Source organism: Ailuropoda melanoleuca, chromosome 20 (genome assembly GCF_002007445.2).
Source record: "Ailuropoda melanoleuca isolate Jingjing chromosome 20, ASM200744v2, whole genome shotgun sequence".
Lineage (NCBI taxonomy): Eukaryota > Metazoa > Chordata > Mammalia > Carnivora > Ursidae > Ailuropoda > Ailuropoda melanoleuca.
The window spans coordinates 19,812,126-19,884,214 of NC_048237.1; the positions used below are offsets into that span (position 1 = coordinate 19,812,126).

The 72,089-nt window shown below is 34.3% G+C and overlaps 1 long non-coding RNA gene across 1 annotated transcript; it reads left to right on the forward strand.

Annotated features, from left to right (window-relative positions):
• Window positions 1-780: 780 nt before the first annotated feature.
• LOC117797218 lies at window positions 781-60,246 on the forward strand. The gene is made up of 4 exons (XR_004622133.1): window positions 781-914; window positions 5,131-5,220; window positions 20,889-21,009; window positions 59,584-60,246. It is a non-coding gene; the product is annotated as an uncharacterized LOC117797218 (long non-coding RNA).
• Window positions 60,247-72,089: the final 11,843 nt, after the last annotated feature.

The window sequence follows — 72,089 nt, forward strand, 5'->3', positions numbered from 1 at the left end:
TAAAATTACATTCCAAATCTAAATGTTTTACTCTCTTCAACTTTAATAACTCTTACTTTGCTCAGTACTATTTTTTGACATTGAGAGATTTTTCCATTTCTTTTCTTTTTTTAACTTTTAATAATACATATCCACTTGGTTTGGAAAAGATGTTTATAAACATGGACAAATACATCCTGCATGGAATCCAAGATAAAATCACCTGAGTTTTTTTTTTTTCTTTCTTTCATTAACCAGTTTGAAAATAATGCCAAATTAAAAAAAAAAATAGTACAAGGTAAGGAAAAAGGAAGGACATGCAAGATAAAAAGGTTGTTCTCCTTAAGTTATGAAATTATAATTACATGAAACTTACTTGACTAATAACATTTACCAAATATATTAAGTCGGCAAATTCAAAACAAAGGCTATTTATAGGAAGGAATATATATATACCTGAACAATAGGCCCAAAACAATTGCATCTTTATTATCTTTATCTAAAATAAATCATTTTTGCTCAAGTGAGTAGTTGTAACTCCAAATATACTTTCCACATGTGAGCCATCTCTGAGACTGTTATGCCTGATATAAATTCTACTTTCAAAAATCAGGAAAGTGATGACATAATTGTACTATTGAGACCATAATATGGATGCTGTACTGTACACATTTTAATATTGAAAGACATATTTACCTGCCATTTGTTGCCATGCTAACTTTCCATCCTTCTGTCTCTTTAATACTAGTCTTGGCAGATACTAGAAGGCTCATTGAGATTTCCTGTTGTTTATGACCCAAGCTGACAACTGTGACTTCTTCTTTGTGGCGTTCTGATGGTTATGTCATATAAGAATCACCTTATATCATTTGAGGAGCTGCTGACACAGAGCACCGGTTTGATGGATGACCTGAGCTGCCGCTATTCCCTCAGAGGTAGGCAGCAAGTTTTACAGGAAATTATTGGCGGAAGATAGAGTGAGGGAGAGAAAGAGAAAGTAATGTGCATTACATGAGACTGACAAAATGATTTGCTTACAGTTCCAAGCTGGCATAGTTGAAAACAGCAGTGAGGAAAAAATGTCTCATCAATATTTAAATAGCTGATCATATAACCAGCCTGACAGTCCATTTGTAAGTGCAAATTATAAAGCAGAACTGTAAGCTATGGGGGCCATTATGACCTAACTTACACTACTCATATTTTAGGTTCACCTAAACACAATATAAGAAAAATCATACAACTCCTTCTTTACACCAGTGTTCTCCAAATGTGATCCCTAGAAGTAGCATTAGAGGTGAGAACTTGCTAGAAGGGCAGATTTTCAGGTCCCACTCCAGACCCGCTGAATCAAAAACTCTAGGGTGGGCCTAACAATCTGTGTTTTAGATTAAAACCCCTTAGACTGGTTTTCATTCTTGTCCATCCTCCTAAACCACAGTTATATGGCATCATACTTCTGCCTTATAAGAGGTAATTATCGCTTTTACAAGTGAAGACACCTTTTCCCCAGAAAGAAAGGCACATAGTTACATTTATTAATCCCCCTTGGTGATTCTGATGCAAGTTTGCTATCCTGAAATTCCCAAACATGTAGTAGCTATGTGTACACAGCTTTAATTTCCTTTAAAGGATTTGTATAACATAATTAATTTATAAGGAGAAAAAATAACACTGGCAAGATTAAATTAATCCAACTCTACTGTATTTCTGCATACACATGATATGCAATGCTGCTAGTAATTGTTTTAGCAATATAGTTATCACATTGGAACGATGATCATAGAGCCACAGATTGGAAAATTACTTAGAAAACACATACTGTGTTTAGAGTAGATTAACTTCTCCATAATCAAGATGATAATCCATTCAATAAAATGCCTTGCATGTGTTTATCCAATTTGCAATTTAGCATTCCTGGTAATAGAAAGTTCACTACTTCCTAAGGCAGCTCAGTTGGTTGTTAGCCAAGGCTCCAGTGGCGGGGAAAACGAAAGTAAGCTACATTACAAAACACAGGCGGAGCTTTAAAGGCATCTGGGAACTATGGAAGGAATGGGAACCAGAAAAATAAAAATTCCATTAGCAGAACCATTCTTAGGTGAGCAAAGAATTACCAGCAAAAACTTTCCTTTACGGCATCTGCTGATTCAGGTGGAGAATTCTGGGCCTCGGGTAGAGAAAAGAAAGACCAGTAGAGTTTTGAGTAGTTCTTCTAGGTTGAGAAACTGGAAAGTGCCTGAATTGTATGGCCAATTTTCTCACAGAATAACGCTGTATTCTGAGCAATGTAGAGATTGGGTAACGAGGCCAGAAGCTACTACAGGGCCACATAAAGTTTTTTGCTGTATTTCAGTGTCCAGTAAACAAAGTTTAATGGAGGTGGGAGAAAGTGGAGGGGAGCAGAACAGGCAGGAAGTTTTCTTCAAGCATTATACTAGCTTTCTAGTATTACTAAGTTTTCTTTAGGAAAACAGAAAACAATTCAGGAACATTGAGGAGAAAGAGATTTCATATGTTGAATTAGAGGCTTATAAAATTGTTAAAAGAGCTGGAGGAATAAAGGTTAGAGACATTCTCGTTAGTGTTAAGGAAATCAAAAAGTATGGAATTGCTGGTAGCTGCCTCCAGAGATCCCAGCTGCCTATAGCACAAAAATGTGTAATTCAAGGCAAGATGATGCAGCGGCTGCTGACAAAACCTTACTTCTGCCATGTGACAAAACCCATTCACCAGGGTACCACTGCTAGAGCTATACTGGCTTCTCTTTATCCAGTACATTCCACATATGCTTCTTGTTGGTAAGTCCTTGTAAATATACTGACAAAAGGGGCTTGAAAATTAGTTTCTAGTCTTCCAGCCACTATGATACTGGGGAGGGCCTAGAAAGGAACAAGAATGGTGTTGAAATGTAAACAGACTTTCTGGTACTATCCGCCTCTTAGTCTGGTTTTCATTCTTATCCATCCTCCTAAATCACAATTAGATAGCATCATACTTCTGCCTTAAAAGATGTAATTATCCCTTTTGCAAATGAAGACACACTCACCTTTTCCCCAAAGAGGAAAGGCTCATCATTCCACTCATTAGTATTTTGCCTAGCTATCTCTGTAATTTGTATCCACTTTGGGAGGGTGTAATTTTTCTTCTAGTGCAGCCATAATCTCACTGGCATATTATGTAATCTGATGACTAAATAAATACACGGAAACGAATTATGTATAAAAAGTATTATTTTTCTATAGCTGTAATATATAGTAAGATATACAATGCAAACATAACTAAAAACCTTTATATAAAATAGCAGAGTTAGAAGATAGAGGAAAAGGATTAAAGAACATAAATATGTCCATAACCAAACAAGGAAAATGATGTGTATTTGCTCTTGTCCTCATTTCTATTGTTCATAAGGTATTTATATCTCCTACTATTTTTACTACCCATTCCATATTCTCTTTCTCCTCAACCAGAAATGCCTGGGTGTGTTTTTAACTTAGCAGGACATTCCAAGTTCATCTTTGAATACTATGAATGAGCCCTTAGTGTTCCTGCTTATGTTTGTTTTGGTTTGCCAGTATTTTTTCTTTTACCATTTGACGGAGCTATAGCTCCTGAGAATGGATGCACAGCCAGTGAATTTTTGGAATTTCTCCATCATCCTAGTCATTGGTATCACCTGCCCTCCAGGCAGCCGAGAGGCTTGTGAAGTATCAAGAGGCCAATGATCTCCCAATTGCAGCATCCAGCTGCTTCAACTCTAGCAAGATCTAGCTGCTGTTGGTTAAGGACTGACCAGTTGTATGGTGGGGCTCAGGGAGCTGCCCCCATTCACCCTTGTACCTTCTTGTTAGAGCATCTAACGAAAGGTACTGAAAGTCTTAAAAAATCCAATATCTGAATCTTGCATGTCTGCAAATGTTGTTCATATGCAATTGTTGGAGAACCTGTAAAAATCATAACTGTTCCACATTCAGTCTCTTTTTGAAACATCTAAAAAGTTACCTCCCTGATTCTTAGTGACTTAGTGACTTTGCAGCCTCACCAACATTGAAAACTCAGTTCACCTATCCATTTACTTCTTAACTTTGGTGACCTGGAATTATAGACACAGTCAAACAAGAACAATGTGGGCTTTCACAATAGTTATTGCTTACATATTTTGAGTTCAGATTCTCTAAAACTGGTTTCCAGATTCACCCTAACCCTTAGGAGAACTATCCATATACTCCTACTTTCCACCTGGATTTCATCAGGTGTTGGGGCTTTGCTTGGACCCTATCCTATGTGCCCAGCTGCTGATTGGATCAGTAGTGGGTGATTAACTCCAGGCAGTAGTGGATGGAAAGGAGATCACATTGACATTGTCCTAAAATTGCTCTTAATTGAAATTGAGTCATTCAAATTTCTATATGTTTTGAATATTCACTAAAAATAAAATAAAATTATATCCAAGTAATTGACTACCTAGAAAGTGTTTCAAATAATTCAGTGAGAAAACAAGCCATAAGTGTTTTTTTTAAATAGCCTAAATAATTATTTTAATTAATTCAAAATATCATTTAGCTGACATATACTGGGATTTTAAAAACTACATAAATTCTTTTAGTAATGACTAAATTTAACTTTCTTTACTCAGGACAGTTATGCTCTATGATTTTTTGTCTATGGTAGATTCAAAATAAGCTATTATAAAATATATTGATAGATATACACCTGAATGCTGTTTCACCCTATCATAATTCCTTTATCCCACGATAAAGAAGTAGTATCTTAAAAATCAAGACATTTAAATCTTAGCATAAATGAAAACTTCAAAATTAAATATATTGGTCTAGTGAATAAAATAATGGTTGGAAACTAAGAAAAGCTAAACTTCAAGTTAAGTATGATAGTATGATTGCTGTATTTCCATTTAAATGTTAATGCACATTGTTATATTTAAAAGTTTTTAGTATTAAAATGATCTTCACTCTGTTTATGGGACAAATTTTACAATCATATATTTTATTGCTATGGATGCCATGTTATCTTCTTAGTGAATGGAAGAGAATATCTTTGTAAAAAGAGATGAACCTTTACTGAAGCTTGCTTATTTTGTTTCTTTTCTTCCTTTTTTTCCTTCAAAATATTGCTGCCTAATTAAAAAAAAAGTCTTCTCTGTATGGAATGAAGTACTGGTTCTCAGTGGAAATAGCATCAATTCTGCTTGCTAAAGAAGTCATAAGAAGCCAAAGGTGGAAGGTAGGTAGAAATAAAAAGGAAGAAAAAAAAAAGAAAAAAATAGTGCCTAGTGCTTTGGAAGGAGACTTTGGACCTGCAATTACCACTTTCTACTGAAAAGTTTGTTGCATGTAGTAAGACCTCTCCTGTGAATTGTCATCCCTAATCTAAATTCTTCCTAAGCAAAGAATGCCTTTCAATTTGTATTTCTTTTGGAAAATGGTGTTGAGGCTAAGTTTTCTGTCAAGTTTGCATTAGATTTTTACACACTGTATATCTGAGTCACAAATTCTTTTTTTAGGAAAGTGGAAAATTACATTTCAAAATAAAGAATAAACAAATAAGCAAACAAATATAAAGAGACTTTTGATATCTAAGAAGCACAGAGAGAAGATAGAGCATTAACACAGATATATGATGATCAATGTAATAATGAGATATCAATACATTTGTCAAATTTCCAGCACATACTACACTTCTTTGATGTTAGAAAATAACTGACCGTTGTGAAAATTTAATTTCTCTGGAAATCAAAAGTTCTGGGTTCAAATTTTGAACACATACTAGCTCTATGACTGTGGGCAAACAGAATGTTTTGTGCTTCTTCACAAAATTGCAATAATTATACAAGCTATGTATTCCTCTCAGGGTTTTTTTGAGAAATAAATGATATCTGAAATTATTTGGCAAAACTAAAAAACACCTTTTGGTATGGAATTCTTAGAGAAAATGATATTGTACAGCATAAGTGAGATGTAACATTTAGGAAAAATTACACAAACACTATGCCTTAGAATCAAATGTTATGTATTTTAGCTTCGTTAAGTTGTGCTTTTCTATAAGGTAAAAGTGTCTGCCAACAAAAAATAGTGAAAAAAAACACCATGGAATTTGAAATAGAAAGTTCTAGAATTCACATATTTTTTTCTTTAACAATACTTTGATAGCTAAGCCTGGATTTTCTTATATGTGAAATATGGGGAGGGGGCACATGAAACTTGTGATGAATGATGTTAAAGTGCATAAAGTACTAGTAGAACTTCTAGTCCATTGGATGGATTCAACAGATTTCAGTTATTATTATTTGCCTAGTGAATAAAATTTGTAAAGGTCATCCTAAGAAAGTTAGTAATCAAAATAAGATTGTGAAAAATAATACATAGCATTAAAATTATTATTAAATGCATCATAAATTAAAATTTATGTAACAAAAATCTGTGCCAACCATATATTTTGATCTAATTCTAAAAGAAATGTTAATAGAAACTTTATGTGGGACACCTGGGTGGCTCATTCGGTTAAGCGTCTGCCTTCAGGGTACTGGGATCCAGTCCCACATCAGGCTCCCTGCTCAGCAAGGAGCCACCTTCTCCCTCTGCCTGTCCCTACCCCCTGCTTGTGCTCTCTCTGGCTTTCTTTCTCATAAATAAATAAATAATTAAAAAAAAAAAAAAAAACTGTGGACATAACAGTTGCAAGTTGCATCAGTACTAGTAGTAATAAAGTTATTTTTCATTCAATAAAATTTATTATAATTGTTGTCAAAAAAATATTTTTGTTCCTAATTCAGATTGGTCTTTCTCTAAGGTAGTCTGATTTGGAGAACTGTACTTTCTAAGGGATCAATCAGCATCTTCATTGTGCAATTGTAAAACAAATCCTCTTCAATAGCCTAGGTTTATCAAACCTTAACTAGTTCTCAGTTCCATTTCTTGGCTATGATTACAACCTCAGAATCAAACAACAGGCCCCACCCTTTGCCACAGTGTGCTTTCATTATCCAAGAAAGTTGCCAAGCAATTTGTTTGAAGTTCAAAGTATCACAAAGTGCAGTGTCTTTCAGGTTTTACTCAAAAAACATTCCTGAAAAAAATATTATAACTTTCTTATTTTCTTTCATCACTTGCTTTTTAAAAAATGTGTTCCTATTAAATACTGAGTAAAAAGAGAAGAATTTGTATAGAATGTAGAGAACAATGAGTGGATGCATGCAAAGGGCTTAGCACAGTGCTTGCCAAATAAATGCTGAAAGTTGACGATTAGCAATTTTTCAGACTTAAAAAATAGGTTATAAATATAAAATGATACAGATATATTTTAACTTCCTCTGTCCTATTCAGTCTTGCCATTCCAAGGAAACTGCTGTTCTGAAGTAATTATGATTTATCCATATGCAGATTTGTATATTGAAATAGTTGATTTTTAAAATCTGTGCATGCTTTATTAAATCTAGAATACAACAAATCTTAGTTCATAAGAAAAGAATCATCTTGAGGCACAGATTCAGGATTTGATCATAGCACTCAGGAATAATAATAATAATAATAGTAGTAGCAGTAGTTCTCATAACATTTGTTAACATTTGTTGTTACTTCTCAGTGCTTTGTCATAACTCTGTGATGTAAGTTCTATTATTGTGCCCATTTTAATGATACTGTAACAGAAATCCAGAGATGTTAAATATCAACCAAGGATAGAGTCTTAACTGGAACCCTGGAGTTCTAATACCAGAGACCCCACTCCAGTCAGTACTCTATACTGTTTCTCAATAAAACAAATATACAGAGATCGTTTTATCAGTTGAGCTTCACTATTTACTCCTCAATCCTTTGTTCCATGATTCTGATGGAAAATTATTATAAAAAGAAGAAAAAATATTATAAAACAGTGATTTTGAGATGCTATCTCTTTGACCATAATTCATTAGTACTACTTCTCCCATCATATTTTAAAAACTGTCTTTAAGGACCTTCTTGTAGTTGTCAGAAGTTAGTTTCACATCCTGCTTCCCAAGAAACAGAGGCTTTCAGTTAGGAATTCTGTCATCTTCTTTTCCAGAATTAATAACATTTTTTATTTTCTAATAACATTTTTTATTTTTCCCTTGGCTCTTACCTATGAAGTGCCCCTAGCCCTCGCCAAAAATAAAATTTTAATTAGGATCAGGATTAAACCACCTTCCACATTTTAATGGATGGCCATAGTCTTCTTCCTTCTTTCATGATTTTCTATCATCTCACCCAGGTCTTTCTGCCTTCATATATAATCTGCAAAAGTATTCCTAGATTGACCACTTTTTTTTTTCATAGCTAAGATTCTTGAACGAAATGGACACTTGTTTTTTCTTTTGTTTATTAAGTTGTTCTTGGCTCTATGACTGCTTTAAAACTGTCACTATGATAATTACCTAAAATATTTTTATAAGAATTATTTAATTGAGAGCCAAATACACACTAACCATATTGTTAATTTTAACCTTACTTCTCAAACACCAATATTGGGTTGTTATGTCCTAAGCACTTTATAATTATCAACTCATGTAATTTTCATAAAACTTTATGAGGTTTACAATACTACCATCCCCCTTTATAAATGAGGAAATAGCCAGAGTATTTAAGTAACTTATCCAAGGTCACATCGCTAACAAGTGGCAGACCTAGGATCTGAACACAATCATCTAATTCCAAAGCATGAACATGTATTTTCAGCTCCTTGTTAAAGCTTAACATTTTATACATGTTTCATATTTTAAATAAATCAATAGAAAATACAGATAAACTTAAATGTCTTCTTTATTCCTCCATCATCTCCCAGATACAAGTAAACACTCCCCTGAATATGGCATCTGCCATTCCTTTCATGGCTTGTATCATTACCAATTACATAAGTATCTATAAAATGCACTTTATATGAATACTATTATATATTTTGTAATTTCTTTTTACTGACCTGTTTTCATGATTTATACATCATGACTCATGTCTATATTCACTTTCACTGCTATATTTTTTCTGTAGTACCATAATTTATTTTTCTATTTTATTGCATAATTTAAGTTGTGCCAGTAGTTTTTATTGTTATCACAAGACAGTGCTAAAATTAATATTTTTCTACATCTCTCCTTACACATATTGAAGGAATNTCATGGCTTGTATCATTACCAATTACATAAGTATCTATAAAATGCACTTTATATGAATACTATTATATATTTTGTAATTTCTTTTTACTGACCTGTTTTCATGATTTATACATCATGACTCATGTCTATATTCACTTTCACTGCTATATTTTTTCTGTAGTACCATAATTTATTTTTCTATTTTATTGCATAATTTAAGTTGTGCCAGTAGTTTTTATTGTTATCACAAGACAGTGCTAAAATTAATATTTTTCTACATCTCTCCTTACACATGTTGAAGGAATTATTTTAGGATGCATAGGGAGAAATGAAATTGCTGGATCAAACAGAATACATCATCTATTTAAAAGGTACTGTTAAATTGATTTACAAATGTTGATGCCAATTTACACTCTCATTAGCAGAGTCTGCATTATTTTTGCCAAGATTTGGCATTGCCAGTCTTTTTACTTTTTATCAGGCTATTGGGTATAAGTGTAGAATTTTAATGTGTTTTCACAATTATTTACAAGGGTGAGCATCTTTTCTATGGGTTTATGGGCCACATGTGATTCCTTTCCTGTAAAATGCTTATTCAGTACTTTTGGCAATTATTCTCTTGGCTTGTTTGTCCTTTTATCAGTTGAAATGGGGGAGATGCTTATATATTTTGCATACAAATACATAGTAATTTATTTGTCTCACAATATCCTCTTGTGCCTTGTCCATTTATTCTCCTTATTATGTTTTTTCTTTGTTAATGNATAGTAATTTATTTGTCTCACAATATCCTCTTGTGCCTTGTCCATTTATTCTCCTTATTATGTTTTTTCTTTTTTAATGTTTTTTATTTTTTAATAATATTTATTTTGTTATATTAGTCACCATACAGTACATCCCCAGTTCTTGATGCAATGTTCCATGATTTCATTACTTGCATATAACACCCAGTGCACCATGCAATATGTACCCTCCTTAATACCCATCACTGGCCTATCCCAATCCCCCTCCCCCTTCCCCTCTGAAGCCCTCAGGAAACAAACTGAGGGCTCCTTATTATGTTTTAAAATTAATATGATACTTTTAATATTAATGGTTTTGAAATCACCATCTTTTTTCTTTCTGATGTGACTTAGTTAAAAATATTTTCCTACCCCAAGGTGGATAAATACAGCTTTCTATAAGTTCTTCTAATGATTGAAATTCGATTTTTCACAGTTTCACCTTTAAAACTCATTAAAAATTTTTGTGAGTAGTAAATTTATTTTCTAAAGATACAATAATTTGCCTCAGCACCATTTACTGAATAGTGTATACTGTTCCCCAATTATCTGAACAGCTTTAAGTAGTTTATAGATTTCAGAAGGATACTATAGACTTAGAAAAAAATTTTTGAAAGTTTATTTATATGTATTTTCTAATTAGCTTTACAAATTTTGAATCAGAATTAAAATGTTTTCTTTGTATTTCAGCCTCTTTGATTTATAATTACTGAATTTAGCATATAGAAATACAAGATGTTCAGATAAATTTAAATTTCAGATAAACAATAAACACATTTCACTATAAACATGTCCCAAATATTGCATGGGACATACTTATACTAAAAATCACCCACTGTTCAACTGAAATTCAAAGTTACCTGACTGTTCTGTATTTTATATAAAAATCCTATCTGTTTAACAATAGTATAACCTAAAAAACAGTGCTTCTAAATGGAAGAAAAATAAAATGAGAAGTTAATTATAGAAAATCTAAATCTTTTTAAAAATAAATTTGATTAGTCAAACTTTCACATTTATTTTATTGTGAGTTTGTAGCATTTACTACTTACTTTTGCTCTGTTCTTTTGAGATCTCCTGTGTAAGTGTAGTTCTCTGAATATATAGTTTATTTCTGTTCTACAAAATCTTAATCTTATATTTTACCTTAATTACATTTTTAAATGATTAGTGTCTTATGTCTATTATTGCTACACATTTGAAGCACAAGGGGTACATTCAATCATGTTTATGCAAATATATTAACCAGAAATTTACTCATGAATTACTAATTGCCAGATCTAGTAACCATTTGATCCCATATTTTTCTGTGTTTTAGGGAAGTATTTGACATTTCTGGACAATCCTATTTTATAAAACACTCTCCTCCTTTTGCTTCCTTCTGTATTCCAGTACCTTCTACCTTCTGTCCCTTTATCTATTTAGTATTTGTATTCTTTCCATTCAGACCTGCCATACTTATGATCTCAAGGATTTTTGTCCCTAGACAATTTTTTTTAAAGTATATATATTCCATCCTCCACAATTGAGTTCATCACAGATTTATAGTATAAACTATACTTACACACTTAGAGCGCTAAATGTTTGGTTCAATTCAGTCCTTCCTCCCAGTTAGTATAATCTTACACGTAGCTCTAACAGCCTTCTGAACATCTTCTATTAGGTTACACCTACTCAGCCTGATATCAGTGGAAGTGCTCACCTCCCCACCTCTTTTTATTTAACTTTTCTCGTTCCTGTATCTTGAGGGAGGATAACCAGTGCTCGTAATTGCCCAAGTCAAACATAAGAATGTTAAGACCTTTGCTCCTTTGTCGTTGCTGTCAAATTGGCCACAATTTCTTATCAATTCAAACTCCTAATTATTTATCAAAATTATCATTTCCTTTCCAATATTTCTTATATGATTTTATTTCAATATTTTTCTTTTTTAAGCTGTATTACTTACTGTGGTGATTCCTAACACACACCCCTGTTCCTAATCCTGCCTTTAGAAACGAGTTCTCTCATTGTCAGACTGAATGTTTTTAATAAAAATTAGATCATACATATAATCCTTCAGTGAAACTCTCTGGTGTGTCACACAAAATCTTTCATAGTTTGACCCATATTAACTTTTCCAAATACATCTACCACTTCCCAAATGTATATTGTGTTCCAAGCCTAACAAATTTTATGTGCAACCATCAAAATACTCTGTGGTGGTATCTGTCATTGTTCAAATTCTTTGCTGTCCCTATCTGCCAAGACTACCTCTGTTACAAAATTATACTCCCTCACCCCAGTGATATCTGACTTGGCCTGTGGTCCCTTCTGAACACTAATAAATATGCAGATATGATATATGTCACTTTTGAGCAAAAGCTATAAAAGAGCTAGATCCTGAGGCTGCCATATGTCTTTTTCTTGTGCCACAAGGTTGTTCCATCCACTGTGAATAAACTTTTGTTGTTATAAATTACTGAGATGGGAGGATCATTATTTAGCATAGCAGCTCAATTTGATAAGTTGTCCATGGTCTCTCATGACTTTGCCTTAGAATGAACTGTCTGCTTTGCTTAGAGGTTATTTTTACGCTTGCTTTCTAACACTACTCATAATTGATATACCAAATAAGGCATTATACCTTACAATCTAGTTTGGTGATTGTTCTTGTCTTCTTAGACTAACCTTCTAATATAATTATTTTAGGATATATTTTAGTAGCTCAAAGATTCTGGATAACTTGTCTCTGTTGTCCTTTTAAGTCCCTTCAGAGCAGAATCTTTCATGTCTGCACATCAGTAATTGTATTTAGCGCAAGGTATATACTCAATATGAATTTGTTGAAATAATAAGGATAAAAACTAGCAAAAGAAAAATAGAATAAGGCTCACATACTTTGATCCCTGTTTAAGTTAAGAGAGATTAACTAGCTTTCCTAAGGTTATAGAGAAGTAAGAGAGAGGCAGAAACTTCAATCTTATTTTTTTAACATTTATTTTATTTTTTTATTTTTTCAATTTTTTCCCTTTTTCTTTTTTTAAGACTTATTTTATTTTACTTATTTTTTTTAATTTATTTTTTTAATGATTTTTTATTACATTATGTTAGTCACCATACAGTATATCCCCGGTTTTCGATGTAAAGTTCGATGATTCATTAGTTGCATATAACACTCAGTGCACCATGCAATACGTGCCCTCCTTACTACCCATCACCAGTCTATCCCATTCCACCACCCCCCTCCCCTCTGAGGCCCTCAGTTTGTTTCTCAGAGTCCATAGTCTCTCATGCTTCATTCCCCCTTCTGATTACCCCCCCTTTCTTTATCTCTTTCTTCCCCTACCGATCATCCTAGTTCTAATGTTCCAGAGATGAGAGAAATCATATGATAATTGTCTTTCTCTGCTTGACTTATTTCACTTAGCATTATCTCCTCCAGTGCCGTCCATGTTGCAGCAAATGTTGAGAATTCGTTCTTTCTGATAGCTGAGTAATATTCCATTGTATATATGGACCACAGCTTCTTAATCCAGTCATCTGTTGAAGGGCATCTCGGCTCCTTCCATGATTTGGCTATTGTGGACAATGCAGCTATGAACATTGGGGTGCATATGGCCCTTCTCTTTACTACGTCTGTATCTTTGGGGTAAACACCCAGTAGTGCAATGGCTGGGTCATAGGGTAGTTCAATTTTTAACTTTTTAAGGGACCTCCACACTGTTTTCCAGAGTGGCTGTACCAACTTGCATTCCCACCAACAATGTAGGAGGGATCCCCTTTCTCCACATCCTCTCCAACAATTGTTGTTTCTTGCCTTGTCTATCTTTGCCATTCTAACTGGCGTAAGGTGGTATCTCAGTGTGGTTTTGATTTGAATTTCCCTGATGGCTAATGATTTTGAACATTTTTTCATGTGTCTGTTAGCCATTTGTATGTCTTCATTGGAAAAGTGTCTGTTCATATCTTCTGCCCATTTTATGATTTGTTTATTTGTTTCTCGTGTATTGAGTTTGAGAAGTTCTTTGTAGATCTTGGATACCAGTCCTTTATCTGTGGTGTCCTTTGCAAATATATTCTCCCATTCCGTGGGCTGTCTCTTAGTTTTTTTGACTGTTTCCTTGGCTGTGCAGAAGCTCTTTATCCTGATAAAGTCCCATAAGTTCATTTTATCTTTTATTTCTCTTGCCTTTGGAGATGTGTCGTGAAAAAGGTTGCTCTGGCCGATGTCATAGAAGTTGTTGCCTATGTTCTCCTCTAGAATTTTGATGGATTCCTGTCTCACATCGAGGTCTTTCATCCATTTGGAGTTTATTTTTGTGTATGGTGTGAGAGACTGGTCAAGTTTCATTCTTTTGCATGANACTTGAATCTTAATCTGTTTTCAAATCTTGTTGAATTTTTCCCCATACTCAAAACTATATTTGGCTCAACACTCAAAGAAATAATCTCTACAATCACCAAACTTCCTTCTTCAATAATGATAGTCACTGAGGAACATGCTAGAAATTGGGGTTGATTTCCTTAATTATTGGAATATACAGATATGGAAAAGCTCATATGGCTATAAGTATATGAAAATAACTCTTAGCAATTAATTCAAACCCAGTACAGAATTATAGGTTTCCCCTGCTATGCAAAAGTAAAGTGTTTTTATGACAACTTTTGTTAGGCCAAAATGGTGTAAAGCAAAGAACCAAGTACTATAAGTTTATACGGAAAAATTTTTAGTTTTGCTGGACCCCCAAAAAAACCTCTCTTAGGCTTTTCTGATACCTTAGAACTCATCTTGCTAATAGATGCACAAAATAAATTTAGATAAAGCACAAATGCTCACAGACACAGTTCAGTGCTATGGTGGCTTGATGTGAAATGCTGGGTGGATTTCCAAGGGACGGGGCTTGGCAGGTCACTATATCTGCTGCTCAGGTGCATGCCTCCTCTCTAAAGCTTTGCTGCAAAACAATGGCTGAGCATTATTTTCATTTCTCACCTTTTATTGTAAAAGTAAAAACCTTCAGATTTCTTTTGGTTGGGGAAAACAGGTACTAATATAGGACTTTTGTGAAAACAAAGTGGTGGAACACAAATTTTTTAAAGGCAGGGGATACCCGCAGTTATCAAAAATGAAATTAAGGAGCAGTTTATATTCATTATTTTGTGAACATCATCTAACCTGAATCTACTGATGGACAACTAATAAAATGTGCTCAATGTGGTCCATAAAGTTTGTTTCCCATCCCCTTTCTTATTCTTTACATATCAATAGCATTCATCCTGCTTAATCTTATTTGAATTTTCTATTGAATATGTTTTATCCCATTTTTAATTTTAAGCAAATGACATAAATTTCCTTACCTTTCTATTCTCACAGGCATCACCTTAAGTCAAGACTTCCACTTTGTTAAGTTTTCTCTCTGCTTCTAAGTTATCCATCTCTTTTCAACAAATCAGTGTTCTGCAAATATTCACTTTCATAGGGTCCCCCAAGCTTTTATCATTTGCTATAACTTACTGAACACAAATTGTTATGCACTATGTATGTATAGATAAGATTTATAATATTTCTAGAGGACAGTCAGTAGAGATTGGATCAATGTGGTATAATTAGTTTATGATTCAGGATTCCATTCCACTCCCAGATTACTAGAAGTTGAAGGAAGAAAAAAGTAATAAAATAGTAAGTCGTTATAATTAAAAACAGTGACAAGTTTGGATGAGACATCATAAGGATTCTCATTCCTTACAGTAAGTTGGACTAGTATAGACTTCATCCTTCCTTCCTCAAAGTAAATAAGTAAATTCAGGATTATCTGCAGAATTGAAAAGAACTGAACTTGTGTTTTTCCAAAAGAGAGAGAGAAACATCATCGTGTACCCCATCATCAAAAACAAGGCAAAACAAAACATGGGCATTATGGGCCCAGGATGTACAGTGTTCTAAGGCTATATAAGTGTGTCCCATCCTTACTCTGTTTTTAATGTTTCTGAGTATAGTTGACACACAATGTTACATTAGTTTCAGGTGTACAACATAGTGATTCAATCATACAAACCCCCAGTCCAGTCAACTGCTGTTTTCATATTTCTATGGATTTGCCTATTATTTCAAATATATGGAAACATAAAATTCATGGCCCTTGATGACTGGTTTCTTTCATACACCGTAATGTCTTTAAGGCTTATTCATATAGTAACATGTATCAGTACTTCAGTCTTGTTATTGACGAATGGCGTTGTATTATATGGGTATATCACATTTGTAATCCATTTATCAGTTGGAGATTTGAGTTGTTTACATTTTTTGTCTATCATGAATTATGTTGCTATATTAACACTCAGGCACAAGTTCTTGGGTGCATGTGTTTTCATTTTTCTTGCATATATACCTAGGAGTGGAATTGCTAGGTTATATGAAAACTGGACATGCTAACTTTTGGATAATTTGCCAGATTTGCTTTTTTTTTTCTTTTTAACAGTTGCTTAACTATTTCACATTCACCAGCAGTGCCTTAGGGTTTCGATTTGTCCACAACTCTGTTAACACTTGTTATCATCTGCTTTTTGATTATAGCCATCCAAGCAGGTGGGAAGTGGTTATCTCACTAAACTTTTATCTGCATTTCCTTGGTGGCTAAGGATTTTGCACATCTTTTCATATGTTTATTTGTTATATTTAATATCTTCTTTAAAGAAATGTCTATTCAGATCCGTTGCACATTTTTTACTTATATTATTTGTCTTTTAATTATAGAATTCTAATAACTATATTTACATATTCTAGGTACAAGTACTTTATCAGATATATTATTTGCAAAAATTTTCTCCCATTCTTTGGGTTGTCAACCTTGAAGTGTGAAAGTTGTTTTTGTTTTTTTTTAATCCTGATGATGTCCAATTTACTTTCTTTTTTTATAATAATATTTTTATTATATTATGTTAGTCACCATACAGTACATCCCTGGTTTCTGATGTAAATAGATGATTCAATAGCTGTGTATAACACCCAGTGCACCATGCAATACGTGCCCCTCCTTACTACCCATCACCAGCCTATCCCATTCCCCCACCCACCTCCCCTCTGAAGCCCTCAGTTTGTTTCTCAGAGCCATAGTCTCTCACGCTTCATTCCCCCTTCTGATTACCCGCCTTTCTTTATCCCTTTCTTCTCCTACCGATCTTTTTTGTTTTTGTAGCTTTCGCTTTGGGTATCACATTTAAGTAATTGTTGCCTAATCAAGGTCAAAAAGAACAGTGCCTGTGTTTTCTTTGAAAGTTTCATAATTTCAGTTCTCATATACAAGGTCTGCTGTCCACTTTTAAATAATATTTGTAGATGATGTGAAGTAGGGGTTAAACTTTATATTTTTATGTGTAGATATTCAATTACCATAGCAGCATTCGTTGAAAAGAATGTTTATTTCCCATGAAATGATTTTGACACCCTTTTTGATAATCTGTTGACATAGACAATTGTTTTATTTCCAGACTCCTAATTCTACTCCATTGATTTGTCTGTTCTTATGCCAGTACTTCATTATGTTAATTACTGTTGTTTTTTTAGTAAGTTTTGAAATAAAAAGTGTGAATTCTGTAACTTTTTTTTTTTTCAAGATTGTTTTGGCTATTCTGGGTCACTTGCTATTCCATATGAATTTTAGAATCAGCTTGTCAATTTCTCCAAGGATATTGGCTGGGATTCTAGTAGAGATTACACTGCATCTGTAGATAAATTGGGGGAGTATTGATACTTTACCGATATGAAGCCTTTTAATCCAAGGCCATGGGATGTCTTTCCATTTATTTAGGTCTTCTTTAATTACTTTCAGCAATGTCTTCCAATTTTCAGAGTATAGGCTTTGCATTTCTTTGTTAAATGTATTCCTCACTAGTTTATTATTTTTGATGCTACTGTAAATGAAGTAGTTTTCTTAAGCTCATTTTCACTTTGTCCATTGAGTGTATCCAGATGTATTTTCGTATTTAATGATCTTGTATCCTGAAACCTTTCTGAACTAATTTATTAGTTCTAAGTGTTTCTTAGTGGATTCCTTAGGATTTTCTATATCTATGAAATCATGCCACCTGTGGATAGAGATAGTTTTCATCCTCCTTTCCAATCTGCATAAATTTTATTTAATTTCATTGCTGAATTTCCCTGGCTAGTATAATCTATAATGTTAAATACAACTTGTGAGAGTGGACTTATGCTCTTTATCTTGGGGGAAAACATTCAGTCTTTCCCCATTAAGCATGATGTTAGCTCAGTGATTTTTATACATCTAGTTTATAAGGTTGAGGAAGTTCCCTTCTATTACTAGTTTTTGAGTGTTTTTACCATGAAACGGTGTTAAAATTTTTTTCAGTTTATTTATTTATTTGTTTTTTTATTATGTTATGTTAGTCACCATGCAGTACATCATTAGTTTTTGATGTAGTGTTCTATGATTCATTGGTTGCATATAACACCCAGTGCTCCATGCAATACGTGCCTTCCTTAATACCCATCACCAGCCTAGCACCATCCCCCACCCCCCTCCCCTCTGAAACCCTCAGTTCATTTCCCAGAGTCCATAGTCTCTCGTGGTTCATTCCCCCTTCTGTTTACCTCCCCCTTCATTCTTCCCTTCCTTCTCCTACTGCTCTCCCTGCTATTCCTTATGTTCCATAAATAAGTGAAACCATATGATAATTGTCTTTCTCTACTTAGCATAATCTCCTCCAGTCCCATCCATGTTGCTGCAAATGTTGGGTAATCGTTCTTTCTGATGGTTGAGTAGTATTCCATTGTATATACGGACCACATCTTTATCCACTCATCTGTTGAAGGGCATCTCGGCTCCTTCCATGATTTAGCTATTGTGGACGATGCTGCTATGAACATTGGGGTGCATACAGCCCTTCTCCTCACTACATGTGTATCTTTGGGGTAAATACCCAGTCGTGCAGTTGCTGGGTAACAGGGTAGTTCTATTTTTAACTTTTTGAGGGACCTCCACACTGTTTTCTGAAGTGGCTGTACCAACTTGCATTCCCACCAACAGTGTAAGAGGGTTCCCCTTTCTCCATATTGGTGTTAAAAATTTTTTAATGAATATTGAGGTGATCATATTTTTTTGTCCTTATTTATGTTAATTGATTTTCACATGTCAAACAAACTTTGCATTCTTGCATAAATCCCACTATGTTGTGTTGTATAATGTATATTGCCAGATTCCATTTCCTAGAACTTTGTCAAGAATTTTTGTGTATACATTTATAAGAGATATTAGTCTATAGTTTACTTTTTTTGTGGTGCCATTCCCTGGTTACCTGGTTAGTAATTGTCTTCTATGATATATTTATGACTTGATCTTGATTAGATAGGTGGATATGAAGATAAAGACATACATACATACACATTGCCTTTAATATGTGCATAAATATAAAATTTTCAAGAAATCAACAAAGGTTACTTAATATAAGTATGGATTTTAAGTAAGGACAATTATGATAAAAATAACAATTGATTTTAGACTTGGACAGAGTAAACTTGCTCTATCCATTGGAAGGTGGAAAAGAGAATTAAAAAAAAAAAAACAAGAGCTTATACTGTAAGTGGTAAATATGAGGTATATCAGAAGTAAATGTGAATTAAACAGTCTGGCATTAGATTAGTTATACTCACCTATGTAAGAACTAACCCTCAGAATGGGTAGAACAACCAAATATCATAATACGGTTTTTACAAGATTCAATCAATACAAAAATACACAGAAATGTTACAAATAAAATAGTAGACAAAGTTATACTAATCAAAGATAAGTCAAAATAAAGTTAGGATAGAAATGTCATATCTGATAAAACTGAATTCAAGACAAAAATAGGGGAATATATATACTGTAGAAAAGTAACAATAGCAAAAAATACAACCATCAAGAAAATATACATAGATAACACTAAAATTTTGCATTATGTTAGCAATAATTGATAAAAGTGAAAAAAGATATTTATTTATTTTTAAAAAGATTTTATTTATTTATTTGAGAGAGAGAGAGAGCACACAAATGGTGGGGAAGGGCAGAGGGAAAGGAAGAAGCAGACTCCCTGCTGAGCAGGGAGCCCAATATGGGGCTTGATCCCCTGGGATCATGACCTGATCTGAAAGCAGATGCTTAACCAACTGAGCCACCAGGTGCCCAAGGTAGATATAATTTAAAAAAAAAATTGTTTTTCTAGAGAGAGAGCAAGCACATGCTTTGGGAGAGGGTCAAGTGGAGAGGGAAAGAGAGAATCTCAGGTAGTCTCCATGCCCAGTGTGGTGGCAGACACTGGGCTTGATCTCATGACCTTGAGATCCTGACCTGAGCCAAAATCAAGAGTCAAACACTTAACCAACTGAGCCACCCAGGCACCACAATAAAAGACAAATAAAAAATTATAGCCTGAGATCTTTAATTCTCACTGAAATCTTTAACCATCTCACTGAAAGCTGAAAGATAGAAAAAGAATTAAGATATGAAGATTTAAATGCTACTACTAATACTAATAAAAATAAAATCTGTATAAGAGGATATAGTCCTCGAAAAGTATAAAATATTGAAATTTACTAAGAAGAAATTAATAAGACTGAATATGGCAATAAATATTTTTAAATATTTTTAATATTTTTAATATTTTAATATTTTAAATATTTTTAAAATACTACAGACTTTTTATCACAGTCTAAATAATTTCACAGTTGATTTCTACCAAATAATGAAATTTCCCTGATCCCCATCAAATATCTAGTCCCCAGCTCAAGATTCTCCAGAACTATGACTTTTTGTTTTTTTCTAAACTCCATCCTTCATCCATGAGAATTAATGTGCCTCTGGGGAAGCTGGCTACTCTCATTGCCTCAGAAAGAGTCTTGATTAATCAGAGTATAATAATCCCTTGCCAGTGACTAGTTTAGAAATGAGTATTAAAGCCTGTATGTAAAAATAAAACATGATGATTTGTTTGCTAGTAACCACTAGGAAATGTTTCCTTTTTCTTAACAGAAAGCTTTATCACAAAACTACATTACTCACTATGAACTACAGGCATGAATCTGGAACTACAGCAACCATTTCAATAAGAGAATGACTTCGAAGCAAACGTACGAAAGAGAACTGAAATGAGGTAATTCCAGAGACCTAATCAGGTCAAAATCCAGGTTTATCCTTTCTCCTGTTTTATACTAATTGGAGACAATGTTTTCATATTATTTAAATAATTTCAGTTAGAAAGTCTTAAGTACCTTCTCTTATTGTTTCTTTCCAAATTCAAAATCAGTTGTTTCATGCTAACTTGACTAAAATGGTTCCTAAACTACATCCATGTGCTCTTCCATACCCTGGAAGTTTAATCGGGTATAGGAACATCACTCAACCACACTAGTGTTTCAAAGTGGCTGTGTTTAGTACATCAAAGTGCTCTCTCCCTTTGTCTCATGGTCCCTTATGAACAGCTCTAATGGAGCTGGGATAAAGCACAAAATGACAATAAGCACTTTCAAAGTCAGACTTAATCCCCTTTCCTTGTTCAACATTTTAATTCAAAGTGACTTCTTTTTCCTCTCAATTACAGCACTTTTCACTAAAAGTATACTGCATTGTTCTATGTCCTTTTCCTTTTCTTCGATGTCTCTTTAACTTCCCAAACACTCATCTGTTATATTGCTTATATCCCCCAAACAGGTAAGGATAATACCTTACTGTATTAATGAATACTATTTTTACTGCTAAAATATTTGAGTTTCTAGGAAATTTGCAGTTCAGGATCATAGAGTTGGTTATGTAAATGAATTGGTGAAACTTGACTGCCAAAGCAATTGTCAAGTGAACACGAAGAGGCCAATTATGCTCTTGGTAGGCAACATAAGTGAAACTCAAGTACTTATTGAAACACTTTTGTAAGCACAAAACCACAATGACATCCATGGGAAGGAGAAGATCAACAGATGTATCAACAGTGTGAATAGCCTGATGTCTTTGAATAACACTGGTGCATGCAGGGAAGTTAAAAGATAGAAATGCTATTAGACTATGTAGGCAGCTGGCAATGAAAGCACTGTGGAAGAAATTACTAGTTAGATATCCATCACTTCACCAACACATGTACACATGTAATTGGTATGCACTAATTCAAAGCAGATTGTACAAAATGTTCAGTAACATTATGGTATCTTAGTGCTAAAAAGATAATATTCTGTTAAATTATAGAGATTTAACACTGAACATCACCTGAATTCTGCCATGTGATTGCTCTGAACACAGAAATTAGAAACTCCCTTTCTTTTCTCTTGTTAAACTTGTATATTTTCCTCTTAAAAAATTTTGAGATGAGCAAAATAATAATGAACTTACTAATGTAGGGATAAGAACTTAGCTCTCAAGAATGGTTAGATAATAGTCTTCACCACAAAGTGTAATTAGAGGAAGCTGAGCAAATTTGTATCTAGATAACTCAGTGACTTGGCAATGGCAGCATTCTCTTAACATTCATTCAGCAATACTCCCAATGAGGCTTACAAATCCTCAGAGACACCACCCTCTCTACTTTGTCCTTTACATGTCTCATATCATTAATGAGAAAAACATGGTTTCATTTCTCTATCAAGAATAATATCTTTAAAAATTGAATAATCCTGGTATTACATTAAACTATGAATAAATATTATAGAATGAATTATTCATAGTACACTGCTGTATGAGAACTTCAATTATTGTTGTTTACTGACTGATTTATAGAACATGTCGATAAGATTATTCTATAATGGAGGACAGAATAACACATAAAAATATAGTATATCCTATTGACATTTAATTGTAACTAGATGATTTAATAGGATGTATAGAGAGCACATCGTAGAAAAGTTTGAAGGATATAAAAACATAAATAATAAACAAAAGATGAAAATTTTCACTTTCTTGGATTAGAATCCTCTATGTTGAAAATTGGTCATTTTTTCAAACTTAAAATATATTGAGGCAATTCAATCAAACTCTTAATTTTGTGAAATATGACAAAATAATCATGAAGTGTCTGGAAAAATCAAAATAGTTTGCAAGGCATACTTACTGAATTAGACATTATAATACATATTAAGTTAATATTAATTAATCTAATGCAGTCAGTGTAATTGATGGGCAGATCAAAGGAATTGAACATAGTCTTAAAATAGATCCAAGTACTTACAAAATTTGTACATGATACATGTGGCATTTCAAATATGTGGACAAAAGTTTGTTTCCACAATAAATCATAGGATAAGAAATCAACAATACAGAAAGGGGGAAGGTTCAGACATTGTCCCCTGTCTGCTTCCTGCTCCTAGTTGTTATAAAACCAAAGTTCTAGGCCCTGAAAGACTGGCACATGATCAGGGCCGACTCTTGCTACAGTACAGGCTCACCTCTCTGGAAAAAAGAAAAAAATTTTCTCCTTTTTTTTGGTATTCTGAGAATTCTCCTTACTTTTTTGTCGGCTAAGCTACATGTTTAAATAATTTTATCTAACATTTTAAAGTGTTTTGTATCAGAAGATGTTTTTCAGGCTATGTAATCCTCTAGATGATAAGAAACAGAAAATGTCACACACATTTTCCTTCCTATCCAAAAGCTCATAAGATAAACAAGATGCCCAGGGAGCTTTTTTTCAACTGCTACCTGTGTCTTTGTTTAAATCAGGGGTGGGGGATGAAAACTAGCCTGAGACTCAGCTCTGATTTTCATCATTTATTGAAAATCCACAAGCTACATCACTGAGGCTGATTTACGGGAATGAAAAAGGAAAAGTAGAGAATATATTTTAGGGCTTCAAGTAATTTACGGTTTACAAATAGTGATGGAACAAACATCTAAATTTAGTTGGTCTTCCCTATTCTGAAGCAGATGTTTTGCGTCACACTTACTGTTTCTTTTAAAGCTAACTTAAAATACAACTAATCTTTTGGCTTTTCTTCAATATCATGTAAATTTTACATTATATTTTGCAACAATAAAGACAAAAAAAATTTAGCTTAAGTTCTTGAAGTTCTTAATGTAGAATTGATTTTCTGCTAATTGTACATAAAGTTAATTATTTTATTTACTTATGTTATTAATAATGTTTAATAATCTAAGACAGTGAATAATAGATATTTGCAAATAATGAGAAAGTATTGAAACAAATTATTTTATCAAGTATTAGAGAATCAGACATTAAAATACCACCATTCTCTATATCCATAACTATATATTTATATTTTTACATGAAAAGAAGACATGTGTTTTTATTTTTAGTTGTCCTGTTGTTACCTAGATAAGGTTCAGAGTGGTTAAATGACTTGTTAAAGATACTCGAGTGAATTTATATTTAAACCTAGACTCTAACTCAGGTGTTCCCAAAAGCTATGCCCTTGCAACTGTATGTGGTGATTAATTCATGCCTCAGAGACATCCAAGAGTAACACTTATATATTAAGGAATATTGTCTAAACACTAAGCAACTTAAGATAAAACTTAAGAATGTTTCTTTTAATGTTTTTGGCGTATTATTATATCTTAAATAAAAAATGCTATTTGAATTATAAACAAAAACCTAAGCCAGTTAAACTCATTATAAGCAAAGCAACTGTTAAAACTTGCTAACTCTTCATCTTGGCAGAAAGATGTATCTACTCACTTGACCATGGAAGTAAGTTTTATAATTTGATAATAAATTAAATTCTAGCATAAGGAATAAAGTCAATGGTACCAGAGTAGTGTTGTATGATAGATAACAGATGGTAGCTACACTTCTGGTAGCATAATGTATAGAGTTGTCAAATCACTATGCTGCACGCCTGAAACTAATATAACATTATGTGTCAACTATTCTTTAATAAAAGGAATGATTTTTAAATTTTTAAAGATAAAAATAAACAAAATCCCAGAGACATCAATAAATTTTTAAAAAATCACACACATGTTAGAATGATAGTCATTAAAAGGAAATGTAAGCTATATAATATTAGTTACATAAATATCTCTTAAATGAAATATAGTAGCATATTAGATTTGAGTATTTGGATTTGAATGCTAGCTAAGTATAACTTTGCACAAGATACACACAAAATTGATAATGCCTGTATCACAAGGAGGTTGTGACTAAATTCACATCAAATACCTAACATAGTATTTCTCACATTGTATGACCATAATTAGTATTTTTCCTGCCTTTAAATAAAATTGAAAAAGAAAAAAAAATGAAGAATTCACCTTAAATGTCTTTCCTAATAATCCTCATTGACTTCTGTATGAAGTAACAAAAAAAAAATTCCTTTCTCTGATATTTATTTGGTTTTTCTATAAAGCATAATTTCTGTTTTCTTCCTTTTCTTGACTCCCTCCATTTGCAACTTATACAAGCATATATAACACATATTACTTCCAGAAAATGTGAAAAATATTATATTGACATTTTTAACTCTAAAATATTCTATAGTTTAAAAACTACCAGCTAAGAAATAGTAATGTTTTTTTTTTTTTTAAAGATTTTATTTATTTATTTGACAGATAGAGACAGTCAGTGAGAGAGGGAACACAAGCAGGGGGAGTGGGAGAGGAAGAAGCAGGCTCAGCAGAGGAGCCTGACGTGGGGCTCGATCCCGTAACGCCGGGATCACGCCCTGAGCCGAAGGCAGACGCTTAACCGCTGTGCCACCCAGGCGCCCCAGAAATAGTAATGTTTTAAATTCCACTTCTTTGAGAATCATTTCTAACAATTATCTATACTTATATTTTATTCTAATGTTTTCAGTAACCATTGAGTTATGTTTTGCCAGCCTAAAATTCAGTTTATGGCATTATTAACTAGTATTTTTGTAATAGATAAAATAGTTTTTCAAAAAGGATATGTAAAGATTAAAATATTGAAATATTTTTATTTATATCCTGTATAGATTTTGATCATATGTGTTATATAATATTAAAGTCATCAAAGAAATTAGTATACTAGCCAGTTAATAATTAAATACATGCTCTTTCTAAAATAATAGGGATATATAAAATAGAATTTTAAAATGTTCATTAAATAGTAACATTGTGTAATAATTTTAAAATAAATAAACATGGGTAAGCATTTTGAAATGAAAAATATCTTAAAATATTGGTTTATGGGTATATAGGGTATGTATTTTTGTCCTATGATAAAAATACATCCAGTTTGCTTTCCTTTTAGTGCCCTCGTATGGACTTCTGTGCATCCTGATTCAGGCCTATGTGTCTTTATATTTCATAGATGATTTGATACAGTAAACATTTTTCAAATGACAAATATAGAACATATTTTATACATTAAGATACCTATTTAGCTTTATGTGTTATAATGGTTGACTGATTGTAATATTGTGATTTATAAGAAATATGTATTTGGTCATCCAGATAACCAAAATATATTTCTCATATATATTTGGTCTTCTTTCACAGTTCCTGGTTCATAGCTCCCCAAATAATGAGAATTTCCAATTGTTGAGAGTGAGCCTGGTATCTTTTGTTAAGTTAATGAGGTGACTTTTGGAAAGCACCTAAAGATGGGGGCTGGTCACCAGGAAAGCCAAGGCTGTGATTAGAAGGTTAGAACAAGCAGACCCAACCCTGGAACTCCAGGGAGAGGAGAGGAGCCAGAGATTGAATCAATTGCCAAAGACCAACGATTTAACGAATCATGACTATGTAATGAAGCCTCTATAAAACCACAGAAAGAACTAGATGTAGAGAGCTTCTGGGTTGGTGAGCACATGGAGATTTAGGGTTAGTGGTGCACCAGAAGAGGGCACAAAAGCTCCTTGTCCTTCCCCCATACCTTGTCCAATCCTTCTCTTCCATCTGGCTGTTCCTGAGTTATATTCTTTAATTATAAACCAGTAATCTAGTAAGTAAGATGTTTCTCTGAGTTCTGGAAGCCACTCTAGCAAGTTAGTCAAACTCAAGGAGGGGGTCATGGGATTCTCTGACTTACGGTTATTCAGTCAGAGCCAGGTAACAACCAAGGCTTGTGACTGGTTTCTACAATTGGGGAGTGGCTGTGCTACAGTACTGAACTGGGCTGGAGTCTGAATGCTATCTCCAAGTAGATAGTGTCAGAATTGAGTTGGATTCTCAGATTTATAACTGGTGTGCCAAGAATCTTTTTCTGGGTGTGGGAAGCCCCCCCTTTTGTCAATTGAGTCTCGGAACACCATTTACTGATTAATCTGAATTTTCTTCAAGTATTATAATACCTTTTGTATTGTAATTTAGAAATGTCAATTTAGAATTCATCATATAAACTAAATTAAGGCAAATACAAGTTACAATGCCATTGTAGTGATAAAATAAAGCAATATAACATCATTTCCAATAGAGTTTTAAAAGAAAGTGGAATTGCTCACATAATGTAATGTTTGATGGCTGTCTGCAGAGTATGAAGCTCTCTGTGATACTGAAATATTCCATTTCCTTTCAGGCACTTGCTGTAAATGTGCATGACAACTGCTTTCAGGCAGGTGAACAATGGAATAACATTTTAATCCTCACTCTAAAAGAAGGATTGGTCACAGAGAGAAGTGACTTCAATTATTTTCTAAAAAATAAAAGGTGAAGGAAATTGTACTACTTACAGAATGGTCATTTCCTACACAGTGACATTTCATTCAACATACATCATTCCAAAAAATAAAATAAAGGAAAATAAATTGACAAGCTCTTATGCTCCACATATCCTTAGAGCCCTCTCAATTCCAAAAGGAAGACTGTTACTATCGATTTTTTTTTTAGAAGAATAATTCCATATCCTTCAGAGCTTAGTCATTATGGATGACAATAGGATATGAAGAATGACAACAAGATGCCTTATTTTCAATGTATGTTTCTACTTCAAATGAAAGTCTTTCAGAATCTTTGCTCATATAATATAGTACCTGGGGAAAGTAAAATAACAAATTCAAAAAAAAAAAAACCAGCATGTTACTAAGTCCAAAGTATATTATTTCTTCTAATTCTCTCAAAAACATGTGAAATAGAAAGGCAAACATTGATAAATGAGAACATCACATTTTAGAATGACATTCACACAGCAGCATTAAATCTTGTTAAAACTGTATTTTTTCCTTTTTTGTACTGTACAACATAATTATTTTGTATCTCTCTTTCCTTCTGCTTGAGGTTAAACTAGGTTAAGTATTAAAATGGAATATTTATAGATGATCTCATCTATAAGTGGTTTTCATTTTTATATAATGGCTTTCAACTTATATAAAATTGACATTAGATATTGTAAAATAATAGAAAACCTATATATTGGTTTCTGCCCCAATTCCTGGCATAGACTTCCTAAAACTCTCATAATTTCCTAAGTAAAGCACTAGGAACATCTTTTGTTCTAATATTTGGCTTTTGATCTTAGTTCCTGACAGAGTTCCTAAATCCCTTGGAATTTCCTGGGTGATAACTGTGCCTTTTGTTCATCAGGTGACTTATGGTGGGCTCCTGGATAGGGGCTACTTACCAGAAAGACCAAACAGCTATTAGAGGCTTGGAATTTTATCCCCATTCCCATTCTCCAGAAAAGGGAGAGGACCTGAAAATAAAGTTAATGATAAATCATACCATCATAATGAAGCTTTTATAAAAATCTCAAAAGTATGGGATTCTGAGAGCTTCCAGGTTGGTGAACACATCCATATACCAGGAGGATGGCATACTCCAAACCACAGGGACAAAAATTCCTACACTCAGTATTCTCTCAGACCTTCCCCATGTATCTCTTCATCTGGCTGTTCATTTGTACCCTTTGTCATATCCTTTGTTATATAATAAACTGGTAAACATAAGTATTTCCTGGAATTCAATGAGCTGTTCTAGGAAATAATTGAATCCAAGGGATGGGTGGTGGTGGAAATTGATGTGAGGAATAAAGGCGGAAGAAAAATTAAATTACCTTACTACTTACAGCCCATTGACAAGTCCTTGAAACAGGCAGAGTGACCTTCCTCTGGGACATCAGCTGCCTCAGTATTGACACTTTGCTAAGGGCAAAAGGCAATCTTAGCCTAACATCCCAGGATCCTGTGTGGCTACTTTAAACATATAGATATTCCTTTGGAAACTTCCTTTATCTCTACCTCCCAAAATACATGTTAGTTATCATCCTGCAAGCCTATGGCCCACTGATATATATCTGAAGGTTCTCATCACTGAGTTTTTACCCAACAGTAGTAAATGACCTTTTCCTAAAAACAGCTAGCTCTCTCAGGGTCTTGGAAACCTTGTTTCCACAATACCTTAGAGGTTTGTGCCGTCCCTGATGCCCTCCAAACTTGAAAGTATATAATCAGAGACCCCAGTGCAGCTCTTTCTGCCCATGAATCCTGTTCCCATGGTTTAATAAAACCACCTTTTTTGCACTGGACGCATTTCAAGGATTCTTTCTTGGCCATTTGCTCTAAACTCCAACATTTCCACATCAGAAATGATGGAAATCTCAGATTTGTTGTCAAGCTGGAAAAAAGTTGCAGATAATCTGGGGACCTAGTACTTGAGATAAGCATCTAAAGTAGGGGGCAATCTTGCAGGACTGAGTTCTTAGCCTGCAAGATCTAAAGTTATATTCAGGTAGATAGTGTCGGAATTGAGTAAAATTATAGGACATTCAGCTCGTGTAACACAGTATTGCTTGGCTTGGGAAAAACTCCCACACATCAGTGTCAGAAATTCTGTGAACGTGGTGGCAGTATGAGAGTAAAGGATACACAAGTAGGAGAAGTGGACTTTTCTTACAGATGTGGTTGATGAACACTAAGTAGTTCTATACAGTATTAAATAATTACTAAAAATTCAAAATCTGTGTTAAAGTAAATAGATGGATAGATAGATGGATAGATAGATAGATAACTTCTGCTATGCCTCTAAATCTCACCTTGAAGCCATCTTTCATTGCACTAGTCCAGTTTTCCCATCTCTAGGGGTCCATATTAACTTATCTTCATTTTCTTTATGTCAGATTAGATGATGTTCATAGAATTATGGAAACAACCTGCTGCTTGGTTTTACCAGGTTTCTTTATTACTTACACATTTTATTTCTCAACAAAGACTAAACTTTTTGACATCAAACTCAGTTTCAATTGCTATTTGTATTTCCTAGAACACATACTTCTGATCACTACATAATTGTTTATAGGAAGAATATAGAAATAAATAAAAAACAGATGATAGGTAGGTAGATAGAAAGACAGAATGAAAGAAATTGATTAATGCCAGTATTTAAGCCATAAATATTATGAGAAGAAGGCATGTAGGATTCTCCTTGGAGTGAGGCAATCTGTGTGAATAATAAGCTTAGTCAAAGTCTCTAATAAGACTCCTATAACAGAGATCACTATCAATAGATAAGAACGAGGGCAAGAAGCAGAGCTTGTTCATTATTTAGTCCCAGTGTTTATCATGATATATTATGGCACATAAAAGATGTAACTTTTATGATTACCTAGAAGAAAAATGATGCTATAACTTAATCATAAATTTTCTTATTCCCATAGTTTTTAAAGAGAAATCCCCATTCCGCTTCATAAGTTAGCACATACTATCCATATAAAAGTTACAGAAATATAATATAATATATATGTAATATTTTGAAATATGCAGGAAAGGAAAAAATATTAGAGAAATGCCAGTTATCGGTAATAATATTATCAATGCTTTTTCATCATTTGAATTCAAGCTTCTAATAGTCAAGAGAAAAAAATCATCACCAAATATACTAGTTACTTCACATTAATATTTATAATGATATTTTCATATACTTAATTGGATGTGAATTCTAAAACATCCTAGCATCATCACAAATAATTTAGAAATAAGGGAATTGACATTCAAAGAGTGTGCTTCAAATGGTCAGGACTGGAGACTGTATACTACAGACGTTTAATTATATAATTTTCCTTCTTCACATACTGATAATTAGGACTTTAATAAGTGATAGATTGTGTTGATTTAATCAACTTCCGATGGGGATTATACATATTTGTATTTTTTAATAGCCAAAAATTGAGTATTTAGTCATTTATATAGTGTTCATTTTATGAGCTCCCATCCCTATCAAATACATTTTAACATTTGAGATGATCATATCACTTAAAAATACAATAATTACTTTTGGGAAGTAATGGTATTAATGCTAGGGAAAATGGATCAAACAGATATTTAAAACCAATAAATATGAGGCAATCAACTTGTAAATTTTTAAAAAATAGGTTAAATTTGTATTAATGTCCTAGAAGAGTCAAACTGTCAGTTGTTAATATGCATCTTTCAATATTTTTAACAATAAAAAACCTAACCATTAACCAAATCAATTTAATATTTTACTACATTTTTTAAATATGAGGATTAATATGAGCTGAAACATTTGTTTTCATAGAAAATGTACTTATTAAAACAATACATTACATCCCAGCTCTTAGAGACCCTAGTTTGGACCCTACATATTGGCAATGGTGTTGAAGTAATAGAATAGTACGCAAATTAACAGGGCAGAATCCAATGGGAGTAATAGATTATAAAGGGAAAATAGGAAGGTTGGTTTTCAAGAATGATGACACTTAGAGCCCCTGAGTATGCAAATATTTCATTTGAAGCATTTATTAAAATGTAAAGTATTAATTTTAAAAGCTTACATCTATAAGTGGAATTATTGTACTGACAAATAAGTCATGCCTTTCACGAATGAAGAGATCACTTTGTCAAAAGTTCAGGAAAGAAAAAAAACAGAAGTAAAACCAATTAATCATTACAGTAGTAATTAATTAAAAAAATATTGTTCACACACCAAAAAGACAGTTTGCAAACCAGGAAAACAGAACAAAACATGAAATGAGGCTCACAGCTATATTGTTATAAAGCAGCTTATATGGTGTGAAGACTGTGACTGTTTATTCTTCACCGTGGTTAGTTACAATATTAGAATTTTCTTAAATGAAAGGGAATTGGTTAGTGGTAACTTCATATCAATTTTGGGGAACAATTTAAGCTTCTTTTTTGGTTTTAAGAGGCATAAGCAAAAAGTGACGCAGGTCAAGTTAGCCTCTTTGTCTTGAAAAATAAGCCAATTTAATGTTTGCTTATATCACCAAACTGGTTTTATCTGCTCAGGAAATTTTCAAGTCTGGTCTCTGTGTTGAAGTTTAACAACTTTATTCCTGATGAAAAGTTAGGATGAAAGAAGATTGAACAAATTCTTCATGTTCATGGTCATATCATTGTTATTAGAATCTCATCACTATTATATCATTCTTCAGTTCATGCCAGATCCTTATTGTTACACTTCCCAATTAACTTGATTCTTTATTTGACCATCATAGACACCAATTTCAAAACTGCAGAAAGCACACATTTTAAGGAATGGATTCAAATGAATTACTAAATCTAGCAGATGACCCAAGGGTCATTCCATTTACATGCCAATGACACCCTTAGAGCCATCCCAGAGGTTTTGAATTGAATAAAGGTAGAGGAGAACCACATTTACCTCCTCAGCAGTAGGCAGTGGACATAATTTACATTGCTGGCAAACTGTGCTATTATATTTTGAATATACTCAGGATTATTAGTTTTGATGCTTAAGAAATCAACCCTGTTTCAAAAACACTATAATTTATTAACAAATAAAATAATAACATCATTTTTATAGAAAAAAACAAACCTCTGTTGTTCTTAAGCAATTATCTACCTACATACCTGAAGTTACTCTACAAAACTGCCCTTTAGAATTCTTTTGTCATTTGGATTATTTGACAAAATAATCCATACTCATGCTGAAAAGTTAAAAAAATGTAGAAAAAATGAATAATTAATTTAGAGAAACCAACAGAGACTGTTCTTTACCCAAGAAACTTATCCTTAATAGGGCAACCTTTGTTTTTCAAAACATCTCTTCTCACCTTCCTGCTAATGGCCTTTCTCCTCTCTGTATCCTCAGACCCTACCCATCTCCTTAGCTCATATAAGCTTCATTTTGCTTCATTGTCTTTGAAATTTCTTGTCTGTGTAGATTCCCCATATGTATGCTATTGAATTTGATTCTCTTCTGTTAATCTGTCTTGTGTCAATTGGATTCTGAGACTAGCTAGAAGGGCCATAAGGCAGAGGAAGTTCTTACTCCCCAACAACTGGGTTGCAAAAAATGTTAAAAAATCTTCAAAGTGGTGAAAATTATGTAACTTAGATCTACATAAAGGTATAATATCAGAGAAGGAATAAATGAAGGAAAAATAAAATCTTTACTTTTCTTATTCTTAATTGATCTAAAAGATAACTGTCTGTCCAAAATAACAATAGCAATGATGCTTGAGTGATTGTAACATACAGAAAAGTGAATTAAATGACAGGAATTTTATAATTGGAAGGAGGAAAGAATAGGAAATACTCTTATAAAAAGTACTTGTTCTGCCTGTGAAGTTGTATAATGTTATTTGAAAGTGGACTTGATTAGGGGAAACAATTTTTAAAAAAAGAAATATAATTGATACACTAATGGATTAGAGGAAAGAGACTAATTTAAATGCTTACTAAAACCCCAGAAATTAGAAAAAGTGGTGAAGATTAAAACTGGGGTGCCTGGCTGGTTCTTGTTTTCAGGTTAGGTCATGATCTCAGGGTCCTGGGGTCAAGTCCTGCATCAAATTCTGCTTGAGGATTCTTTCTCTCTCTCCCTCTCTCTCTGCCCCTCCCCCCACTTATGTGCACTCTGTCTAAAATAAGTAAATAAATCTTTTAAAAAAATTAAAAAACAGAAGAAAAAAGAACAAGTACAACAAATAGAAAGAGTTACAAACATGGTAAATATTGGTTCAACAATATTAAAAATAACTTCAATATGAATGGTATAAAAGTAACAAGTAAAAGAGACAGATTGAATGTGTAAAGTAACAAATCCTACTATATGTTTTCTTTAAGAAACCTCTTTAAATTTAAAGACAGTTATAAGATAAAAGAAAAAAAGATATAACATGCTAATCAAAAGATAGCTGGAGTGGCTATAATAATTTGAGAAAACAAACTTCAGAATAAGGAAAATCATCAGGAATAAAGTATAACACTACAAAATGTTCTGATACCTTTTAGAGGGTATCAGACTGGGGCAGTTTTTCACCCTGCAATATCAACCACCAGCCAGTTCTTGACTTTGCCCCAAGAAAGAGTTCAGTGATGAGTCAGAGTAATGTATAGCAGAAGAAGCTTTATTGCAAAGCAAAAGTACACTCTTGAAATGTGAAAGGGGGCATGCTCAAAGGAGAGGTGTGCCCCCTGTGGTTTGAGTTTCTATCTTTTATTGAAAGTTGTTAACAAGCAGTGGAATATTCATTACTTCAGTTGGATGTTTCATGGAAGCAGGGTACATGCTTTTTCTTCCTTTTTTGCTCAGGGGTTTCCTGTCATGACACCTTTAGGGAGGATATTTTAGTATGTTAATGAGCATAATGAAGGAATAATGTGAACTTTGGCCTACCTTGTCAGCCATCTTGAGCCTGTCTGGTTTGATCCACTTTCATGTGGTCTGACATCAGGCTTATCTGGGCAGGAATACCTGTAGGGAGCATACTTCTGAACAAAGTCAGAAGAGCCCTCCCATCCAGGACAGGTCTCTGACTTCCTTATGGTTGGGCATGACTTCCTCTCTGCTTGCCTCCAAGCATCCTGTTAGAGCCTAACGAACTGCCTACTTTAACAGTTCAACATTTGCAAATCAATCAACATGATTTATCACATCAACAAAATGAAAGATAAAACCATATGATCATTTCAATAGATGCAGAAAAAGCACTTGACAAAATCCACCATCCATCATTAATGATAAAAACTCTCGACAAAGTGAGTATAAAAGGAACACATCTCAACATCATTAAGGCCTTATATGACAAACACAACTATTATACTCAATAATGAAAAGCTGCAAAATTTTTCCCTAAGATCAAAAATGTCCACTCTCCTCACTTTTATTCAACATAGTATTGGAAGCCCTAGCCAGAGCAATTAGGTAAGAAAAAGAAAAAAAAGACATACAAATTAGAAAGGAAGAAGTAAAAATGTCACTATTGTTAGATAGTATAATAGTTTATATAGAAAACGCTAAAGACTCCACCAAAAAAATTGCTAGAATAAACAAATTCAGGAAAATTACAGAATACAAAATTAATATAAAAAAATAACTTGAATCTGGGATGCCTGGGTAGCTCAGTTGGCTAAGTGGCTGCCTTTGGCTCAGGTCATGATCCTGGGGTCCTGAGATCAAATCCCCCATCTGGCTCCTTGCTCAGTGGGAAGCTGCTTCTCCCTCTGCCTGCCGCTTCCCCTGCCTGTGCTCTCTCTGTCTCTCATTCTTCCTCTCTGACAAATAAATAAATAAAATGCAAAAAAAAAAAAAACTGTTATATTTCTATATACTAATAGCGAACTATCAGAAAGTGAAATCAAGAAAACAATTTCATTTACAATTGCACAAAAAGAATATCTATACATAAATTTAATCAAGGCTATAAAACACCTATACACTGAAAAGTATAATGAAAAAAATTGAAGAAGACACAAATACATGGAAAGATATTCTGTACTCATGGATTGTAAGAATTAATATTGTTAAAATGTCCTTACTACCCAAAGCCATCTACAGATTCAGTGCAATTCCTATCAAAATTTTAATGACATTTTTCACAGAACTAGAACAAAGACTCCTAAAATTTGTATGAAACCCACAAAATATTCCAAATAGCCAAAACAATCTTGAGAAAGAAGGACAAGCCTGGAAGGATAATACTCCCTGATTGCAAACTATAATACAAAGCTATAGTAATCAAAATAGTATGGTATTGGTATAAAAACAAACACATTGCTCAATAGAACAAAATAGAGAGCTTAGAAATAAGTACACAAATATATTGTCAATTAATTTATGGCAAAAGAGGCAGGAGTATATAGTGGGGAAAGGACAGTCCCTTCAACAAATGGTGTTGGGAAAACTGGACAGCTACATTCAAAATAATAAAAGTGGATGACTTTCTTACATCATATGAAAAAATCAACTCAAAATGGATTAAAGATTTGAATGTAAGACTAAAGCCACAAAATTCCTAGAAGAAGACAAGCAGTAAGCTTGGCACTGATCTTAGTGATTTTTTTTACTCCAAAGGTATGGGCAATAAAAACAAAATAAACAAATGAGACTATATCAAACTAAAAAATTCTGCACGGCAAAGGAAATCATCAACAAAAGAAAACAGCAACTTACTGAATGGTAGAAGACATTGGGAAGTTATATCTCACAAGGGTTAATATCCAAAATATGTAAAGAACTCATATAACTCAATAACAAAACATACAAAAATTCAGATTAAAAAATGGGCAGAGGACATGCAGATGGCCAATAGGCACATGAAAAGATGTTCAACATCACTAATCATAAGGTAAATGCAAATCAAATAAAGAGATATCGCATTACACCTGTCAGAATGGTTATTATCAAGAAGAACACAAAATAACAAGTGTTGGTAAGGATGTGGAGAAAAGGGAACCCTCATGCACTATTGGTAGGAATATAAATTGGTGTAGCCACAATGAAAAATAGTATGGCTGTTTCTCAAAAAGTTAAGAATAGAGCTACCATATGATCCAGCAGTTCCACTATTGGGTATCTATCTGAAGAAAACAAAAGCATTAATTTGAAAAAAAATGCAACTTTATGCTCATTGCAATTGACAAAATATGGAAACAACCTAAGTTTCCTTCGATGGATAAATGGATAAAGGTGATGTGGTACATGTACAATGGAAAACTACTCAGCCATAAAAAAGAATGACATCTTACCATTTGTAACATGGATGAAACTTGAAGGTATTATGCTAAGTGAAATATGTCAGACAAAGATAAATACTGCATGATTTCACTTATGTGTAGAATCTAAAAAACCAAACCAAACAAAACAGTGAACAAACAAAACAAAACCCAGGCTCACTGATGCAGAGCACAGATTAGTTTTCAGAGGGGAGGGGATTAGCGGGAAGGAAATATAAAGTATAAATTTCCAGTTTAAATAAATAAGTCATGGGCATGTAATGTGGGAATATCATCAATAACATTATATTACCTTTGTAAGGTGACATGGTAACTAAACTTATTGTGGTGACCACTTTGCAACATAAAGAAATGTCAAATCGTTATGATGTACACCTGAAACACACCTCCATGTGTTCACCAACCAGGAAGCTCTCTGAAACCCTTTGGTTAGGGTCTTTAACGGAGGCTTCATTACATAGGTATAATTAATCAAATCATTGGCAATTGATGATTAATTCAACCTCCAGCCCCTCCTTCTCAACTCCTGGCCAGATCTCCTAAAACCATTATAATTTCCTAAATGATAAGGATTATAAGAGCATCTTTTGTTATATTTTTTTTCACCTGCAGCTCCTAAAACAGCTCTAGAGCAATAAAGGTGAAAAGAGAATCTTTTGTTAATCATAACAAATCCCCTCCAGCCACACCTGAATTTATGTTAATGAGGTGACTTCTGGAAAGCCCTTAAGGATAGGGGGCAGATTGTTAGAGATTACTTCATCCCACAGCCCTGGAACACATACTCCTCTCAAGTTCACATGGAGCATTTACCAAGATAGATCACATTCTGAGCCATAAAACACACCTTAACAAACTTTAGAGAATGGGAATTATATGAATATATTCTCTCAGACCACAATGGAATAGAAAACAAGATAAAATTCAATAACAGAAAGCTGTAAAATTCCAAAAAATTTAGAGACTAAAAAATACACTTCTAAATAACACGTGTCAACAAAGAAATCACAAAAGAATTTTTCAAGTATTTTGAAAAAAATTTGAAAATACAGTGTATCAAACTGTGTGGAATGCAATGAGGGCAGTGCTTAGAGGGAAATTCTGTAACATTGCATTCATTTAGAAAAGAAGAAAGATCTGAAATCAATAATCTAAGCTTCTATATTAGCAAACTAGAGAAAGAAGGGCAATTTAAGCCTAATGCAAGCAAAAAAATGAAATAATCTAATTTAGAGCAGAAGTAAATCAAATTGAAAACCAAAAATCAATGAAGTTCAAAGCTGGTTCTTTGGCAAGATCAATGCAATTAAAAAAAAAAACAAAATGCTAGTCATGCAAAAAAAAAAAAAAGTGCCCAAATGAGGAAGGGTCTGTCGTGATTGATCCCACAAACATTCAAAGATAACATTAAAGAAATATAACAAACAACTCTATGCCCAAAAATTTATTAAATTTGAAAGCTAAAACTATATCACTTTTAGAAGAAAATATAGGAGAAATCTTTGTGATTTTAACCGTGGCAAAATTTCTTAAGTATGATAGCAAAAGCACAGTACATTTAAAAAATAATAAATTAGACCTAACAAAAATTTTAAATGCTTCTCAAAATGTACCATTAAGAAGGTTAAAAAAAAGTTATAGGTTGAAAGAAAATATTTTTGCAAACCATACAACTGAAAACAGACTTCTTTAATATATTAAGAGCTCTTGTAATCCATTAAAATTTGCAAAAAGATAAATGACATGTAGCCAAATAAGATATATATGAATCCTCATAAAATGTATAGTTTGTACTTCTTATAAGAGATGCTCAGCACCAGTTGTTTGGTCTATAACATAAAAGATTGACAGCATATAATTCTGGCAAAGATGTGGAGAAACTGGAACCTTCAGATATTGATAATGACAGTGTAAAATGGTACATCTGCTTTAGAATACAGTTTGGCAATTCCTTAAAAATTTATACATATAACTGTTAAATGATTCAACTTTTCTACTCTTAATACCTACCCCTAAAATATATAAAATTATATCCATACAATGACTTGCACATGAGTGTTCATTATAGCATAATTCATACAAGTTAAAAATAGGAAATAATCCATATGTCAGTTAACTAGTGAATAGATAAAATATTTTTTATCCATATAAACAATTCATCAATAAAAATGAATGGATTATTAACATATGCAACAACAGGGATAAACCTTAAAAACATGCTGAGTGAAAGAAGTTAGATCAAAAAAGACTACATTATTGGAAATTTCCACAAATAAAAATAGTGTGAAATAAACTTATTGATATGTTTTTACAAACAATATTTTATCAAGGTCTTTCCACGAATGCTGCTTAAAATCAACTTCTTTGTTTTTATCTTTGTGATTCTGAAGAGAATTGATTATGTTAATCTCTGAAATTGCTAACAATTGTTCAAAAACTTCTGGGTTTCAGAAATAAGAAAATTCTCCATTATCTTCTGCTAAAATCTGTTGACTGTCTAACAATCTGTCGAATCAAACATCTCTGAGATAAGTATTTTTACGGTAGCAGTAACTGATGAATTAAATATGATAATTTAATATCTAACCAAGCTAAACTCTAACTATAAATGTATAACTGTATCATTTATTTGGCAATATGTCATGAAATCACCAATGTCATTTTTAAACATTCCGCAAATATCCTACTATTAATTTTTAATATAAAGTAACAATAGACAATATAAAGACCAGAAGATTCCCAGCTATCTGATTTATTTAGCAAGTAAGAGGACAGGTAGTTGAACAGCTGAGTATTTCTGAAGAGAAAAACATTTTACACAATGTTGAACTTAGATCAGAGTAAAAGTGAATAGGATAAATCCTGAGTGTCTCTAGAGATAAGATAAACACCACAGATTGTCTCCTTTTGAGGGAAGAATATTGGGGTGAGAAGGTCACAGTGATCAAGCCCCATCAGGTGATTGACTATTAAATTCAATAGCCTCTGCAGTTTTCTTATCGACTTCCCAGTTCTCTATTAAGGAAATGTCTCAAGGGAGAGAGACAAATAAACCACAAGGAAAGTGACTTGAAATAAAGCCAGTTCCAAAAATAAGTTTTGTTAACAATGAGTCTGAAAATTTAAAAGAAGGTAATACAAAATAAAAACAGATTATACAAAATATGAGCACATTTAGTGTTGCTTAAATCATTATAAATACAGATCAATATATGTATATACACAATATGCATTTATAATGTATATACATATATACATACACACATCCTGGCATATAAATTTAACATCAGTGGAAATGTGATTGTGTGAGAGAAAAATATGTTTCAAAGACACAATCTAATTTGACTCCCACTGACAGCAGCATGATGGGAATATAATCTAGACAGAGATTCTCAGATCTTTCATTTTGCAACCCTTATATCCCTAAATTTTATTTGGAAATACATAAGCACACTATTTGTGGTATGAATGATATATTATTCACATTTTCAATGTCACGGAATATCTGAAAGAGGGATTCCATCATTCTAGGGAACAAAATAACTCTAAATTGTTCTATTCTAGTTCATCTCCATCATAAAGATTACATAGTACTGAAAAAGCCCTCTCAAATGGGAAAAAAAAGGTTTTGGTTTTTATCATTTTGTACATTTAAGAATTATTGTCATATAACCTAAAATCTAAAATGTGGTACATTTAATAATATATCATTATAATTAAAGAATATAAGTTGGATATTGATACATTATTATCAGTGGCTTATTTTTAAAGGGAGCTATTTAATAAGGTCAGTACACTTTTTTAAGATAATCTAAGAAACTATACTAAAATAAGACCACCAGTCAATAGATTTGCAGTTGTCTAATGTTACTGTAGATTCAGTGTATTTTAAAAGGTGTACCCTGTATAGCTCTTGGTTCCCTCTAACTTTTCCATTGCTCACTATACACAATTCCTTATGAGGATGATTTTTCATTTATAGTTATACTCCATGTGCATATAGTAATCCAGTTGCAAACATTGGATATAATATTTTGAAATCCAGATTTTCTATTTGAGGAAATAGTTGTAAATGTAGGTTCCTGTAATGAAATAAACTTTGGATAATAACTTTAAGCAATGAAAATAACACAACAGTGTGAATAAAACATTTAAAATTACTGGAAAATGTGAATGACTATTACATCCATAATTTGGAGCAAAAGTTGCCAGATTAAAATAATGCATCATATATAATTTATGTCTATAGAAAAATGTGTTGTTCAGTGAAGTCTTGTGAAGCCTGTGAGGACTCATCTGTGAGTTCTGCAGGCTTGGAAACCCTAGGGGCCTCTTATCCACACAGTGGTCACAGTGGTGGGATTGTACAGATACTGCAGTATGAGGGTCCATGCAGGGAGTACCGTGGCCCTTCTCAGCCCCAGCTTTTGACTTAAAAATGGTTTACAAAGCTGTACACTTTGAATGAAGCTATTCTACCTCTCCTGGGTAGAGGTCAGCAACATCACCTTAAGCTCACTAATTCCTCCACCTTGTGCCACCACCTTTTGCTACCAGCTTTCATTCCAATTGTTTTGCACCATTCTCATTCTTTTTAGGAAGGTTAGTTACAAATATTTAGGGAGTATGCTCAAAGTGTCAAAATTCAGAGAACCCTGCATTTATCATGCATGTTCTTATATGCATGCACATTTAATAGTTAAAACAGTCAAGTAACCAAGAATAAATCTATTTAATGACTTCTAAGTTCTGCGCCAAAATCTATAAATCATTTTGAGAGAAGTTAAAAAAGGCCAAAGTAAATGGAGGGTCACACAATGAGCATGGCTGGGAAGACAATAATGGAAAGATGCCAATTCTCTCCAAATTGATTCCATCCTATAAAAATCTTAGCAGATTTTTGTATTGAAAGTGACAGGTTGATTTGTGTTAGAAAAGTATAAAATGAAAAGTGTGGATTTGATACAAAAATAGAAGTTAGACAAATGTAACAGAAGAGATATTGTAGAAAAAGGTATAGCTACATAGTCAGTCTTGATATGTTACAATGCTAACAACAGATCAGAAAAAATAAAACATTTACTAAACAACAAAAGTAATTTTTAAAAATTAGTCTTCCTGTCCCATTCCAAAGGGACATAACTTAAAGTACAATAACTTAAAATAGGATTGTCTATGTTATACTTAGAAAATGAAAATTTGCATTACATCACAACTATGTGAGAACATGCTTTGATTCAGTGCTCAATTTACATCATTTTTGTACTGAGGTTAGTTTCTGATGCAGAGCTAAATTATTCTAGTATTTTTTAAAATAGTTTTTTAGTCCTTTATAGCAAACAGTTGTTTCTTCAATTCAGAATAACCCAGATTATGACTTTAAATTCTTACTCTGCTGAATTCAGAGAAAGTAACTTTAATTTGATGAGATGAGTGATGATAAACACACAAGGCAAGTTTATCAGTTATTCGATACTCCATTATATCTGAAGTTTATAGTCTGGAGGAGTATCATAGATTACATAGCCAATCACTCCCTAAATAGTGACTTTTTATTGTATATTTTTGTGGAATACCTGGGAAATTCTGTATGCTAGGTGTCCTCAATATCCCTTAATGCTACTTTTGACTTCTTTGTTACCAAAAATTGTATGTTGAATTAAAGAAAGACTACTTTACTTTACAATACTTTCTTAGGCCTTCAGATATGAACAAGATTAAGTTGGTGTTTGTGTCAAGTTTTGCTTTGAAGCAGGCCCAGAAAGTCTTTTCAGCAAAATGATCTCATTTTCAGTGAGGTTTGTGACAATATATGACAATTTTCCAACTTCTAACTGAGTCACATTACTATATTTTAGTTTTCCCCAACTGGCCAGGTTTTTTTTTTTTTTTTTCTTTTTGCCTCTTCAACAGATTTGTTCTTTTCGGTTATTCTTACTGCAGAACAGGTGGATATTTTATTTAAGGAGCTACTACTAAAATGTTAAGCCAATAGAACTATATTTTCAGCATGGAATAGCTTATTGTTTTTAATTTATGGCTAGTAGGGAAACATCTGTAAAACAGAAAAAATAAATGACTCGATTAATCCACATTTCTAAACTGAACTCAAATGGCAATTAAACATTTATGTGTACTATGGGTTTTCATCATGAGAGTGACTCTAAAGAGACTGTTAAAATGACCTTCCCTAACCTTGTCCTTAAATTGATAGAAATTTTCAATTGTACTTATTTATGGTTTTATGCTTTTTTAATGGTTTCACTGAAGCCAGACCCACTGGAAATAGCTAATCTGCCTACCAGATGCCTAAAATAGCAGTAATTGGCCTTACTAAGCAGAAATGTCTACCACATACCACTTATAGACATAACATGTGAAACGGTGTAGAGTTTTGGAAGAAAGTCTGATAATTCGAGTAATAAGTTTGATACCATATAAACAAATGTATGGGGAGAGTGAGAAGAACAAGAAAAGAAGGAAGGAAGCTAAAGTTTCATGGGTCCAAATCATCAAAGAACTTCTTGATGTGCCATTTTAAGAAATGTAGACCTCTTCTGTCATCAGTAGAGACCTATATAAGACTTCGACTAGGGAAAAAAATTCACCAGATTATAATTTCTAAAAGAAAATTCATGGAGTTGTAAAGAATGGAAGTCAGCTCTTCACAAAGAAATTTGTGTGCTGAAAGACTGCTATTACTATCTGTACCCCATTCATCTATTTTTTTTTCTAGGAAATAACTCGAGTCTGTACATAATTATTAATGACCTCTGCATGCCTAAACAATTAAAATGCCTAAGTCTTGGGCATCTGGGTGGCTCAGTCAGTTAAGCCTCTGCCTTTGGCCCAGGTCATGATCCCAGGGTCTTGTATTCCAGTCCTGCATTGGGCTCCCGGCTCAGCGGGGAGTCTGTTCCTCTCCCTCTCCCTCTGTCTCTCCCCCCTGCTCATGCTCACTCTTTCTCTCTCATGTGTTCTCTCTCTCTCAAATAAATAAAAATACAATCTTTAAAAGAAATAAAAAAGAATACGCCTGAGTCTCCTAAGAAATTCATCTGTAAAATAGATCCAAATGGCATTCACAACATTTGATAACATTATCTCCTCTTGAAACCATGATGTAGCAACTTCCTATATCATCTGAAGGTTAATTCTCTTTTAAACAAAATTTTGCACTTAGCTGAACTAATCCTCTTTATTCCCTTGATAAAGGGGGATGAAAGGTCTATATATTTTCCTAGTAAAATGTAGTAGTTGGCTCTGCTGTGCCTCATCAAGGATATACTAGAACTGTCCAATCCTGGCCATGTTTATAAATCAGCAGCGCTAGAAACACACAGCTGCAGTAAGTTCTCAAAGAAAAGCAGTGACATTTTATCTGGTCCAGTATACTCCAATATGGCTAAAATTTATCTCAATAGATGTGGCATAACAGGTTAAAAAATATAAATAGCCTAATATAATAAACTTGTGTATCATAATTAATTCTTTTGTTTTAGAGCATAATTTTATATAATAAATAAATAAATAAACATTCATCAAAGGTATTTTGGCAATGGAAGCCTAGTGACAAGAATCATGGTGAAGCTCAGAAAGTTAATTTTTTTTTTGCATGAAAATTTATGATGTCAGTTATTCTTAGCTATTTAGCAATGCAGATCTCATTTCAGTGCATACATTGCTCCAATAAGTATACATTTGTTCTCATTAAATAGTTTCACTATTCACTTAATAAGGTTTTGAAATGTACACCTTAAAGGTGATAATATCTGCTGTAATCCCTGGAGTGTCTAAGGGTTAATAGCTAATTATTACAACTGGGACAATCAGAATGCGGATAGTCCTGTAAAGCTTTTTTTTTTAAATTATAATAAAATATATATAAGATTTACCATATAACGACTTTTAAGTGTATATTTCATTGGCAGTAAGTACCTTCCCATTGCGGTGCAATCATTACCACTACCTCCAAAACCCTTTCATTATCTCAGATGGAAGCTCATTAACCCATTAACTAGTAATTCTCTATTCCTCCTTCCTCTCCTCCCTGGTTACCACCACTCTGCCTTCTGTCTCTACAAGTTTGATTATTTTAGGTATCTTATATAAGTGTAATGATAAAATATTTATCTTTTGTGATTGGCTTATTTCACTTAGTGTAATGTCTTCAAGATATTTAATGTTATAGAATGAAGTACAATTTCATTCATTTTAAAATCTGAGTAATATTCCATTGTATGTGTGTATTACATTTTGCTTATCCATTTATTCACTAATGGGCACTTAGGTGGTTTCTATCTTCTGGCGATTGTAAGGAGTGCTGCTGTGAACATTGGTATACCAATATCTGTTAAGTCTCTGCTTTCAGTTCTTGTGACTACATAACAAGAAGTGGAATTGCTGAATCATATGGTAATTCGATGTGTGTTTATTTTCGGAATTGTCATACTGCTTTCCACGGTGGCTGCACGATTTTACAGTCTCATCAGCAGTGCACATGGGTTCAAATTTCTTCACATCCTTGCCAACACTTTTTATTTTCTGTTGCTTTATAGTCGCTATCTAATGGGTGTGTAGTGGTTTATTTTGGCTGCTTTACAATTTTTGATAGATGTATTTTCCCCAAACAAAAGCAATAATGTAAGTATTGAATATTTGCACAAAAGACCCTTTATACACCAAATGGTTCAAAAGACTATTTTGCTATGACATACCACTCTGGGACTCTCATCACCACTTCTTACAACCTCATTATAATACTCTTTTATGAAAGAAAAAAGTAAAAAGAAACTTTATTAATTCTAATTTTGTTAATATTGCTTCAAAAGAGAATATTTTACCATCAGTATTTCCCTACATGTTAGCACCTGTGAGATAAATGCCACAGATATTATTATAAGTGATTTGTATCTTTAATATATTTTTATCTGATGTGTAAGCACAGGTATAGCAACAACAGGGATTGGAGATGAATGAGATACACTGAGACTTCCATGTAATAAAAAGAGCCACCTGTGGTCCAGCAAGAGAATAAAAGTGTTAACTAGATGACTTCTAGGAGTGTCTTTCCTACTTAATCCAACATACTATATGACGTTAAACATCTGTGTCCTAATAATAACGCATAATAACTAGTAGCATATAAAATCCAGTATATATCAAAATATAGTGAGAATAAAATTTTCTGTAGCAGGTGAGTAGATGTAATTTATCAGTACTTGTTTTGATAAAGAATGCTAGGAAACCAATAAATCTAATATAGTTAGCATGGTAGTATCTTTAATTGAAAACATAAGAACCTAAACAATACTGTGTCTAAAGTGTATATAAAGATAAACATAGTTTTTTATTTTTTTGATTTACTTTTTTAATTTCCCTTTTTTATTTGAGTATGGCTGACACATAATGTTACATTCATCTCAGGTGTGCAACATTGATTCAACATCTCTACATGTTATTCTATACTCACCACAAATATAGTTACCATCTGTCACCATACAGCTCTATTAAAATATCATTGACTATATTCTCTATGCTGTACCTTTTATTCCCATGACTTTTTCATTCCATAACTGGAGGCCTGTATCTCCCACTCCCCTTCATCCATTCTGCCCATCATCTACCCATTCAAAACAGATATTACATTTCTCAGTGAAAGACTCCAGGCCTGGATGATAAGAATAATGCCATAGGCACATCAGGAGACACAAATACTCATAAAGGAGATTCAGAAATAAATCTGGAGCATATATTTTTATTAAGACTTTTATTAACTTTAGAGATGTAAACTATTCACTTTTCAATTTTCATTTTCTAGATTTCTCAGTATCAAGCATAATCTTTTTATTTTAGTAAATCTGATTTATCATTAAATTTTTAAAAAACACAGTGAAAATTATTTGTAGTAGAAATTGTTTAAATCTTTCTGAATCTTGGACTATAGTTTTGAAAAGTGATTCATTTAAACAGCTCAGATATTATTTCCTTCAAGATTAAGTAAAATCTAATCAGGCTGTTTTCTCTATAAGGAAATATATACATATATATTTATATATAGTGAATTATAAATATAACAAAATATATAGATATATCTATACATAGGTATAGATTGCTCTCACAATCAAAGACCCTAGCTAGACATGTCAAAACATTCTGAGGCAGTTTTCTCAACAAATAGATATTTTGACAGATAATTTTACAAGAGAAATTACCAAACTTTATATGCAAATATTTTTTATTTTTGAGGATTTTTATATTCTTTTCCTCTAACCACAAATATAACTATATCATATGGATAACTTCTATACAAAGTATTGGTCTACTGACATTTTCTGACTCTAGACAGACTTTGCCAGTAGAGCAAATATCTTATATGATCTTAATGGAAATTCTTTTTTTAAAAATTGTATTTATTTGACAGAGAAAGTGTGCGCATGTGCATGTGTGAGCAGGGAGAGGGGCAAAGGTAGAGGGAGAGAGAATCTCAAGCAGACTCAGAACTGAGCTCAGAGCCCAGCACCCCTTGATCCCACAACCCTGAGATCATAACTAGAGCTGAAACCAAGAGTCTGACGCTTAGTGAAGCAAAATAGAAAGAACCAGCAAAGAGCACTCTTTTTTTTTTTAAGATTTTGTTTATTTATTTGAGGGAGAGAGAGTGAGCTAGAGAGAGCAAGTGGGGGGAGGGGAAAGGGAGAAGGAGAGGTACAAGTAGACTCTAAGCTGAGGGTGGAGCCCCACACGGGATTCTTTTCTAGGGACCTGATATCATGACCTGAGCCAAAGTCAGACACTTAACTGACTGAGCCACATAGGCACCCCAAAGATCACTCTTATATGTTTTCCAAGACTTCCATTGTCAGCCAATATAAAATAATATAGGACAGATTCATCTCTTAACTGAAATAACTGAATATTCAGACAAACTTTCTGAAAAACAATTTTTAAGACATTGAACATCAGACAATGAATGACAGTGATCCCTGAGAAATAGGACACAGACAAGGTGCACCTTATGTTTTCCTAAGCTTACTGCCTTGAGTTTCCAGATGGCAGTGTGGGGGTTGGCATAGGAATCTAAGTCATAACAAGGGGACTTCCTGATTTAAGGAAGTGGAGTTGAGATTCTAGGACATGAAGTTTTCTGACACAGAGCTCCAAAAATCCTTGGAATTTCCTGAGAACTGCAATAAGTGTGTCTTTTGTTATGTTAATGAGACAGGATTTGGAAAGATCCCTAGGCACCCTAAGAATGGGCTGTTTACCCGTATAGAGAATTGGAACATTGAGTACCACCTCCTGACCTCCTGAGAGGGGAGAAAGGCTGGAGATTGAGTTCAGTCACCAATGGCTAATGATTTAATCAATCATACCTAAGTAATGAAGCCTCCATAAAAAAACAAAAAGGCAGAGTTCAGAAAGTTTCTGGATTAATGAACATGTGAGAATGTGGGAAGAGTAGTGTACCCTTTCCCCATATTTTGCCCCATGTGTCTCATCCATCTGGCTGTTTCTGAGTTATATCCTTTTATAATAAACTAGTAATCTATCAAATAAAATGTTTCTCTGAGTTATGCAAGCTGCTCTAACAAATTAATGGAGTCTAGGAAGAGGTTACAGGAATCTCTGACCTACAGCTGGTCTGTGAGAAGCACAGGTGACAGTGACAATCTGTATTTAGAATTGGCATCTGAAGTGCTGGTGGTGGCGGGCAGGCAGCCACCCTGTGTGTAATCTATTGCTATCTCCATGTAGGTAGTGTCCGCATTGAGTTGAATTCTAGAATACTCAGCTGGCCAGAGAACTGATTGGTGGGATGGTGATTCTCCCTGCCAAACAATGTAATTGGTGATTAGAATCAATAAAGGGTTTGAACCTATAAAAAGACAGAAAAGTAACAGCTCAAGAGTTGGAATGGAAATCAAAATGCATGGTATTCCTGAAGCTAAAAAATAAAAGTGTTTTTTAGTGAGAAAATTTTTACTTAAAAGACTAATCCAAATATGATGTGAATGGAAAAGTGTGTATAGGATTTAGAAGTAAGGCTGTATTGTGAATCTTGACAAGAGCTGTTTTAGTGGAATGACATGTTTGCAAACATATGGCAGTGCATTAAGGAGGCAGTGAGAATAAAATAAATAATGAAGGTAGATATTGTGGACAACCACTCAAGCATTACACTATATCTTGCCAAAATTAGGAGAGAGATTATTATGGTTTGATGTTGAGAGAGAATTTTATCATTGTTATCTCTGGAATATAGAATTGACGTGAATATATAGAAGTACTAATAGAAGAAATCTATAAAGAAGGAGATTTCAAAATCCAGGAAAGACATAAGATAATGAATTAACTGTGTAGGATGAGTTTCCCCATTAAATAGCCTCTAAGATAAAACTTAGCATGCAGGATGTTTATTAAGGAGAACCCATGGGTTACACACCAGTGGAAAGAAGATGAATTGGACAGAAGGAGATATCAACTGTGATACAGACCCAATAACAGCCTGGAACAACTCCACAAGAAACTTGTATCTATAATGGCTTTTCACAATGATCCCAAATTAGGCCAAAATGGCCAGGCCAACATATTCTTGAGCAGATCAGTTATTAGATGTGAGCGGTGTCTAGGAAGGGCTATATTTTTAGGTTAGGTGGATGTCTAGAACTGAATCACTAGCAGTAGTAGCAGCTGAAGGCTGTCTGCCATCAACAATCCCAGTAGTTGGGTCCTATGAAAGCAAGAATGGTTGTGATCCTAAGTACAGGTGAAATGACAGCTTTGGATAGGTCAAGAGAAAACTTTTCCACTAATAGAAAATCCAGTCTTATGGATGACATGGGAAGATGTAACTACCTCTTGGTATAGATATATAAAAACGAACTGGAGGCAAATCTCCAATGGCTAGGCAGATGATTAGGAAATAATAATTTGGGAAGAGATGACAATCCAAAGTCCAAAACAGTGATGAGGGGTCTGACATTAAATGAAAAGTAGGAGTCAAATCAGGTAATCAAGCAACAGGAAAGTTAAATGTAGATTAGCAACCCTAGAAAGACCGCAGATGGTGTCAGAGAAACTTGACTAATAAACATGAATTGGGGAAAAGGGTAACTACTCTCATTTAGCACATAAGTACTTGGACTCTGCTTGGTATTTAATAAAAAGCAGCATAACATAGTGCTTAAGAGTAAGGGCACTGAAGCCAGAGAGCCAACGTTTTACAATCCCATATTGCCACATACAGTCTGGTGACCTCAAACAAGTTACTGAGCCTTTCTGTGTATCAATTTTCTCTTCTGTGCCATAGAGTTGAAAATATATTACTAAGTTAAGTTGGATTGCTACAGGAATTTGTGTAAGTTTGTATGTAGGCATTGTCAATGAATAAATCATTGATATTATCAGTACAATGATCAAAAACATGGGAGGAAAAGCAGAAACCCTAAACCTTGATTGTAGGATGAGGCACAGGAATTGAAAGAAACCAATCTCATTTACAATAAAATGGAGGACAAAATTGGGAATTGAATAAGGAAAATTTCAACGCTGAGCTATTGAACTTTAAAGTTCTTTATATTAAATGTCTAACTGGCAAGATAAATTCCAGAATGTGCAATAGGTTTGAAATATATATGTGGATTTTGGTTGACTCTAATGTAAAAGCCAGAAAAATAGTTCACAGAAAAGTCTCAGGAGCATAAAGGATAAGACCTAACATTCATCAGGTACTTGATATATCCCAGTCATTGTTAAAAATCATTCTATGTATATTATTTCATTTATCTCACATATATCATGTGAATTATTTTTAAAAATATAAAGAGAATATTTAATTAAGTCATTGAAATATTGAATGGTGATAACTAGTGATAATGGTCATACTCTTCTAGAAATCAATCATTGGATGTGAGCCGGCCAGAAAGGATTGTATATGGTGATAATATAATAGTTCAAATTATTGAAATTTGAATTCAAGTAGAAATTTGTCTCATTTCAAAGCTCGTGTGTTGTATATTATGTTGTTATGATGTATGTGTGTTAATATCACTGCAGGTTCTCATGTTACTGGAGAGGAGGACATATCTAAAAAGGGAAAAGTAAGAAAGATAAATAAGGGCTAAACAGGAACGTGACCTTATTAACTCCTCAAAAGAAATTAATATATATAAAATCATATGTAGACATAGTAGTTATGAGAAATAAAAATAAAGTTTCCATATTTTCTGTCTTTTTTTTTTTCATTTCTATTAATTGTCAATAACGTGTATTCACTCTACTTTTAAAAAATTAAAAATAACACAGGAGCGAAAACCATGGTATGAGGTAGTCAACAGTGTAGTTTATATGCACATCACCCTATCTCACCCTTCCCAGAGACAAAGTCAGGTTATCATGGTCCAATGGTAAAGTTTGAAGTAGAAATCTAAACCAAGACCAAGTTGGGTTGTTCTATACAAAGGAAGCCCAAGTGTCTTCTGCAATAGAATTTCTGTGTAAGTCAGCTCCAGATGACAGGACAGTGGATGTATTTTACGGTACATTTCTCAAAGTTCCTTTGACCTTACTTCACTGGAAAGAAATGGTGGCAAATTTTCATCTGCTTGGGCCCTGGTCTATAAAAGGTAGGATCTTGGTTCCACAATAAGTCCACTAAAAGCATGTCTGGGACTTTGTGGACGATGTTTTACAAGTGTTTGTGTCTCATATGAATGGACCTCGATAATTGCTATTATTATAACTTTTCCTACTGAGTGTGGTTGCAGCTCTGTAGCAAAAAAACAAGCCAGTATCACTTCTTCACTGGGTACCTCAGTGCTGCCAGACTCTGTTAGGCTTGACAAGGCCACTTGATCTCCCCTGTTTTCACAGTTCTACATGATCAGTGTCCTGCTCTTCTGTGTGGCCCAGTTCACTCAGGGCTGCTGCTGACATTCTATTAAAGACTGGTGTGAAGAGATAAGATGAATGCCTTCTTACCTTTGGCTTGGGTTTTATCGTCTATGGGTTCCCAAAGTAGGGCAACAGGTGCCGTGATTCTTTCTGAATTACTTTTGTAGGACTCTCTTGTCGTAAGACACACATGGACACCCAAAGGTCCTGACTGGAAACAACTGGTATGACAGACAATATACGCTATGACAAATTATTACTTCTAATATGATTAAGGGTTCATATTGGGTTAAGCCTATTATGTCTGGGTCCTGCTCTCAGAATGATGTAAATCCTGTCTTCATATAAAAGGTCTCTTAGCCTTTAAGTCTACCCAGTACAGCAAAAAATACATCTGAATCCCAGTGTTTGATATGTCTGTGCTTGCGTGCGTGCGCATACGTATGTAGCATAGTCGGCTGTCTTGTGATAGTCTTTTAATGAAAATAAAGAGATGCTTTGATGTGGTTAAATTATAGAGATTCAACACTGCTATAAGTCTTTACCAGTCAAAAGTCATTTAAATTCTCCTGGATTCAGAATAGAGATTACAATTAGCAGTACATTTTGGGTAATGGCATCCATAATTCCATAGTCACAGACATCCTGCCAGAATGTGGGTGGCTTGATTGGAGCCATTCATTGCCTGGCTCCATCTACACCCTGCAGAGCAATTTAGCTCTTTAAATAACCATCCCCTACTGCTAAAGCAACAATGTGCCATGCAAAGTAAATCAATATATAAATCATTTGCTTATATCAACAAATCCTTAATTTGCCTCATCACAAGAAATGTCTAAGAAATCTTAATTGAGATCTTCTTATTAAGAGAGAATTTGATCTACCTTGAGATGAGAATATTCCCAAAGAAGATTTCATAAATAGCATATGTACTAGCATCATAAAGTAGAAGGGCTAATTAAATTTTTTATTAAAAGCTGTCTTTCCATCCATTTTAGGAAGGAAAAAGAAAACTTAAATCAGGATTTAATTTATAAGGGTTTCCTGAGGAAGTCAGTCCGTGAATAATTTATTTTTCTAGTTTATTCATGGAAGCTTCAAATAGTTGTAATTTGTAAGGTATAGGGATTTACCCATCTTATTTTAATGTTCAGGCCTGAAGTCAAATATTTAGATTTGAAAATTTGGCTGTTAATTTATTATCCACTCAAACACAAGGTCGTCAGTTGAATTTTTAAATTTTGTACTTCATTTACCCTTCATTTTCTCATGTCATAAAATCAACTGACATCGTCATTCTTAAAAGTAAATTAGCATGAAAGCGATGCACATCACTCTATACGAAGGTAATCTTCACATTTATTAGTTTAAACTGTACCACAAATACCATATTATAAATAATTTAATTCTGATTTAGTAATAGATTTCAAAAGGAGAGAACCATATAAAAATAATGTGTATATTATGTTTGTCAACAAGATTCAATGGATAACATCTTTTACACAGGGTCTGAAAAAATTAAAAACAATGCAAAGGAACAGTAGAAGGAGATCAACAAATTTAGCATTATATATACTAAATCTTAGGTCCGAAGATGTAGCAGTTTTAATACCAAGCTCCAGAAATAAGTTGACTCACCCACCCAGTTATATGTGACACTATTAAGGCAGGACCACCCCCCCCCCAATATTGGACAAGAAATTGTAGAGAAGAAGCAGCAGCTTTGTAAATTAAGTCCAGTGACTTTTTTCCAGATTTAACAATGAGGTATGTCATTCTACTGTGGAATAAATGAAGAAGTTGAAGGTGTCATAATTGTCTTAAGGGGAAAAAACTCTTTTTGATAACCAAGGGTAGAAAAGAGTAATTCCTCTAAAAATTTGACCCCTTAGTCATGTTTTTCTCTTTAACAAAATCAAAATCAAAATAAAGAATCACAACATTCACCATAGTGAAGTTTCTTCTTTATTTTGCAATCTAATTACGTGTAATATCACTGAAATTCTTTTAAAAATTGGCCAAATAATCATTTCTCAAAATTTCTTCATGTCTGCCTAAAATCATTAATTTATTAAAAACATACAACTTTAATAATGATATTATTAATAGTCAACACTTATTTTTCAAGCTAGAAAATTCTGGTAGCTTATAGACCTTATTCCTACAATAAGGACAGCATTAGCACCCATCTCAGAATGACTTTTGAGAAAGAATAGATTTCATCCATATAAAGTACTTAAACAATGTCAGCTGTATAATAAAGGGCTCTTTAAGTTTTCTATAATTGTTGGGGCACCTGGGTGGCTCAGTCAGGTAAGCATCCAACTCTTGATTTCTGCTCAGGTAGTGACCTCAGAGTTGTGAGATTGACGCCCAGCACAGAGCCTGCTTAAGATCCTCTCCCTGCCTTTCCATCTGCCCCTCCCCCCTCCCTCTCAAAAAAAAAAAAAAAGTTTTCTATAATTGTTAAAACAGCAATAATAACAGTATTACATTTGGGATCTATTTTAAAAAAAGAATACAGACTATTATAACATAACAATAAAGAGCATGAAAAATTTTTTAAATTATTCTGTGAGCTTTCAATTATTCACTCAAAAATAATCATTCAGGAAATATTTACATTTTTCTTAAAAATATTCTTGCAATAAAACCATTTGCTCTTTTTGTCATAAAACTCAACACATTTGACAAATCCTGTTAATGACTGTCTTCTTCAGGAGACCATAAACTCCGTGAAGACAGATCTCGTCCATGCCTATGACCCAGCATTATATAGGCAAAACAAGATGATGTATTTAATAATTACTTGTTGAATAAATGAATGTCTTACTGGAAAGAGAAGTAAAATCAATTTTCTTTAGGTGAATTAAGCAAAATACATCATCTGAAATAAGGCGCAATTCTTTTGATAATCCTATCCATTTATATAATATTTGGAATGTAGGTGCCTGGATTTAAAATGCAAGAACATGTCCAGCCAGAGAAGGGATGAATACTTGACTATAACTCCCTTCAGAGACTGCAGTGGTAGCTAGGTACACCAATTCTAGTGTAGGAGTGCAGCTTTCTCTCCAGAGGCCTGCCAGGTAAACCTTTCTAATTGTCTATGATCAGGCCTGAAAGAGCACACCTAGGTTTTTGACCAGAGCTGAACTCCTCAGCCACTAGCGCTCTATTTGAATTTCCATTCCTCTGACAATAATGATAAATGTTGCTTTATATACACATTAGTAAAATGTATAACTCCCTTTCTGAAGTCTTTATTAAATTATTTTGCTGATTTTATCATTTATCCATTATTGATTTGTGGGAAGTCTTCATATATTTTGGAAACAAGTCTTTTACCAAACATATTTGTAACATTTATTTTCTCCCATCTCTGTGGCTTGCCTGTTCATTTTCATACCTGTGTTTGTTACTTAACTTTTTTGGAGGGGGGAGGGGCAGAGAGAGAGAATTCTAAGCAGGCTCCATGCCCAGTGCTTTATCTCAAGACCCTGAATCACAATCAGAGCTGAAATCAAGAGTGGGCCACTCAACTGACTGAGCCACACAGTCGACTGGAAATTTTTTTTTTTTTAATAATGGTCTTTGTTGGTAATACTTCTCAGGTTCTCTCTAGGAAATCTTGGCTATTCCCAGTTTGTAAAGATATTCTACTGTGTGGTTTTATAAAAGATGTGTAATTTTAGCTTTGAGATGAATGACAAAAAATAATCTCAAATAGTGTGTGGGGTGGAATAGTGGTTTGTTTATTTTACATATGAATAGCTTGTTGTACCACAACAATTTGTTGAAGACTTTCTTCCTCCTTTAAATGGATTTGGTGCATTTAAAAAAAGAATCCATTGTCCATATAAATATACGTCTATTTCTGGACACTGTATTTGGCTCAGTTGATCTAATCTACCATGTGTCAATACCATAATATGTCTTGATTATGAAATAAAGTGATGTGATTTCTCAAAATGTTTAAAATATTTCTTCAAAAAAATTTTAAAAAATAAAATTTCTTCAAAATTATTTGAACTATTTTTGATCCTCTGAATTTCCACGTGAATTTTAAGAATCATTTGTGTTGAACAGTGGACGTTATATGTAAGTGATGACACTAAATTCTCCTCCTGAAACCAATATTATAGTATATGTTAACTTAACTAGAATTTAAATTAAAAAAATGAATCATTTTGTCAACTTCCAAAAACACTTCTTCCAGAAACTTGCTAGGATTTGCATTAATTATAATAATAATTTCTGGGACAATAGATATTATAACAATATTGAGTCTTTGAACTCATAAACATTGTATAAATCTCAATTTAAGTCTTCCTCAACTTCTATCATTAAAATTCTGTAAGTATTACTATAGAGGTCTTACATTTATTTGTTACAGACATCCAGAGATCTTTTATATTCTTCAGTGCTTTTTTAAATGATATTCTCATCTTAGTTTTGTTTTATAGTTGTTTATTATAGTATACAGACATACAATTGTATTTTAGATAGTGATATTGAAACAAGTGAACTTACCAAATTAATTCTGTTGGTATTTTTGTATATCCTAAGCTTTCACATGTAGAATATTATATTTACTGTGACTAAAACTGCTTTATTTCTTCCTTTCTAAACTGTACACGTTTTATTTCATTTTTTCTATTGTTGAACTTGCTAGGATCTCAGACATAATGTTGAATAAAAAAGGATAAAGGTAAAAATGCTTACCTTATTCTCAGCCTTATGGGAAAAGCATTCATGTTTTCACCAACAAGAGCATAAACTGTTGTTAAGTATAGAATTTACATAAATGACATTTATAGGATGAGAAGGTTTCCTTTTACTTCCAATTTACTTCAAACCCATTTATAACAATTTTATTTTTGAGGATTATAGCCAAATAAATATTCAAACATTTTGCCTAAACAAGAGCATATAGGGTGAGATAGAAATGTGAGTAGATGAAAATAATATATATGGTAAAATAAAGGATGACTACCATGGAACATTGAGTCTTCTGTTAAGAATTTACCTGTACATCCAATGGAGAGAACAGAGACACTGCCACATTATTGGTTTCTATCATCTCTCCAACCAGGATCTGTATAGAATCAAATTTTCTAGAATCAGATGCTATTTACATGCTTTGCATAACTGCTCAGTCACATTTTCTTCACAAAATATAATACCTAAAGTTGTTGTGATAAATAATACAAAAAGAACATATTTTGACAATAAAGAGAATAAAATGGCATAAACATTGCTAAGAGAGTTATTTAAAATGGAGCCAGGAGGCCATAGAGGAGGTCAAGTTTATGCACATTTTCTGTCTCAAATTCTCAGAATTTTTGCTGAACTCAGCTAAAAGCCAATGCATCTGTTGTATGTTAAAAAGGACATATATTGGGGCGCCTGGGTGGCCCAGCGGTTGAGCGTCTGCCTTCGGCTCAGGGCGTGATCCCGGCGTTATGGGATCGAGCCCCACATCGGGCTCCTCCACTATGAGCCTGCTTCTTCCTCTCCCACTCCCCCTTGCTTGTGTTCCCTCTCTCACTGGCTGTCTCTCTCTCTGTCAAATAAATAAATAAAATCTTAAAAAAAAAAAGACATATTGACTTTCTGCCTAGCACTAGCCCTAGCAACCAATCACATATAGATAGTGTAACTGTAGCTACACCAACAACAATCACCTTTTCTTCAAAACATGTAAATCCTCTCTTTCCTCTTTAAAAACTCTAATATCCTTTGTCTTTCCAGCATGTTTTCAATTTCTTTCGAATCTGTGTCTCCCAGAGTGCAATCCCTAAGATTCTCAATTCATCCACTGGCACATAGCAACAGTTTTTTTAATTAATTATATTTCAAGTGGTGAAGGTCATACTCATGGTTATCATGAAGCTGATGGTGATGGCAAATAATGATTATTAAACCACTGGATACACAGTTGTATCGAATTCCAGTTGTAGGCTAGTAAAAGGAGAACTACTGAACCTATACAAGGAATAAATAACTACTTAAAAATAAAATACATTGCCCTAAGAGGAAAAGTAGCAGCAAGATCCAAGCTACCATCTATACAAGATGGCTTAAGGTAAAAATAACTGACATTTAAAAAATCAACATAAACCTTGAGTCTGCAATGAAAAATCATTGAACTTGCTAGGATCTCATAATTTTTCTTTACATTTATGTAAACTGCCAGCCCTATCAATCTAGTATTTTTTATCCTATTTTTCATTTATTCCCTGCTTCAATCCAAACAGGTGATTTATTACACACAATATCTCCAGTTGAAATGATTTAAATAGGAAGAACAAGGAAACAAAGGTAAAATAAGTTGAGTAAGATTTGTGCACACTGTGCATGCACTTTTGCTGGAAGAGGTCCAGTTTCACTCAGGGAAACTTGGTAACTAAGGGCCAAACAATTATGTAGTTCAGGGAATTCACAAGATAAAACACAAACCAGGATTTTTTTTTTTTAGAAAACCTTGAAAAGCATTGTGAAACCTAGTAACATCTAACAGAGAAAATAATAACATAAGACAAATTTATATAATAAAGTAAAGCTGCACTGAAACATTGAATGAGTCCCATGTGATGAGATCCAACTACATGATTCTGTTTGATTAAGTTAAGCCAAGTTGAATATCTCCTGATGCCCTGAAATTTTTCTCATGCATGTCCTATTAGAGATTTGATCACATTCAAAATTCAATATTTGCACTTTGTCCTCAAAAAATAGCTCCTTTTTATTAAGGATGACTATTCTGTTCCTTGAACACCAAATGATTTATGTTTTTTGACAAACACAAATCATTATTTACACAACTATAGTACATTTTTCCTCTGAGGAATTGATGTAGGATGTAGGTTCATCCTATCTGTAATAAAATCCATTAAAGTTGCCTGTGATTTGAAAAAAAAAATGACATCAAACTTTTGAGATGATATGACTATACAAAAATTGATACCAAAATTTGTTCAGGAAAGATATTTAATTGAAAGAAAATGCTCTATGAAACTATACGAAGTGACAAATAATGGAGTTATTGAGTTATTTTTCAATAAATATCTATGTTATTGTTCTATGGTGTGTGAATCGGCAATTAGCTTGATTTGTGGAAGAATCAGTAAAAAGCTGCCTAGAAAATTTTTTCCTGGATGCCCCTCTTTGGCGTGTGAACCAGTAATTTATTTTTTTTTTTTATACAGACTGTCAATTTAACTGTCCATTTCTCATTCTTGAAGGATTCTAACTGATGAATTGTCTTCAGTAACCTTGATTACTCAGCAATGCGGAACTTGTAAAATAAAAGCAAACTCTAAATCTTTTCTCAAATTTGCATCCATACCATTGCCTTCACAAATTCAGTTTGTCTAAAGCATATTAATATTACTCCACTGCATACTGACCATTCAAAACCTGTATCATATAAGGGCTGAAACTGATACTCCTAAGTTCTCTTTGTGTTAGGTATAAAGTAATAGTGTTGGTGGCAATTAGAGATAGTATTACTGAAAATTATTTGGTTAATATTGGACAGAGTGCATAGAAGTTATTTTCATTTCGGACACAAAGTCCCTTACCTTTCATTTTAATATTGGTGTTTTACTTTCATGCTATAGATGAAGATGGTGTATGGAATGCTGTCAGAAGGGACTTTAAATGAAGAAAGTAAATTTTTTTTGGTAGCACATGCTTTACCCTTTCCATTACTAAAGAGACAAGTCACTTTCAAGGTCACATTTTTGATAACCAAGTTAAAATTAAAATTTTCTTTCAGAAATGGCAACAAATTGACTACACAATTATTTCTTACAGGCTAGAACAATATATCCTAAAAATAATTTCTCCTTCAAAGATTCAAACTGTACAAATATTAAATGCTTATATTTGAATTGTGTAATCAATTTCAAAATAAAGTAATATCATATGCATTCCATGTTTCCATACTTACAAATTTCATTTGATAGGAGGACCATGCTTCTATGAATTCCATGCTACTGACATGATGATTTAACCAAGTTATACTTGGAGATTATACCAGAGAGCAACTTGAGGTAAGAGGGCAGAAATGGAAACCTAAGAAAGGAAGTTGCGCTGTGCCATGGGAAGTGACAAATGATGTGGCCACCAGCCAGCCTGGGGAGTCACTGCTGCTGCTTTCTGCTACTGCTTCCTGCCTCTTTGGGTTCAAGCTCCCAAGGCCAGGCCATCATTGCTTCAGCGAAGAAGCTCAAGTGCGTGAAGCAGCTGGCCAACCAAACTGTAGGCAGAGCTAAGGAAACAGAAGACCTCTGTGAAGATATGTCACAACTCAAGCTTCACTTGGATGGTGCAGTCCATGTGCCAACATTTCCACAAGTGCCTGATGGTTTGTTTTCAGGGCCAGCATGGCACCAACGCCAGAGGAGGAACAGAAAAGGAACTTTGACAGTTTTCACTCAGAATATGCACGAAGCATCAGCTTAGTTAGAAGACTTTCTCTGGGAGAGATGGTAGATACATGTGGGGATGCTGAGAATCAACTGGTTCTAGAACTCTTTTAGTATAAGTTCTTTGTTGCAAAGATTTTGGGTCTTCTGCATGGCATAGCGTGTTAGAGCCAAGACTAAGCTGGCAAATCTTCAGGAGTCAACTCTCAGGGCTTCCACATATAAGAGAAATCATGCAATATTTATCACTTAGCATAATACCTTCTCGGTTGATTCATGTTGTTGCGAATAGTAAGATCTGATTCTTTTCATGGTTGAATAATATTCCATTGTGTGTGTCTGTGTCTGTGTCTATGTGTGGGTGTACGTGTGTGTCATTTTTACCCATCCGTCCATTGATGGGCACTTAGGTTGCTTCCATATCTTGACTGTTGTAAATAATGCCACAATAAACATAGGAGTACATATATTTATTCAAATTAGCATTTCTGTTCCTTGCTCTAACCTTTCTAATTTTCCTGAAAGAAAAAAATTAAAGAACAACAACATTCTTTTTTTTTTAGCATGGAAGTGTTTATTTCTATTTGCTTGTTTTTTTTTAATGATTTTTTTTATTATATTATGTTAATCACCATACAGTACATCCCCGGATTCCGATGTAAAGTTATGCTTCATTAGTTGCGTATAACACCCAGTGCACCATGCAATACGTGCCCTCCTTACTACCCATCACCAGTCTATCCCATTCCCCCACCCCCTCCCCTCTGAAGTCTTCAGTTTGTTTCTCATAGTCCATAGTCTCTCATGTTTCATTCCCCCTTCTGATTACCCCCCTTTTCTTTATCCCTTTCTTCCCCTACCGATCATCCTAGTTCTTATGTTCCATAGATGAGAGAAATCATATGATAATTGTCTTTCTCTGCTTGACTTATTTCACTTAGCATTATCTCCTCCAGTGCCGTCCATGTTGCAGCAAATGTTGAGAATTCGTTCTTTCTGATAGCTGAGTAATATTCCATTGTATATATGGACCACAGCTTCTTAATCCAGTCATCTGTTGAAGGGCATCTCGGCTCCTTCCATGATTTGGCTATTGTGGACAATGCAGCTATGAACATTGGGGTGCATATGGCCCTTCTCTTTACTACGTCTGTATCTTTGGGGTAAACACCCAGTAGTGCAATGGCTGGGTCATAGGGTAGTTCAATTTTTAACTTTTTAAGGGACCTCCACACTGTTTTCCAGAGTGGCTGTACCAACTTGCATTCCCACCAACAATGTAGGAGGGATCCCCTTTCTCCACATCCTCTCCAACAATTGTTGTTTCTTGCCTTGTCTATCTTTGCCATTCTAACTGGCGTAAGGTGGTATCTCAGTGTGGTTTTGATTTGAATTTCCCTGATGGCTAATGATTTTGAACATTTTTTCATGTGTCTGTTAGCCATTTGTATGTCTTCATTGGAAAAGTGTCTGTTCATATCTTCTGCCCATTTTATGATTTGTTTATTTGTTTCTCGTGTATTGAGTTTGAGAAGTTCTTTGTAGATCTTGGATACCAGTCCTTTATCTGTGGTGTCCTTTGCAAATATATTCTCCCATTCCGTGGGCTGTCTCTTAGTTTTTTTGACTGTTTCCTTGGCTGTGCAGAAGCTCTTTATCCTGATAAAGTCCCATAAGTTCATTTTATCTTTTATTTCTCTTGCCTTTGGAGATGTGTCGTGAAAAAGGTTGCTCTGGCCGATGTCATAGAAGTTGTTGCCTATGTTCTCCTCTAGAATTTTGATGGATTCCTGTCTCACATTGAGGTCTTTCATCCATTTGGAGTTTATTTTTGTGTATGGTGTGAGAGAGTGGTCAAGTTTCATTCTTTTGCATGTAGCTGTCCAATTTTCCCAGCACCATTTATTGAAGAGACTGTCTTTTTTCCACCGGATGTTTTTTCCTGCTTTATCAAAGATTAGTTGCCCAAAGAGCCGAGGGTCCATTTCTGGGTTCTCTATTCTGTTCCATTGGTCGATGTGTCTGTTTTTGTGCCAGTACCATGCTGTCTTTGTGATCACAGCTTTGTAGTACAGCTCGAAATCCGGCATTGTGATGCCCCCAGCTTTGTTTTTCCTTTTCAACAGTTCCTTGGAGATTCGGGGCCTTTTCTGGTTCCATACAAATTTAAGGACTATTTGTTCCAGTTCTTTGAAAAATGTCCTCGGTATTTTGATCGGGATAGCATTGAAAGTGTAGATTGCTCTGGGTAGTATGGACATTTTAACTATGTTAATTCTTCCAATCCATGAGCATGGAATATTTTTCCATCTTTTTATGTCTTCCTCAATATCTTTCAAAAGTGATCTATAGTTTCTAGCATATAGGTCCTTTACGTCTCTGGTTAAGTTAATTCCAAGGTAACGCATGGTTTTTGGTGTTATTGTAAATGGGATGGATTCCCTAATTTCTCTTTCTTCAGTCTCGTTATTCGTGTATAGAAATGCAACTGATTTCTGGGCATTGATTTTGTATCCTGCCACCTTACTGAATTGTTCTATAACTTCTAATAGTTTGGGAGTGGATTCCTTTGGGTTTTCCATATAGAGTATCATGTCATCTGCAAAGAGAGACAGTTTGACTTCTTCTTTGCCGATTTGGATACCTTTGATCCCTTTTTGTCTTCTGATTGCTGTTGCAAGGACTTCTAGTACTATGTTGAATAATAGTGGCGAGAGTGGGCATCCTTGTCGTGTTCCTGATCTTAAGGGAAAGGCTTCCAGCTTTTCCCCATTGAGAATAATGCTTGCAGTAGGCTTTTCATAGATGGCTTTTATGAGATTGAGAAATGTACCCTCTATTCCTACACTCTGAAGGGTTTTAATCAGGAAAGGATGCTGTATTTTGTCAAATGCTTTTTCTGCATCAATTGAGAGGATCATATGGTTCTTGAGTCTTTTCTTGTTGATATGATGTATCACATTGATTGATTTGCGAGTGTTGAACCATGCTTGCATCCCAGGTATGAATCCCACTTGGTCATGATGGATAATCCTTTTAATGTACTGTTGGATTCTATTAGCAAGGATCTTGTTGAGGATTTTGGCATCCATATTCATTAGAGAAATCGGTCTGTAATTCTCCTTTTTGAGGGGGTCTTTGCCTGGTTTGGGGATCAAGGTAATATTAGCCTCATAGAATGAGTTTGGTAGCTTTCCTTCTGTTTCTATTTTTTGAAATAGCTTTAGGAGAATAGGTATTATTTCTTCTTTGAATGTTTGGTAGAATTCCCCAGGAAAACCGTCTGGGCCTGGAGTTTTATTATTTGGAAGGTTGTTTATCACTGACTCAATTTCTTCATAGTTAATTGGCCTATTTAAGAAATCTATTTCTTCCTGTTTCAGTCTTGGTAGTTTATAGGTTTCCAGGAAGGCCTCCATCTCTTCCAGATTGTTTAGTTTTTTGGCATATAGCTGTTGATAAAAGTTTCTAATAATCCTTGCAATTTCAATGGTGCTGGTCGTGACCTCTCCCTTTTCAGTCATAATTTTAATAATCTCAGTCCTTTCTCTTTGTTTTTGGACAAGTTTTGCCAGTGGTCTATCAATTTTATGGATTCTCTCAAAGAACCAGCTTCTAGTCCTGTTGATCTGCTCTACTGTGGTTCTGGTCTCTAATTCATTGATTTCTGCTCTAATCTTGGTCAACTCCTTCCTTGTCAGTGGGTTAGGCCTGTCCCTCTGTTGCTGTTCCAGTTTCTTGAGGTGAGAATATAGAAACTGCATTTTAGATTTTTCTATTCTTTTGAGTGAGGCTTGGATGGCTATGTATTTCCCCCTTAGGACTGCCTTTGCAGTATCCCATAGGTTTTGGACCGTTGTGTATTCATTCTCGTTGGTCTCCATAAATTGTTTAATTTGTTTTTTGATTTCCTGGTTTATCGAGTCATTCTTGAGCAGGATGGTTCTTAGCCTCCAAGTGTTTGAGTTTCTTCCAGGTTTTTCCTTGTGGTTGAGTTCCAATTTCAGAGCGTTGTGGTCTGAGAATATGCAGGGGATAATTTCAATCTTTTGGTATTGGCTGAGACCTGTTTTGTGTCCCAGAGCATGATCTATTCTTGAGAATGTTCCATGGGCATTTGAATAGAATGAGTATTCTTTGGTTCTGGGGTGTAGTGTTCTATATATATCTATGAGGTCCAACTCGTCGAGTATGGCATTCAAAGCCTTTGATTCTTTGCTTAGTTTTTGCCAGGGTGTTCTGTCTATTTCTGATAGTGGGGTGTTGAGGTCCCCTACTATTACTGTGTTCTTATCTATATGTCTCTTTATTTTGGTTAAGAGTTGGCTTGTGTATCTTGCTGCTCCCCTGTTGGGGGCATATATATTAATAATTGTCATATCCACTTGTTGAATACTTCCTTTAAGAATAATATAGTGCCCTTCTGTATCTCTCTCTATGGCCTCTAGTTTAAAATCCAGTCTATCTGATATGAGAATTGCTACTCCAGCTTTCTTTTGAGGTCCATTTGCGTGGAAGATGGTACTCCATCCCCTTACTCTAAGTCTGAATGCATCTTTGGGTTCAAAATGAGTCTCTTGTAGACAGCAAATGGATGGGTCATGTCTTTTTATCCAATCTGCAACCCTGTGGCGTTTTATGGGAGAGTTTAAGCCATTTAGATTGATAGAGATTATTGACAGATATGATTTTAATGATGCCATTTCTCTTTAAAGTCTTTGTATCGGTTGTGACTTGCTGCTCTGTATCACTCTTGGGGCCTTTTTACCTTTATAGAGCCCCCCTTAATATCTCCTGTAGGGCTGGTTTCGTGGTTACGAAATTGGTTAATGATTGGCGATTTTGGAACGTCTTTATTTCTCCATCAATTCTGAATGACAGCTTTGCTGGATAAAGGATCCTTGGCTGCATGTTTTTCTCTGAAAGAGCTTTAAAAATGCCCCCCCAAGCCTTTCTCTCATTCCAGGTCTCTGTAGACAGGTCTGACGTAATCCTGATACCTTTGCCTTGGTACGTGAGAAATTTCTTTGCCCTGGCCGCTTTCAATACTGTATCCTTGGATCTAATATTTGCGAATTGCACTATGACATGCCGTGGCGTAGGTTTGTCCTGGTTGAGCTTGGATGGGGTCCTCTCTGCCTCTTGGACACGAATGCTTGTTTCCCTTGCTAGATTAGGGAAGTTTTCAGCTACAATTTGTTCAAATATCTCTTCTAGACCTCTGTTTTTCTCCACCCCTTCAGGGATGCCGATGATTCTGACATTGGATCGTTTCATAGAGTCAGTAATCTCCCGTAATCTACATTCGTGGGCGTGGATTTTTTTAAGACCAGCTTCTATTTTCGTTTTTTCTTCTACTAACCCATCCTCCAATTCGCTAACGCGTTCCTCTGCCTCGGTGACCCTGGCCGTCAGAGCCTCTAGTTTTGACTGTATTTGGCCCACTGAGTTTTTAATTTCTGTCAGATTCGCTCTCATTTCTGCCCTTAGGGATTCTATATTCTCAGCAACGCTTTCTCTGATGCTTTTTTCAAGTTTACTCATCATCTTGACCATTGTTGCTCTGAATTCCATTTCTGATAATTGGGATACATCCATATGTATTAATTCTGTGGCCGAGGCCAATTCTGTGGCAGAGGCCACAGACTCATTATCTTTTCTTTGCTGGGGGGGACTTCTCCTTCTCGTCATTCTGATGAAGAGAGATTGCAGGGTTGTCCAGAGCCCAAGTGTTGACTGGGACCCAGGCCGTGCGCCCTTGTTTTATAGAGATCTTAGGGATGTGGGCTTCTTCCTTAAAGAGTTTATTTATTTATTTGAGAGAGAGAGAGACAGTCAGCAAGAAAGGGAACCCAAGCAGAGGAGTGGGAGAGGAAGAAGCAGGTTCCCGGTGGAGAAGCCCGATGAAGGACTCCTTACGGAGCGTTGTGATCACACCCTAATCCGAAGACAGGTGCTTGGTGACTGCGCCACTCAGGCGCTCCGGGTTGTGGGCTTCTTGATTTTTCAGCCTGCCTTCTGGGGGAGGGGCCTGCCTGCAGGTACTCAGAAAACCCTGTTTGGGTAGAGTCTCTGTGTCCCTTGCGAGGGGGGATGGGGATGGGCACCCTGTGAGCCGGTATTTCCGGGCTTTTGTTCTCTGGCGGCTTTCCCTGGCGGTTTGCTATGCCTCTTCTGAGAGAGCAGCAGCGGCTGAAATTCAGCCTCTGTCTCAGAACAGAGGGATCGCGGATCGTTCTCCACTGATGTTCTGGCCACTTTAACTCTGTTTCTGTTGGTGCTGCTCAACCCTGCAGCATCCCGGGCTGTGCGCCCCACACCCGGCGTCCCAGCCCTCACTTCCAGGGCCGGCACGTCTCTGTCCTTTGTGTTTCCAACCCCGCCCGCCGCCAGCCGCCCCGCGCGGGCTCCCGGAGCTCCCCGTCTCAGTCTGGTGTCTCACGGGTGCTGACCGCGAGTCCGCCTGCTCCCCCGTGCAGGTGGCCCTCCAGCCGCCAGCCGCCCCGCGGACGCTCCCGGAGCTCCCGGTCTCAGCCTCGATCCAGTGAGCACACCGGAGCTCCGGAGCTCCGTGAGATGCTTGGTGGTGCACGCTCCCGGCTCACGGACTCAGTCTGCCGTTTCCAGAGTGCGGGTCCGCGGTCCGCCCGCTCCCCGGTGCAGGTGGCCCGCCAGCCGCCCTGCGCGCGCTCCTAGAGCTCCCGTTTTAAGTCTGCTGTCTCACGGGTGCCGTCCGCGAGTCCGCCTGCTCCCCCGTGCAGGTGGCCCGCCAACCGCCAGCCGTCCCGTCCAGCTCAACTCAGGGGACCGGCTGAAAAAGGGGTCCCCTACTCCTCAGCCATCTTAACCTCCTCCATTAGAACAACAACATTCTAATCAGGGAACAGGAGCTTGAATAAATAGATTAGGAATGGGGCAGTTAGAGAAAGGAATAAGATATGAGAAAAAAAACGACACTGGAAAAGGGATGGAAACACCTATGACACAGGCTATTAAAAATATATATACTAAAGCTGAAGTTTGCAGAATGCTCATACAAACTAACACATTACCACCACTCCAATAGGGCTCCAGTTTAATTATGGTGGATTACACTGGAAACATTTACAAGACAGACTATCTCCAAGAGCAGTGTATAAGAAACCCCCTAAGCCAAGAAAGGAGACAAAACAAAATACACAAGAGGAGTAAGTTGAAGTTTCTTGTACCTAAAGTTAATATAAATATTAGACATGTTAACCATTAAATTTGTAAATTAGCATACTTTCTTACTAAAGATTTATGTACCTTTGTTCTATTACCTGATACATCTTATCCAGCTTTCAACAAAATATTAAAAAGCATGCCAAAGGGCAAGAAGAAACACAATCTGGAAAGAGAAGCCAAGAATCAGAACCATATCCAGATATGAAATAGACAAGTAATTAAAAAGAACAATGTTTAATATGGTGAGGGTTCTAACAGAGAGAGAAGACAACCTACAAGAACAAGTGTGTAATGTAAAAGAAAGATGAAAAGCTATAAAATAATCAAAAGGAAGTGATCACACAATTAAATAATTTTTTAAGAAGGCTAGAAATCAAATACACTAATAAAAATGAAGAATGACTTTAATGGACTCACTAGTAGACTCCATATGGCCAACAAAAATTGGTGAAAAGAAAAATCAATAGAAATTTTAAAGACAGAAACACACACAGAAAAAAAGGATTATTTAATAAACAACAAAAGAAAAAGAACATTCAAAAATTGGTTAACAATATCAAAAGATGTAACATACACATAAGTGTAATACAAGAAGTATAGACAATAAAGCCGAAGAAATATTTAAAGAAATACTGCCTAAGAGCTCTCCAAAATTAACAGCAAACAATAAATCATTCATCAAGGAAGATCAGAATATCAAACAGGATAAAAACCCAAAACCCATACCTGGGCATATTATTTTCAAATGCAGAAATCCAAATACAAAGAGATAATCTTAAAAAGAAGCCTGGGGAAGATATGTGAGACCTGATATACAGAAGAGCAAGGACAAGAATTATAGTGGGATTATTGCACAAACTCTACTCTCGATGAGTTAAATATTTAATATGTAGAAAGAAAAAGAAAAAATAAACTAGAATTCAATCTCCAGGAAATTATCTTTCAAAAGTGAATGAGAAATAAAGACTTCCTCATATGAATAAAAGCAGGCCTGCCCTGCAAGATATGTTAAAAGTTCTTTAGGGAAAAGGAAATTTCCATTGATTTGACACGATATCTGAATAAAAGAAGAGAACCAGAGTAAGAATAAATAAAGATAAAATAAAATATTTTCTTTTTCTTATTTTTAAAACTTCTGAAAGATTATTCTTTGTTAAAAAATAATAGTACACATGTTTTGGGTAATTATGGCATATGGATAAGTGAAAAAAAAATAAAAGCCATGTCACAAACGATGGGAGAGAGATGGGAATACTGTTACAAGATACTTGCATAGATGGAGCAGTACTGTAGCAACAGATGTAACAGTATAGCATTATTCAAAGTTGAATTTAGATTGGTTTTAAATATATATTGTAAACTCTAGAGCAACCACTAAATATTTTTTTAAAAAGAGATAAATGGTATATATGTTAAGGGAGGAGAGAAATGGGGTCATATTAAATATGCAGTTAAAAACCAGAGAAGGCAGAAAAAAGGGGACAAGGAGAAACAACAAAAATGTAATAAAAATACAGATATGATGCATATTAATCCAAGCATATTAATAATCTCTTCAAATAGGAATGTTCTTAAAACACCAACTAAAAAAGATGCTAAATGAATAAATTAAGACTGAACTATACATTATAAATAAGAAACCCACTTTATTTTTTTATGTTTTTATTTGAATTCTGGTTAGTTAACATGTAGTGTAACATTAGTTTCAAGCGTAGGATATAGTGATGCAACACTTCCATACAACACCCAGTGCTTATCACAACCAGTGGACTCTTTAATCCCCACCACCTATTTAACCCATATACTGCACCCATGTTCCTTCTGGTAACCGTCACTTTGTTCTTTATAGTTAAGAATCTGTTTCCTGGTTTGCCTCTTTCTCTTTTGGTCCTGTTGCTCATTTGTTTTGTTTTTTTAAATTCCACATGACAAGTGAAGTCATATGGTATTTGTCTTTCTCTGACTGATTTATTTCACTTAGCATAATGCTCTCTCTAGTTCCATCCATGTCATTACAAATAGTAAGATTTCATTCTTCTGTTGTGTATATATACCACCTCTTTTTTACCCATTCATGAGTTGATGGACACTTGGGCTATTTCCATAATTTAGTTATCGTAGATAATGCTGCTATAAACATCAGGGTGTGTGCATCCTTTCAAATGAGTATATTTGTATACTTTGGGTAAATACCTAGTAGTGCAATTGCCAGGTTCTAGGGTAAGTTCTATTTTTAACTTTTTGAGGAACCTCCTTACTGTTTTCCACACTGGCTGCACCAGTTTGCATTCCTGTCAACAGTGCAAGAGGGTTCTTCTTTCTCCATATCCTTGAAAACATCTGTTGTTTGCTGAGTTGTTATTTTTAGCCATTCTGTCAGGTTGTGAGGTGATATCTTATTGTAGTTTTGATTTGTATTTTCCTGATGATGAGTGATGTTGAGCATCTTTTCACGTGCCTATTGACCATCTCTATGTCTTCTTTGGAAAAAGGTTTATTCATGTCTTCTGTCCATTTTTTAATTGGATTATTCATTTTTGGGGGGTATCGGGTTTTATAAGTTCTTTATATATTTTGGATTCTAACACTTTATAAGATTTGTCATTTGTAAATATCTTCTCCCATTCTAGAGGCTGCCTTTTAGTTTTATTGATTATTTCCTTCATTGTGCAGAAGATTTGATTTTGATGCAGTCCCCATAGTTTTTTTGTTTGTTTGTTTGTTTGTTTTTTGCTTTTGTTTCCCTTGCCTCAGGAGACGTATCTGGAAAGAAGTTGATAAGGTTGATGTAAAAGAAATTACTGCCTGTGTTACCTTCTAGGATTTTTATGGTTTCAGGTCTCACATTTAGGTCTTCAATCCATTTTGAAGTTTTTTTTTATGTATGGTATAAGAAAGTGGTCCAATTTCATTCATTTGTATGCTGCTGTCCAGTTTTCCCAATACCTTTTGTTGAAGAGACGTTCTTTTTCCCATTGCATATTCTTTCCTGCTTTGTCAAAGAATAATTGGCCATATAGTTGTGGGTTTTCTATTCTGTTTCATTGTTCTATATGTCTATTTCTTGTGCTAGTACCATACTGTTTAGATTACTACAGCTTTGTAATATAACTTGAAATCCAGAATTATGATACCTCTGGCTTTTCTTCTCTTTTTCCGGATTGCTTGGGCATCCGGAGTCCTTTGTGCTTCTGTACAAATTTTAGGATTGTTTGTTCTAGCTCTGTAAAAAATGCTGGTGGTGTTTTGATAGGGATTGCATCAGAGGTGTAGATGGCTCTGGTTAATATGGATATTTTAACAGTATTTGTTCTTCCAATCCAAGGGCATGAAATGTCTTTCCATTTGTTTGTGTCATGTTCAATTTCTTTCATCGATGTTTTATAGTTTTCAGAGTACAGGTCTACTACCTCTTTGATTAGGTTTATTCCTAGAAATATTATTGTTTTTGGTGCAGTTCTAAATCATACTGATTCCTTAGTTTCATTTGCACCTGCTTCATTATTGGTGTATAGAAATGCAACAGATTTTTGTACTTTGATTTTATATCTTGTGACTTTACTGAATTCATTTATCAGTTGTAGCAGGTTTTTGATTGAGCCTTTCAGATTTTTTATATATAGTAACATGCCATCTGCAAATAGTGAAAGTTTTACTTCCTCCTTGCAGATTTAGATGCCTTTTATGTCTTAGTGTTGTCTGACTGCCGTGGCTAAGACTTCCCCATCTCTGTTAAATAAAAGAGGTCAGAGTGTACATCTCTGTCTTGTTCCTGACCCTAGAGGAAAAGCTCTCAGTTTTTTTCCGTTTAGGGTGATATTAGCTGTGGGTTTTTCAAATATGGCCTTTATTGTGTAGAGGTATGTTCCCTCTAAACCTACTTTGTTGAGGGTTTTTATCATGAATGGATATTGTTCTTTGTCAAATGTTTTTTCTGCATCTGTTGAAATGACCATATGGTTCTTCTTTCTTTTATTAATGGGATGCACCACGTTGATTGATTTGCTAATATTGAACCACCCTTGCAGCCCGGGGAATAAATAAATCCCACTTGCTTGTGGTGAGTGATTTTTTAAATGTATTGTTGGATTTGGAAGAATATAAGACATAAATGAGTCAAAACTAAAAAGGCAGAAAATATGTCATGATAATACTATTTAAAAAAATTAAAGTACCTTCTTATTCAAAATGTGTTTAGTACTTACTTTAAGGTTTAATGTTACAATACCATTTCTCTACTGTCGTTATAGATTACACGTTCAGAAATTATAATTACTTCATAGTAACTTTTACTGCTATAGAATGTTTGTCTTGAGGTTTTGTATATTTGATTTAAAAATTTGGACACTGAGTAAAAATAGTCAATATCCCTTTTAGCATTGGTGCCATACTTTGAAAAATCATGTACCTTAATAAAGCTTCAGCTTTCTTGAAACCCTAAAAGATACTGATTATTGCTTAAGAAGATGTTTTAAGGAATATTCAAGTATTTTTAGATTTAACTCACAAGTTAATTCTTCTGTAGTTATTTTGATTAAACAATGAAGATGATATTACAAGCATATTAAGAAGGCAAAAGAAACCTGTGAATAAATATAATCCCAAAAGCTGTGTCTTCACATTCTATTTAGATATATTTTATATCAGTTTTATGCTGACGACAGATTACATGCCTGGGGCAAGGTATAATTTTGTTTTATTCAAATGGTGAATTAAAATGCACATCGGAGAAATACTCTTTTTCAATTTTAGAGATTGGTTTCAGAAAGGAGGTTTGTGAGGAAAGAGTGAACGACAGGAAAGTAATTTTTATCGGAATTGTTTGATAATGCTTCTCT